Source organism: Doryrhamphus excisus, chromosome 17 (assembly GCF_030265055.1).
Source record: "Doryrhamphus excisus isolate RoL2022-K1 chromosome 17, RoL_Dexc_1.0, whole genome shotgun sequence".
Lineage (NCBI taxonomy): Eukaryota > Metazoa > Chordata > Actinopteri > Syngnathiformes > Syngnathidae > Doryrhamphus > Doryrhamphus excisus.
This window is the reverse complement of record NC_080482.1, coordinates 773,537-845,625: the sequence shown is the minus strand read 5'-3', so window position 1 is coordinate 845,625 and position 72,089 is coordinate 773,537. Positions and strand designations below refer to the sequence as shown.

Genomic DNA, 72,089 nt, shown 5'->3' with positions numbered 1-72,089 from the left:
AACATTTCAGCTTTCTTAACCCATGAAATCAATGTGTATGTTGTCTATTTTATTTATCAGTTATTACCAGATTCCAATTATTGCTGACCTAATACATTTCACTGTGGGAATATTGATTATATTCTTTTGGGATAGAGGGTACTTCAAGGGTACTTTAACTTCTTGCATGGGGTCACCAGAATGTGCACATTCTCCTTCTTATATATAATACTAATAATATAATAATATATAACACTGAAAAAAACTCCAAACTCGTCAACCAAGTCAGAATTAAAACATGTAAGTTAATGAATTTGATCATTCCTTCATTGAGATGGACAGCAGATGATAAAGATCATCACACTCGTGCCAAGGTGCATTCCCGAACCCTGGAACGCCAATATCATGCTAGCAGGTGTCTGGCCGTGAAGTACACAATGCGGTCATGCTTGACCATAGATTTCCAGGTTCAGGTGGTACAGGTTTGTGGTTACATACGCACCCTCATAAATGTCATATTTTCTCACTGTAATTCCGGCGTATCAGCTGCTACTGTTGAACTTTTGAACCTTTAAAAACCTTTAAAAACCTTTAACTGCAACTTTTGAACTCTACGGATTATACAGCTGGGCAACTAATTTAGGAAATTTCCCAAGATTAGAACATACAGCCATGTACTAATCTCATATACTCCTATACTTCCTATATTATATATACAGAAGTACAACTCATCGTTTAAATAGTTTGCAGGAGCCAATCATAAGCGATAAGGGAACTCACGACCAGCTTGTCAACCCAACAGAAATTGCAGGAGGTCATTACGCAATAGAACAGTCTGACTCAGATGTCATCTAAGACCGGATTGGAATGATTGAAGTCCACAAGCACCCTTTTATAGCCAGTCAATGAAAGCGAGAATCTGGAAGATTTAGGTTCCAATCTCCGTTTGGAGATCTGTGTCTCCCCACGCTTGCATGGGATTTCCCACATTCCAAAAATATGCATGCCAAGTTAATTGGGATTCTAAATTGCCCATAGGAATGGTCGTTTGTCTATGTGCCCTGCTATTGGCTGGCGACCCGTCAAGGCTGTACCCTGCCCCTCACCCAACCCCCAAAGCCAGGTGGGCTAGGCTCCAGCATACCCCCGCGGCCCCAGTGAAGACAAGCAGCATAGAAAATAGATGGATGGAAGAAGGCGAGACATCGCCTAGATAGCATAAAACGTGTTCTGGTACGGCAACGGGAACGACTCAATCATTGGGGTAAAATATGAGAAAATAATGTGCTTTGTTGGCCATTTTCTTTAAATTGTATCAAAGTGGCAACTGATCATTAGTAAAAACGCAAATCCTTATCGTGACTGTTGAATGACTCCTGATTTCATTGTCGCCGCAGAGAAGTATCGTATTTTATCAATCTTGCATTTTTTCTGTCAAATTATTATATATTTTTAATGCAAAAAATACCAATAAATAAATAAAAGCAAAACCTATATCATAACCTACAGTAACTACGCACAATAACAAATTCCCAAGCTCCTCTTTCTTTTCGAATAGACGTGATGCTGACAGTAGTTAGCATTTCAACTACACGCTGTCCAGGATGTGGCAAGAATACAACATGGAAGTATTTTATCTCTACCTCGGGAGTGTGGATTTGCGTTGGTACCGAGTGTACTCCATGTGTGTTTGAGAGTGTGTATCTACGCTGACTGAGCACCGTGCGTGTGTTTCTCTTCTGGAGCCATCAGATGGGAGAGGTCAGTGCCTTTGGGCTGTTTAACAGACATCAGTTGTTCTTTCTTCTCCAGGAAAAGGATGCAGCAGATTACGATCCAGAGATTCATAAATTCTTTATAGCCAAGCTGAAGTTATAAGGGCTGATGAATTCAGTCTGTGAGATAACCCATGCCAAATGCCCCCGTCCAATACCGCCAACAGCCATTATAGTTGAGATAAAGAGATAGGGAAGAGTCGGTTTCCTTTTTGTCTCCATCTCTTTCTCCTTTTCATTCTTCCGTTTGTTTGTTTTTTCACTTCATCTCTTTCTCGTACAGTGTCGGACCGCATTTATTTAGACAGACCTTTGGAACAAACCCTCTCAGACTTATGATCAAATGTTTTTTACACAAGTGTATGATCCACCTTGTTTACGTAATGAAAACAGATGCATGGATGAACAACCATCGCAAAACTGACTTTGCAAACAGACAGACGCCCGCCGATCCTTGAACGCCATTATCATGCTTTTCCTTGGTTAGCTCCGGGTTTACATTGAGACTTATCTGCAAATTTGTCAACTTTTACCAAATGTAGTCCGTCCAACGGTTGACGTTCAGCATCCTTTTCCACATCAATCACTGTTTTAGTTTCTGCTTTCAAAGCTGGCTGCGCCCTTGATGTTTCTCTTTTCCAAATGGATATCCAGAGGCAGAGTGATGCACTGTCCTCTCGTCGTCCCCCCCCCCCATTTCTGAACAGTTTTTTCCTTTGGTTTGTCTTGTGTGGGGTACACAGCAGCTAAGCCGGTCTGGCTTTCCCTAAGCATGCAGAGGAGTTATCCACCAGTTTGGGCTTTTTATATAAATGAGGGCAGTGTGACACCCCAGGGTGTTTCACAGTGGGTACTGTTCCTTCAAAAAAAAGGAAAAAATGATTATGTCTGTGTCGCTTGCTCCTCAAAGTCGCTAGCCTTGTAAATAGACTTTGATGGACACGCTTTCCCCCTCACCCTCGCATTTTAAATAAGTACACATAATTCCACTCTGTAATTCTTGGTTTATTGCGACATAGGCTCGGGAAACATCGAACACACCATCTTCAGGGATGTGATGAAAATAAGAGTGGGAATGAAACTGAGGCAGTATCACCGCTGGCTATTACACTCAAACAAAAAGCGAAGGACTTTCGAAAAACCTTTAACCGCAAGATTGGGAAGTGTAGCCTTGCAAGCGAGCTTCCTGCTGGGCAGAGGTTTTTGCAAGTCGATCCACTGGATCATTTGTAGGGTAAACTTATTTTATCTGGTCAAAATACCTTCATTTCTGTGACAACAATATCATTTTACAAAGAAAAAAACAATAACAATAAAAACTGTGTTTTAGCTTCAGTCAAACAGGCAGAAGCAAATCACTGGAGGTTCGGGTCAGTAAAGTCGGACCACCAAATGACCACCAAATCTTTTCTCCTTGCCAGTGCTGGCCCTTGCTGTGTAGACATTATTTCCTGAGAAGGTTGATTACATCATCCAACTGAAGATGAGGCGATTGAATCAGTGAAGGGCAAAAGATCTCTGACCAAACTGCTCTCCATCGTGGATAATCCCTCAAATGATCTCCACAGCACTCTAGATCAGCTGAGGAGATTTTTTTTCTAAAAGACTCCCTCTGCTCCACTGCCATGCTATATGCATACATAGTATGTCATACTAATAGTACATATACTATTACATATGTAACCCGTATTTTCTACCCCTCCGCACACTCAGAGTGTGAACCACGTTTCAACAAATGACAGTCAACTGGCATCAAGGTAAAAGTATGAGGTTTTTTCAAGGGACCATGAGTGAGGTTTTCCACAGCCACACTGTGTGGTATCTACTATACTCACCCTTCTAAACCTCACTCTAACACGGGTATGTGTCGCACGTGGCGTCAGGTCCAATTGCAGTCCTCACGCTCAACCTGAACTGTTAATGAAATAAACACATAACAACTTCTGAAGTAGCCCATCCATGAGTCTGAGTCTGAGTCCGAGTCTGCTTTTACCGACTGCAGAATGACAGGTGTTTATTTTCAGCATTTAGAAAGGTCAGCATCAGTTTTCCCAAATAAATTTCTACAGTAGTTTGGAATGTATTTTTTCAATGATTGGAGTCTGAATATGAATGTATTTTAGTAGTAATTGTAGCGTGGTTAATTGGTTCCAAACGCCAAAGTGTTATTTTGTTGACCCTTTTTACGATCTCACAGAACAATGAATGACACCGAGTGATCAATGTAGAATACTACATTCATAAGTTGTCATTATAACGGCATTCATATTTCAATTCTTTAGCCGTTTTTAGGCTTGAAAATGCTTAATTCGGGCCAATAATATGTCAATTTGGCTAACGTGCATACCTTATAATATTTGGCCGTAGTCAACTACAAAATCGCAATATTTTATAAATAAATTACGGTAATATTTGATGTTGAGTGATGAGTGGATGAGGTTCCAACCACAATGTAGCCAATGAAAAACGCTAAAGTTGTATTTGTTTAGCAGCCCAAATCCTATCTAAGACATGGATACCAGGTCTCATCTCCATACAAAACCATTTTTAGGCCAAGATTCAGTGTGCGGCGGCGTGGAAACCAACATTGGTTTTTAACAAACCAAGGTCCTCCTTCCTGCCCCCACCCCTCTAATGCTGAGCAAGAGAGAATGGAGCTTCCTGATCTCGCCATGTGTGATGACTCTTGGAGGTCAGACAGGTTAAAAGGTATTTGATTAAAATCAGTAGATGGCAAAGCGTGTCTCTCTTTCACACATGTGCCATGTAGACATCCATGCTGCTACACACACAGAGCTACACAACCAGACCCTCCTCGCTCTGCCTTTTGGGAATAAGGCAAGAAAATAGCCTTGATTCCGCTCCCGCCGCCTCTCCAGAAGCTTGTTGTGGTTATGGAGGGGGTTAGGAAGAGAAGTGGGCTTTAAGAGCGTAGTCGACCTGTGTGTTTGGTTGGGGGAAAAAAAACTTGCCACTGTTTATCAAGCCACGGTAAATCCAATTAGCCTGTGGCCTGCCTTCCAACCCTATTAACCTGCTCAGCTGTGAGAGCACTCAACAGCTCCTGCCAATATCTCATTTCTCCCGTTGTTGATAAGATCGTTGCGAGATATTCAGTGGGGTTCGCTCCAGCTCCATCTCAGCTGCCACCGCAAATCACAAAAAAAAAAGAAAAAATCCAGATTTTTCCTCCTTCTGTCGGTCTTTCTTGTTCCATCACAGGCATTTATCTCTCCAAATGTAATTGTCTTTCTTCACCTGTCCAACAAGAATTCATCATTTCCAGTCATGTTTTCCGTGACTCCTCTTCACACCTCCGTCACCATCCAACCTGTTTTTTCCCACATTTAGCTACACGCAACAACACAACACGGAACGGGACGGAAACTTCCCGTCCTATGTCTTGTTTCCTCCCAGACAGCGATCAGGGCGCAGGCCCCACCGTCTGACAGGAGGGGAAACTGATTTTCCTTATCACGGCCTGCCCACAAAGGACCAGGCCAGGCCTGCGTGATTAGCATTCCTTGGTGGAGATGTGTCAGGCCTATTTCTATCACACAGACAGATTGAGGCTTTCACTCAGACTGGTGACTGAGTGACACATGGCCCTGACCGCGGGGACAACATTGTTATTTCAGTTAAGAAATCAATTTGTATCAAATGTACACTGTAATTTATTTGTTGCCTTTGAAGGGAACCTGGCTAAGATAAATGGGAACGGACTAGCCATCCTCCTCCCTTACCTTGAGCCTGAGCCGATAAAGTTCTTGTGAAGCCCGTGATGGTTACCTGCGTCAGGGAAAAAAGTGACAAACATGTTTAAAGTTGTGCGGTGATCTTTAAATCTCAAAAAGAACACCTTGTCCGACATGATAGAACATTTTTACCTCTTCCCTCCCGTCTGTCAAGCGTCTGTGCTGACATACAGCTTTAGTATTTTTGCTGACATTTGGCTTTATCACATATATCTTACAGCCAACAGAGAAACCATTTGTTCCTTTTTAATACTTTTTCGCTCAATTCACACTGAGCTTCCATCAAGATGGTCTTTGGGGATTAGAAAGATTCATCTCTTTTTCATGTCATATTTTCAAGCCTCTGAAACAATAATCATATCTTGGGATGTGAATAGGAGCTCTGAAATCCCACCGATAAAAACTGTTGATATTTACATATCGTATGTCTATTTATATTTCGGGGTATGTTGTTGTGAAATCCACTTTTGTATAAGCCCTTCATTTAGTTAAAATGTATTTGTTACAGGCTGCTTTTTTACAGTCTATATATTGACTCGCTAACACAAAACAGAAAGGGTGCACTGCTAAAACCACTCCTTGTAAATCAAGCACTTCCACAAATATGGAGGAAACCTGCTTCCATTTAGTCTGCTGCTGCTTCCCCGCTGGCTAAATCTGAGGAACAAATGTCTTCTGCATCACCGTGCCATAAGGACTTAGCACTCAATTCATTGGGGACCACTTGGAACGGGAACCCTCTCAGCAGTTCAACAATTATTTGACAGATCAGTGCACATTAACTCTTGCAGCTTAATTGCAATGAAGCAGGGTGTGTGTGCAACCCGATGGAGGATAAAAATATGGAACTTCAACAGCAGTCATTTGATTAAAAATACATTTGCTAATGTTAAATGTTACATTTGACAAGCAGCTATTAGACATATTTTATAGAGCATGTATTAAAACCCAAATATTTGTATTATGTATTTTAGTAGCAATGAATTGAGCCTTTTTCCCCGTATATGAAGATGTGAGTTATATAGCAGACCATCCCATTAACATCAAAGGAGTTCTGGATTCCTCAGAAACAGCAGTAAGAGGAAAAAGCAGGTGACTATCTCTACACATCAAACATGTATTACGCCTCCAGGTTGAGCCAGCAATGCTTCCCATTTTGGGTTTTTCAGAGGGCTGCAAAGCAGAGGCAGTCATGAATTTCAGTACAGAATTTAGATATGCAAATGTCCTCAAAGGAGCCTCGATTTAAAAAGGATGCCATATTGCCTCAAAGCCACATACTCTAAAGCTAAACAAGATTAGGAAAATTGAATCATTTCAAAAGCTGTGGGCAGAATGTAAACTGTGGAGCATTCTAATCCTCTGGGCCAGGTGACCATCTCAGCATGTGTACAAACAAACTCTAGGAGAAATAAATGAGAGGCGAGCCAGGCCGTACATTGCTCGCTGGAATGATATAGAGCCTTGGTTGGTTCCACGGAAACGACTTTTTATTTTTACCGGCTTTGTACCAAACATCCTTGGTAGGCTTCTGGCCACAAATATTATCATTCTTGCCTAATAGCCGTTTGTCGCCATGTGTTTACCGAGGCAATTATGCCTGCATGCTCAACTGAAGGATCGCCGTCTGTCCTTTTTTTTTTTCACCACTTGCAGAAAAAACTTTTTTTAGGAGAAGTGGAATGACTTATAATAGAACAATAATTTATTTATTCAAAATTATTTAAATTATTTGTGCAATTTACTGTTTATGCTGTACATTGTTGTTCATATTTGATGTCATCTATTTATTCTCCACATTATTATTATTATTATTTCGTTGGCAATTTCACTGCTGTGTTATTGTGCAATGACAATAAAGGAAGTCTATCTAATAATTGGGACATATTGAGCCCATATTGACACATTAGCCAATCCTGGAGGACCAGATTAGAAGAGGTCATTCAAACAAGAGCTGACCTCCTGACCCTGAAGAACTGCTAAGTAAACATACAGTTGTCTTATATAGTATCACATCTCTACTGTTTGTTTGTTCAGAGTCAGAGAGAATAGCTTAGCATTTGCTTTGTTCAAAGGCCAACAGTTTTGAAAGTTCTTCAGGGAAAACTGCACTTAAAAAATATTATCCACAATCCTTATGCAAGACATGAACACAATGCCTTTCACTCATGTGTTCTACAGATATTAGAAGAGATAAATAGAGACAGCTCAATAGTGTACGCTATGGTACACAATTATGGCGCCTACAAAGACCGATTTTAGAACACCTCCAACAAGGTTTCATGGTTTTTGGTATTATGGTATTTGGCATATTTTGGCCATTAGCAGAATTTCCTTCCAGAATGGTTTCGTGCACCTCACAATAAATGTGAATTGGTCATTGTTGGTGATTTTTTAAGTCTCTTTTTGTCGTTTTTTATGTCTTTAGAAGGCACAGAAAAGAGAAAGATGCGTTCAGGTCTCACAGAAGGATTGTGGATGATGGACAACATTCCAAAAAAGTGCAGTTTGGGCGGATGTCGTCTTATCGGTTGTAGACCAGCTGGCCTTTCTGCTACGTTCTCAAGGTTCCACTCTATATTTGTCACATCAACACCAAGCGGATCTCAAATGCCATTCTGGGAATCAAATCTTGGGTCAACATGGTGTATTTTGGACACCAAGACATGGACTGACGCACAAATGAGTGCAGACCGGACGAGGGAACCCTTTTCATTTGATCTGGAGGTCATACGTAACCTAAATCTGTGATCCTTCACTTTACACTTTCTTCCTTGTTATGTGCTTATAATCCAAAAAACTCTGCTCATTTTTATGATGCAATGTCATTTTTTGACGCTTCAGAGGATGCGGTAACCAAATCTAAATGGTGGCACTTACACTATGTCAATGGAGATCAAGTTGGACTCAGTGGGGTCAGCAAACTTCTTAATCCCGTCTCTGCCGCTGTCTCCTACTGACAGACTGATGGATGTGACCAGCTTTTTAATGGGAAGCCATTCCTCTCTGTGGTAAAAGTGCGGCTGCTAAGAGTCGGAAGGGTGAGCTCAGTGAGCTGTGGTCCACGAGGATTGACAGAAACGAGAAGGTCGTTTACCGTTAAAACTGTCAGATCCAATGGACAGTCATGGACGTATTTAGGCGGGACTTGGCTTGAAATATGACCCCACCACAAATGCTGCGTGTAAACATTATCAACTGCTTATCATCTGATCTAATTGACAGTCTGAATGTAGTCTGAAAATTAGTTAATTGTTGGCAGACTAGTTGGAGCATAGAACACATATTTAGGACCTTCTAAATATGGTTTCTGACACCATTAGAGCCCTCAAAACTGAAATAATGCTTCTATATCTTTACACTCATGTAGCAACTATAACCAGATCAAGTCATCAATTTAAGCCATACATAAAACCGTAAGCAACAAATGTGAACAGGAAGTGACATTGAGGTTCAATGTTGAGTTTTTGCTGGATTACGGCAAAAACCGTAACTGTAGCCTGTGTAACAATTATAATAATGATTATTATTATTATGTTATTATTGTGCCTAATGTGAGATAATTCCAACATGCAATAAAAAGCCTGTCTGTCTAGTGATCACGTATGTTACTAGTGACACACAGTCACCAGAATTATGATATTTTATCAACTATGCAAACGGGCCAGCACGTACTGTATCCGATTACGAAAAGGTCAATTTTTGTATATCTTAAGAATTGTTTGGAATTGGACGTTTCAATGCTTAACAATCATGTCCAGTCTCTTCTTTTGCGTTGTGATGTGTTTTCTCCTTCTTTCATTGAATCTAATTTGTGATTTGTTGCCACATTTTTATTTATGTTGTCATGTCATTTGTTGAAGTAATTCCTTATTCCACACTGTGGTTTTCTTACATGTTGCATTTTTATTGTTCTTTTTTGTTTGTGTTGTTGTGATTAAAAATATCAAAAGAAGAGAGAAAAAGAGTTAACATATGACTGACATATTGACGAAGTTCTACTGGAGAAATTGATTGAGCACGGTTGCAATATAGAGTGGGCGTGTTCAATCATAGATGAATTCACATACAATAATATGTAATAATGACATTCTTTGTGTGTACACCAAGTTATGAGAGAATACCACAGTGACCTCAGTGTTTAAACGTCAGGCCGGTTTCACACCAGATGCCACTTGACGCATCTCCACAGACGCTTTTAGTTCATGTTACAAAGACCCTAACTGTCAAGAAGCTGAGGTACGTACGACAAATGAAAGAGTGCAATAAAATGATAAAGGACCGGACACGGTTCCGTTCACAAATCAGACAATATATAGCACTCCATTTCTATCACAAAACAAATTCCTGAGCCTAGAATGTCTACCATGTGTTCACAATCTGTTCTGTGACTCGCTTTGGATGTGACACTAGTTTATCACACAACCACAACCTCCCTACAAAATTTATTGACTGTCTCTTCAACTTAACAATGCAAAAAATGGCGCTTGGTTTCCTTCTGTCCCCATAAAATGGTGTTTTCCTGAACAACCAGTGAATGAATTTGTTATACGACAACCGATACAGTCCATTATATTCTCAGGTCCGCTCAGGGTTGATAAAACAGCTCGACACCACGAGTGAAACAAATATTTTTGTTTTTATGATGGCCATGCAGTTTGGATGTACTAATCATCTCGCTACCTCATTAAAACCTTATTAATACGCATAGTATTCCATATATCACACCTTGGTTGGTCTGTCTTTGACTCATTACGAACAGACCTGCATTGTAAGATATTTTGGTAAGTAGAAGAAGGGGCGTTAATGGCAACGGCTGGAGGTGAAATGTCGGCCATCGTAGAGTTGAGTATATTTGCTGCAAAGCCAAGAATGCGGGTGATAAATCCAGTGTCACATTGTTTATGGCGTACAGACTGCATGCTGTATTTGGATTTTTTTCTCCAAGGATTAAGTGTGAATGGTTTGGCCTGGCAGACAGACTTGCTGACTGTTGGATGCCAGTGGACGGGCGAGTGGCTGAATGACTCCCACACTGGCTGATTCCTTGCAGCGCGACGAGCTGGTTGATTCGGTGGTTGGCTGGTTGGCTGGTTGCCTGCGAGCCGGGCCCCCTGACTGGTTAGCTTGCTGGCTGTGTGAGTGAGGATGAGTGATATATGTTGCGGTTCGGCACGGTTGTGGTTAACGGACTAGCCGAAGAGTTGTGTCTATAAATAAGGTATCCGATCGGGCTGCGGTTAATGCTCAAATCTACGGTACAAACTGTGAGTTCTGTGGATTTTGCTAATTTTTTGCTGCATTTGAATGCGTCTTTCATTTTTAAGCCAGCCTTGTTTTTCAGTGCCGCGTGTGGTGAGACGCTGAATGCCCAAGAAATATACAATTTCCCCTTTGCTGCCTAAAGAGCTGCTTTGAATCGCACCCACTCATTGCTGCGGGGTTTGAAGAATTTAAGTTAATAAACTGGCTCATAAGGCAAGATTAAAGATGCCGTGTAATTTGATTAACTGAATGGGAACAAGAGAGGCCACAGATGGGGAAATAATCTTTTTTTCAGGGCCTCATTAAAGAGAACAATCCCGTGAAACCTCTTGGGTGAAATTCTACAATGAAAATGCTCTCTGAAGAAAATAATAATAATAAGCGCAGCACATTGAATGTCATTAATTCACATAGACTATTTTTATTTAAGAAATATAATACATTACTTTGAGTGTTTAAATGTTATTACAGTATTGTGATTGTGCCTTTGAGGTATGCATTCAACTTCGGTGTAAAGTTAATTTATATTATAATGTGGGAAATAATATTGATTTCTATTCATACGTACGTATGTGTACATACTCTCACAGGCCTTGTTTCATGTCGGGCAATCCTTAAATGAAATAAACATTATTAAATGTACATATTCATAGCAAGGGATGACATATTATCATACATAACACATTCGCTGCACATTCACTTTATAGCAAAGTGATTTCAGGGATTCAGACTTGAGTTTAAACAACAGTTGCCTGTGTTTTGGAGGATTTTAATTAGAGATGATTGTGCCTGATAGCCAGTGTTATATGATAATATGAAAAGTGTGGCTTCGTATGCGCTGTTTATGTCAGTATTGTTTATCTACCAACACGATGCATGTTTATATTGTGGAGTGGGCCCACCATTTTGACCAGTAACGGTCGATGTGTGCATCAGTATGTGAAGTAAAGCATTGATTGATAACTCGTTTCACTTTGCATTCTTCTCAATGCAACGTGTGTATTTCATTAATTGGTGGAGTTCATCCGAGGACTTAAAGCATTATACCAAGTTCTTTCTTCTGCTTTACTAAAACGGGCACATTTACAGTCCGTCTGACTTCATTTCCTCATCCACATGTGCCGGGAGATCAAGATTAGGTGTCTGCAGAACGAAAATCCAGGAAGCTCACCTGCTCGCCCTTGATATTATGCTGGAAATATGAAATCCATTCCCAGATTTAGACATCCCTCCGCACCCAAAAATGTTCTATTCTGTCTGCAGCCGCAGATTGGCTGTCTGTAGCATCGTTCCTTTCTAGCTCCAACGAGATGTCTTAGTTATTGGGATGAAAAAATCCCTGTCAGTGGACATTCATGGGAGTACCCCCGCCTTTTCTCCCTCTCAGCGAGGGGAGGTTAATTTATATTTCTCAAACCTGTTCCTTTCTCCTTAGAAATGGATTCAGTTGAAGTGTTGGCAGCGGATCGTTATCGGTGTGCTATCATTCCACCGGGACAGCCCAGCCATCATTACAAATGGCCGGGGTTTTTTTCAGCGGAATAAAACATATGAATTAAACTTCATAAGCTTATCTGGTCTTTGATATGTAGAAAGCCCAAGGTTTATTTCCACATTAATCCCCACATCCCTCCATTGCTTTGGCTCTTTGATGCATGAAGGTGGGTTTAGGTGGAAGCTGCCAGGTATATATAACTGCATGTTTTACCCATCGTTGGAGCTCCGGGCTTTCTCTTTCTCTTTCTCTTCCTCTTTCTCCCACTCCCCTCGCTCTCTGTCTTTCACACAGATTTTCCCCAAGAATTTCATCACAAAAGGAAGCCATGTGCATTGAAATACTGCTGGCAAGCAGGGGTCATGTAGCCCGATACTGAATTTCCCTTGCCTTTGTGCAATCTTAATTGTCTGTCATTTCTGTCTGCAGACCTGTCTGTGCGCACTCCAAATAAAACCTATGGAAACATGAAAGGTGGAGCGCTGCCCTCACTTTCATCAAGGGATCGCTTACCAGGTCTTGCCGTAGCTACCCCGGGCTTGTGTTACGTACCTCATAAAAGTAGCTCTTGTTTCACAGATGCACTGCCCCATCTGGGTGCTGGGCTAATCTGTCAAGCCGAGCTCCCAGGCAAATTCTTTTGCGGCGTAATAGACACTGGTACGAACTCCGCAGGCTTTTTCTTCTGCTCATTTCATGCCCCCGATGTTTGCGTGGGGCTCTCCCGATGCCCCCGATGCCGCCGACAGTCGGCTGCCGTGTCAAATGCATATCTAACTCTCGCATCTGTCATTGTTTTCCACGAGGTGTTGACCTCATCAGAATGTCGACTTCGTTCTGCAATGCCTAGCAAAACAGATACACGAATTGGTGCAAAACTTTGACAACGGTTTGGGAATAGGGTCATGGATCAGAGGCCTCGTGTTGGTCCAGATAAACCTTAGACTACCTCAATGGCATCCGTCTGTGGAGGAAAATACATCTACATGTTTGCAGTGAACTTCAGCATGACAAAATAATGCTAAATGATTCTAAATGACCAATGCATGGAACTTATTGTTGTGTTTCTCATTTGGCTTTGGTTTTTATTCCAATTGTTTTTCACCTTCTTTATCAAATTGCAACTTTCTTTGGCCCCATGGTGATTTATTTCAATGTCGCACACAATAACACAATAAACTCGGACAGCGAGTCAGCACCTCATAGACTCATAGACTTGATTTTGCCTGGTTTTACGTCACAGGAAGAACACACTAGTCTGCTACGTGTACAAAAACTGAGGCAACATTTATGAGAAAATTTTTGATGAAAACTGGGGTGTATGGAAACCGAGGCTTGATTGTAATGAATGACCACAACAATAAATATATTTAAGAAGTGAAACGTTTCGTCTTTTCATTTTTCTTATGTTTAATTCCATAAAAAATTGTGTAGACGTACCAAATTGTCTGTGAAAATAGAAGCAAATTGAATTGGATGTAAGGTTTGTCCATTTCATTCTTAAGCAAATCAGGTCACATGTTTTCATGCTGAATGCATTACCGTATACTGTATATGCCGCACGAGGTGGCTTGAAAAACCAACCACTGACTTTACTGAGCTTCTTCATAAAGCAGCCAAGAATGATCACACCACAGGCCACACAAGACAGCCGTGGTATTTTAAGCAGGATTCTTCTTAAAGGGGGGGAATGGAGAATATTTCCCCTTGAAAGTGGTCTTATCAGGGTTGCTGTCGACTCGCCGGAGAACCTGACAGCCGCAGCCTGCTGAAGCTCTGAGTGGCCTCACTTGGGCTGCTGCTGTTGACGACAGACAGGCGGGACAGCCGTGCGGCTCAGCTCCACTTCCCTTCATAACCAGGAGTGGCACGCACCTTTTTGCCTCCCTATTTGTTGACGTAATGCCCTTTTTGTGAATGCGCCTGGAAGTGAACAACTCATGTGTTTATGTGCATGCAAATGAAGAAAAACATTGTGGCATCGCAAAAAAATAAAACCTGTACAGACTTTGCAGCGTGACTAGATAAAATACAAAGTCGGTCAAGTCACTTGACAACCTGCATAATTTATCTTCTTTCGTTTTTTGTCATCTTGTCAATGTTTCCTGCCTTCAGTAGAAGTATAAAAACAACACTTATGCAGGTCTTGGCTTTTTGTATTGATTTGTATCACTCTTGCGTTGATCCTTTTTTATCCTCAGGGTGTCAATACAGACTGTTGAAAATCTACTTACTAGTGATAGAAAGAAATTCATAAATAAAAAAATAGTTATTTATTTTTAGCATAGTTATTTCAATATATTTTTAATACTGTTTTGTTGTCACAGGTCATGTTCTCATTTGTTTCATTTTTGCTTTCACTAAAGCATCATTATTATACCTGTGTGGAAAATATTTTTATGTGCCTGCTCTTATTATTATGATGATTATTATTATTACTATTATGATGATGATGATGATTATTATTATTATTATTAGACATCTGTACACAGAATGACTTTATATTAGGTTTTAATAAAGAACTTGAAATCATTGTTATTCATTCTTTTAACAATTTTTCAAGTTTTAATTTTGTATTTAATGACTTAATAATTACTCATTGAATTATCGCGAACAATGCAGAGTGAGTTGTGAGCGTGTAATTGTCAGCTCACATTCCAGGAAAGTTATCCGTCATCATTAGAGTTTATTTGTCCACACGTGAGATAAACCAGAGTGTGGCCACCCCTGCTGCAAACCTGCTTCACGGACCGTCTGCTTTGTTTGACTTAAGGTGCAGGCTAACTTTAGGCAAAGTGGCTGTAGGCACACTTAACCTAACACTGACTCCACGTAAAAAAGATGTAGGACCGGCGTATATAAACATGAGCTAGAAATATGCTAATTGTATGCATACAGACACACGTACAGAAAATACAATAAGTTTAATTACAGTCAAAAATAAGTTGTGTGTAAAGTGTGATACCCACATGCACAAAGCGACACAAACTGTCAAACAATCCAAACCAGCCCTGATTCTGCTGTTTGTTCTGAGTGTCTAAATGTTTTTAATTAGCTTGAGGCCACGAGGTTCCATCAGCGACTGCTTACTGCCTGCAAATCATAATCGCTTCCTGATGTGTCCTAAGGATGAACTCTCAGGAAAAACATAAATTGAAGGGGAAAAAAAGGCACTTTAAAAAGCGTGGTGACTCGCGGGCTGCCGACTTCTGCACAGAACATTCGCATCACAATCATGTTGGATTGCTCCCTCCTTTCTCCCCTGAAGAAGCTGCTGACATGAGAAATTAGGCAATCAGGGTGGCATTAGTACGGTTATACTATAATGTATAGGCCCCATTGGGGGTGCAAATAAGCAGGAAAATACTCACACCCCCCTTTGAAGTGATGGCTGCTCCCAAATTAAACTCTTAGTCGCCCTGCTGCCCCAGCGATGCCTGTTAGCAGTACCCTTCTCTGATCTGAGCTCACGTCTGGATCTTATTACGACGTTTGACAATCTTATCCATGCCCTTATGGTGCATTGTCCACACGAAAACTCATAGTCCAATTGTTGTTATTCATTCATGAATTGTATTGTTATCAGCCATTTTCAACTACAAGACGTTTTTTTAATATTATATTATATTACACAGAACTTTAACAAGGGAATATCAGTTTCAACCCGGCATCTTCAGGTGTTCATAAAATGCCATTTCAGAAAAACACAGAGATATAAAATTAATAATAAAAAATACAACTTGAAATTGAAAAATTGAGCTGCTAGGAAAATGTAATTGTTTTAAAGATAGTGTTTAAGAGAACTCTCAAATAAAGAGGTCCATGTACACTGCTACGAGAAAAGAGGAGAGAAGAGGAGAGGAAACTAGAGAGAGGAGAGAGAGCTCGAGCAAGAATAAAAGCAGCAAAGTTGCCCCAAACCTCCCATGGGGATTCAATGAGATTACCTCCCAAAAAGATTGAATTAGTTTGGCCAACAGAAGGAAGAAATGCAAGAAACTAATGGCAAATAACAAGCTTGTGACAATTCGTCAGGCAACTTCACAGAGGGGAGGGCTTGGGTGGAATGTCTAAGACAGGACCTTTCCCCTGCGCCACGTTATTCTAACAAACAATGTCAATGAGATGGCATCCTACCTCTCAGCAATTTGCATGGTTGTCAGAGGAGTGAAAGCCAGTTTAAAGGTACATCCTTTATATGCCGGAGAAAGGATTAAGGCCAGCCCCACAAAGAGGCTTTGATTTCCTTGCAAATGTAAAAGTTTCACTGGGAAAAAGTGAGTTTTCAAAACTGCATCTTCAACACATTTCTATATATTCTTTGTGCTTAACAGTGCCGAATAACAATATATTAAATATATTAAAAGCTAAATATATACATTTTAACAATATCAATATTGTACCCTCACCTAGGAGAACAAGCACAGTTGTTTTATACTAAAGGTCATAGGTTCCCAACCTGGTCCTCCCGCTTTCTTCTGTCGTTTCCACACAGTCCGGTGACCAATGTCCTGATCCCACATACCCACACGGAACCACAAGGGTAGCGTGCAACCCTCATTAGCATGTATAAACTCCCCGAGTCGAGAGGTCACCTTTGACCTTAACACACAAAACATGCTTGACATAAAGTGTAGTCGTGTGGGTGAGGGACGGTCTCTGTCGGCTTCGGCTCATCTTTAGAGAAGATCGGGAGGACAAAAATGTAAGGAAAAACAACCAGGGTTCATCTTTTTCCTATAAATAGGCTACTTTAACACAACTAAAACCCGCCTCTTTAGATCTGCTTTTAATGTCTAAACTTTTTATTCCTGACTGCTGTGCCCCGCCCCGCTTTTCTCATGTTTTAACTGTGTATTAACCAATGAATGTTGTATTTTAATGTATCTTTTACTCTGTTTACTTGCTTTTATTCAACTCCATTCTTCTGTAAAGTGTCTGAGTATTTTGAAAAGCACTATACAAATAAAATGTATTATTATTATTATTATTGGTGATTTGTGTGTGATGTGTTGAGCAACTTTTATTTCTCCTGACCTTCATCTTCTTTGCCTTACGAAGGTTGATGACGCAGTGACTTGACAGGCTTAAGTTGTTTCGTGGATTCACGTCTCCATGCTAGCAGTAGCAGCGCTTCCTGCAACTTCGACAAGATGGAGCTTCCTCATAACAAGCGAGAAAAAATAAATAAAAAATAAAATAAAAAAACACCCAGCTTCATGCTTGAAAAAAATATCACCACGAGGCGATGTCCCCTCGGTGGCAGTCCAACACAATGTGTTCCAGTTCACTTTCATCATGTTGTACCAGCTGAACATGGTGTAGCTTTCAGCCCTGCCCTGTGGGAAACCAGACTGTCTTTCTTTTGCTGGGTGTGCATGTGTGTGTGTGTGTGTGTGTGTGTGTTACTTCTGTCGTGCTATGTTGTCCCAAGCTTTCAACGGCCCAAACTCAGTGGGCCTCCAGCACGGATTGGCCACAGAGGCTCTGTGTGGCATGCTCCAGTGAATGCTACTCTGATTCTCCAGCAGAATGCCACCAATGTGAGCCTTAAAGCGTCTCTTGGACGGGCTTGGCTGCCAACAGGAGGCCACTTTCTCTGCTACTTCGTTTGCATACTTTTTCTTCCTTCTCCTTGTTTGCATTCTTTCTCTTTGTCCTCGTCTTTGCCCCATTTTCTTCACCGGGATGTTCTGATTCTCCACTTCCCTTCCTTTTGTCCTTTCCTCCATTTTGAAAACAAAGCATTATGTCTTTTATTTATTGTGGAGTATAAGAACAAAAGTCATGCCAGTCGAAATACTCAGATATTATGTCAGCGTGTCGTCAAAGCTTGCTTCTGGTCACGTGGCGGCGACACGGTGGCGACAAGTCGGTGATGTCATCCAGTTTCCCATTTCAAATAATACTATTTCCCCCTGTATGCCGTTTCTGTGTGGCTCAAAGGTTGAAACAATAAAATATTTTGCTGTATATATATATATATCTATATATATATTATTGCATGTCTTTATTTGAAACCAGCTTTTCTAAACGCATGTGAACACCTTCTTTAGATCAGGCATGAAGATCAGTTGAACTTATCCAGATCCCTCTTGCACCAATACTCTACCATGAGTCAATCATCGGAACCTGTGTCAGGATATAACCTGGCACCCCCCCCCCCCCCCCCCCCCATCAGTCTACAAATATTAAAGCGTACGGTACGTACGACGTGGGCTGAGCTGTCATTTTTTTCATCCATCCATTTTCAATGCCACTTATCATCACTAGGGTCGTGGGTATGATGGAGCCTATACCAGCGGTGTTTGGACGAGAGGCAGGGTTTACCAATTAGAAACAAAATCAAATTAGAAATAGTGCATGTGTGTTATGTAGACATGTGGAAATGGAAGAGACCAATTTATTTGAGGAATCCGACTAATTCAGTGCATGTAAACGGATAAAGAAGTGTTCTGTAGAATCTGCAACGGTAAGACCAATGTCATTTTTAATGCTCATTTCCAGCAGTCAGTTGTCCTGTTCTTGCCGCTATGTGCATAACATCGTATAGGAATAGCATTGATCACACTAATTAGGTTCTGGCTGATGATATTCATAGTTCTGGGGTCAACCAATGGCACGCCCAACCAATTTCCACATAACTTATTAGAGAGCGGTTCATGGAACAACAAACAAAGTGATCCTTTTTTACATCTCATCTTTTTTATTTTCCCTGCAGTCCAAGTCGAAACTGCAGTTAATAAGGTTCTCGGTTACTTGTATCAACAGGTTTGTCAAAATAACAATGTTCTCATAGTTTACGTAGGCTGTTGTTCCAGACAGTGTGAATTTTTCAGTTGTTGATATCCATGGACGCTCGATGATATTACTTCTCTCCTCTAATAAGATTTAACATGACCGAATAACAAGTGCCTCCCATTTATGTAAATATACGCGACATATTCTTATGCTTGACCTCGTTCTTCACACACTCTTTACCTCATAATAACACATTAAGAAACATAAATAGGGCTGAATAATAATAGAAAACATCATTCCCGTCCATTTTCGAGTGTAATCTAATGTTATTGTTTAATTCAAGTATGAGGCTGCAAGGATTGTAATTCCACCAATGACACAGTGGGTTGTGTCCCGTCTGCATCTGAAATCATTCTTGATATGGAGTAGCGCGGGAACATTTGATTTGACCAAATCCATTGTGTCATACTGTATAGACGGCGGTCTTATTGGGTCGCATCTTTAACCTTCAACAGCTGGGACACTCGACTAGACAGCAATTAAACACTCGGTGACCAAATGTTACCAATCCCTGGGGACACAAACCTAAATAAACACCAGGTTTCCATTTTCAAACACCGTTACAAACAGACAGACGAGGCGAAAGTTTGAATCCAATATCTTCTTTCACATGTCTGGAATGTTTACATTTTGTTTGCTCTTGTATTCCTACAGGGAAGTTTGGAAATGGTAATAATGTCAAGACAGGCGATGTATTTAATGATTCAGGAAAGGAGGAACTTGCCTCCAAATGTCCAAACCAAGAGTGTTCCTTGGGTGCTCGGAAGAAGACCCTAATCAATTCTGAAGCTGATACGTAAGTAAAATAAATGAGACTTCAAACAAAGTAAGGTGCTTGTCAAGGGACAGAAAAAGGCACAAAGGGAGGCGCACATACCCAAGGTGACATATGCAATGTTTTATCTGTGAAAAAGCACCCGAGAGCCACGTCCTGTTTAACGTAAACCCACGGAGGTTGGATATGTTTGCTGTCAAATCAGTAAATAATTAGCTGATACAGAGCAATGTGGACTTCTTCAGAAAAAATGTAAACACCTGGACCTTTTTTTTCTCTAACAAGTTGCTTCAAACCTTTTCAACCAGGGCCAGCACAGAGAACTGGAGCAAACAGATAAAACATACATTTTGGTTCCTCTCTCTATATTTGTTCACCGGAAACAGACAACTGCTGACCTCATTTTATTTCTTTCGTTTACTGCCAACGAGATTCCAACTTCATAATCGTACTTGAAGTAAGCCACTTCTCTTCCTCCAACCTGTCGTCTTCTTGTCTTGCACTTGTATTAGAAGAACAAACAACAACAAACAGATGAAGTCATGTGTCCATATGCCATATGGACTGCTGTGTTGATACAAATGTTACCATTCCTATTTAGTTCTGCCTCATCAGGGAATTTTGGGATACATCCCTTTCATAAGGGAGAGTAAATGGCGTATTTATTCTTACTTTGTTTACTATATTTGGTATTACTAGTGTAAAGGTGACTATAGGGGTGTTATTTCACGTCGAGATGACACCAATAATGCATCCAACTAGGAAAACATTCCGTTAATAAATAGGGAATCCTACATCGCACATATTCACTTATCACAATTGAGTCTGGGACCAATTAACCGTACTAAACGAGGGATTTCTGTATAGTGTAGTGTATACAGTAGTATAAAGTATATTTCTCCAAAGTCAACACACCTCAAATTTCGGACATAAGGCTAAAAATGGTGTGTTGAGGAATTGTCAGTGACTAGAAAAAAAGTTGCACATGGACAACTCCAAAGCGGCAGTATTTTTTCTTGAGAAGATATACTGCAATACGATGGTGAGAATGCATTCACTTTTGGGTAATACTTTCATAGTCAGGAAAAGTCATGATCAGCGGTTAAAAATACTTTATTCGTTAGGAAGTTCATTTGTGCAGCGCATCAAAGCGTGTGCAGTTCATGTACCCAACAATACAACAAATACAAACAATCAACCATCAAACCATCAACACAAAATGTTTTTTGTGTTCCCATTTTGGACTTTCTGGAACAAATTAATCGGATTTACATTATTTTTATGGGAACAAATGTGTTTGGTTAGCGTCCGTTTGGTTAAAGTTGCCTCCTCTGGAACAAATGAATGATGCTAACCAAGGTTATACTGTACATGTTTTGGATAAGGCATCATTGTAGCTGTAAACCTTTGAACTCACATTTCCACATAACTAAATTGTTTTGGTTTGTGTAAAGCATCTAACTAATCCAATCAGATGTCATGAACCCTTTCTGGACCAACACAAGTTTAATTGTTTCCGCCAACCGCAATAGCTACGGAAAGTTGCTGTCAGCTCAAGTCAAGCCACAAGCATGAAAAAAAATGTGACATTTAGCGTCAGGATTGAATTTGTAACCATTTGCCAAGGTTCATCTAAAAGTTCTTCAGCGATCAGTAGTGGAGTCAGTTCTTGGAAATCTCTGTGCTAACCAAACATTATCTGCTGGTGATTATCTCGCACCAGCAGAGGTAGTGTGATCCAGAAATGGCCCCGGGAAGCCTCCCTTTTCTTCAGAATTAATGTTTACAATCATTTAGGGGCGTCTGTGGACGGCAGACAGCAGATAGAGGCGTATATTTTGTCTCAGTGTGGAGGATTGTGGTTAAGCTGAAGCTCATCTGGCAACCTTATGGGCGGCTCATCCACTGGAAAGCTCCTGTCACTCTTTTTTTTTTTTTCTTGCCTCTTCCTTCCGTCACACACTTCCTTGTCTCTGCATTATTTGACCATTTTTTTCTTTCAATTTGACTTATTTGCATATTTACGCCTATAATTCACAGCTTTTATTTCAAGTCCAGATTGAATGCTCTCAGCACGTTTTTTTCCCCTCAGTATTTGAGAATCACACCGTTACCACATACTGTATGTCATCCACTGGTATGTGCTGATAGCCCACTTTTAGCAGGACTTTCATGTGTGCATCATGTGTTGCGATGGCTGGAAGTGGTTGTTGCTTGTGTAAATCAATTTGTCATATGAGCACCATATCTGCTGAGCGCATAGGTTCACCAGCTGGATTTGTGGCTCAAGTCATGCCTCCTGATACTAGGCAGAAAAAAACCATAAGCATCACCATTGTGACGTTATTATTTATTTAGACTAGAATGAGACCCAGTAGAGCAAAGACCTCCACCAAGGTCAATCAATCCCAGTTTGGATCGACAGTTAATTCTTTACTTTGTCAATAGTCCACTCCTGCATACGTCTGAAATTAGTCATTGGGAGGCACTGAGGCTTCTATAACGATGAGATACGACCATTTTTGCCGTTTGTGCATAGAACTCCACAAAACAATGGTCAGATCACTTGGAAAAAAGACAAGGCTTGTGTGCATATTGAATTTTGCCCATCATTGCCAATCCTTATGTTAAACGCATATTTCTTTCCCTGGAGAAAATGAGTTAATATAAGCTAGCTAAAATGAGGGTCATGGAAAATACCTGTTTTGACGCTGAAGAGCTCACACACAAAAAAAGTGTTCCATTTACATATCTGAGTTGTATATTAAATCAGACTACCGCTGTATTGTTATTGTCGCAGCTAACAGGAAAAACTATTGATTATCAGTAATCGCTAGTGTCGCTAGTGTTGTCGCTGTTGTTATTGAAGGAACTCGCATAAGTATTTGCATCAATGCTGAGAAAAGAAGTTTGGGTGGTGTTTTAAATCAAATACTGCAACTCTGACATGTTACCAAAGCACGCAACATATTTATTTTCATAGTCGGGCTTCATAGTCGAAATCGGTGCATCCCGATGACGTTCATTGTTAGCTCGCTCATATTAACTAGTTTTCTCACGCTCGAATGCACAGATAAAGGGAAAGAAATATGCGTTCATGTTTCACATAGGGATTGTGAATGATGGGTAAAATTCCCAAAAAGTGCAAAGTTCCCTTTTAATGTTATTTGATAAATAATTGTAAAAATTATTTGAATTTTTTTTTTTTTCAATTGAGCCAAAGCACTTTTTAAGTGAGAAAAATGTGTTCACCCGAAATGTTTTATTTTTGAATTCTTCTGACTCACTCCGCCGCTGGCACACTGGCTGGAAATACACAAATGGTATTAAAAGTGTAGGACTAAATGAAATGTTAAATAGACTATGTATGGTTTATGATTAATCATGATGAAAAATTGCCGTTGACAGTTACACAACAGTCATTTCTGTAATATTTTGTCTCTAAGTCTGCGGGCAAAAATATTTGCATTGTATTCCAAAGCCACAGTAAAAAACACATTTATCTTAATCTGCTGACTTGAACGCCGGGTTACTTGTTGCACATTCCTTCATAAGGTACTGTACGGCTTATAAAAGCTAAAACTTCATGTCAGAAGAGTTTTATATGCTAGGAAGTATAACAAATGAAAACAAATCTTGAATAGTAATTACTATCACTCCAGTAGTGTTTGATCTCATCTCACTGCAGGGCTGGGTAAACATCATTAATGCCATACAATTCCAATTAAAGCGTCTCAAAACTAACACACACACGCACTCACGCACACACACACATGCACACACAAGAAAGAGATGGGGAGGAAATGGTTTCCTGGGGTTTTCAACTGGACCCGTGTGTTTGTTTTTCTTCCCATGGTGCACCAGGGCCAAGCTGCTCGACATCAGGCTCTGTATACTTTATAACTGTTTGCAGGTGTGAATGTGTGATGAAGTGGCCGCTATCGTTATTGCTACCTTACTGGGCAATATCTGTTATGATTATACACTTTATTATAATTAGCCATGCAGGTAACAATGTGTTTTGTTCTGGCTGTCAGAGAGCGATTATAATTCTTCAATATTTATTTATACATCATGGACTAAATATTAGAAACACTCCTCAGTATGATGCAATGTCACTTTAATGTGTCAAACAAAATGATCTTTGTAAAAGCACAATGTTTAATTTAGCTTTTATGGGATCTCATAAAATGTGCAGGTGGACGGAAAGAACCGATATTGAATAAATGCAAGCGTAGTTATTTACACATGTACTTTCTCAATAGATTACTGTCCCACAATAGATGATATGCAGTATTTGATGGGCCAAATTGCACGTGAATATGAGTATGTAAACAAGCGGAGCAGTGGAGGCGGCAAGCGAGTGAGCCCGAGCCCCGAGTGTTGGATAAACATTTGGTTTTCCCCTCTGCCTCCGCCTGTGTCTGAAATGATGAAGGGCAGATATACAGCACTACAGTGTGCCAATTAACCGCCCCAGCAGCGGCCCCCACACAGGAGGGCCCCTCATAAAGACCCACCCGACGGCGTTGGCCCTGCCGCTTCCAAGCGCTTTATCCGGGGCCCGGCCCAAACACACAGCTGTTCCACTGGCAGCTTTTTCAGCAGTCCCAGCGTAGCCGACAGGCGCGGGAGTTCAGAAAGATTTTCTCAGCAAGCGCTCTGACGACTAAAGCGAGGGAGTTGAGAGGTGAACGAGCAGGAGGGAAGGTGAGTTAGGCGGCCGTCTCTTTTCTTAACGGCAGACTTCACCCAGAAGCTGTGATTGCAACAGTGGGCGAGCCAAAATGGTGCACGGGATGGCCTGCTGAGAACTTGGATGTTGCGATAAGTCCGCTTGTCCGTGAGCCCGCCACCCCTGCCTGCCCCGTACCAACAGTTGGCATTCGAATAACTTTGATGAATATTTCAAAGACTGAGGGGCATTCAAATGATAATAATGTCAGTTAAAAGAGGAGAGACCATGTAGCCTTCGCTACATTGGCTACCACTAAAGAAACTCTTGTGGCAAATTGCCAGTTGACTGTTTTCAATAAGTAAGTTTTCATAAAGGCGAAAGTTGCAAGTTATATTCTGGCCTTCCTTGAATCAAACTACTGTCAGGTTTTTCCTGGCAGTTGCTGTTGGAAACCAAACATCTGCTTGAAACTCAATGAAATGAATTTTAATTTGATGTTCGATAGAATCTCTGAGCAACGGAGTCTCAGCAGTGGCGAACATTCTTGTGGAATAGCAAAATTTCCCTAATTTTCCCTTATTTTTCCAAAACATTTCCTTTATTTGAATATACAGACGTTGAAACGTCTTTGCACACTAAAGTAAAGTCTTGTCCAAAATGTCTGAGCAATAGAGTTGAGGAATAACGTAGTACTGTGGTACAAGTATTACCTCTCTGGAAGACACGCGTGTCCTTAGTCCTGTGTCAATTCCCTTCGTGTAAAGTATTGTCAAGGGTCTGCTGGCATCGTTCCTGTCCAAGAAGTTGACCACATGTTTGACAATATTGGCCACAGATGCGTTCAGACGGCTCACAGACGGAATGCCATGGCATCCACTCAAGATGTGGAAGTGTATTTTTAAACTTTAATGTGAACGTGATTTGCCATGAAAAAAGCCCTTTGTTCCTGTAATTCACGTGGTCTTAATAACACACTTCATACATACTTGAAATCTTTTTATAACTTCTGTGGCAACAGATCGTGGAGGTCGTGGATAGCCACTGATCCTTTCTGACGACTCCTGTTAGAATATATTAGCAAAGTAGTTTGGACACACTTTGATCAAACCACCGCTAATGCTAAAGGCTGCCATCCACATGCAATCGGTGCAAATGACATTTTTGTCAACACCGCCAATATTTATGTTTTTCCACAGAAATGCATGCTGGTTTTATATGACATATTAACATATTAATTATATTACTATTTCCTTTTAAAAAAGATTGTCTGTTAAAAAAATATATAAGTAATTATAATAACTATGTGTAAAAATGACCTACAAGGCCATGAATATTTTTATACCACCAATAAATCTCTTACACCATTTTTAAACCAATGCATACTTTTCTAAAAATGATTTACTCAGAGGATCACAATCTGCACCCTTGGGGGGGGGGGGGGGCAATAAAAGTTGGCCCTCCCCAACCAAATTTGCATGACATATTTTAACACCACCGAACCACTTGTTCTGGTGCATAGCTGTTAGGTGTTAATATTTGACATCACCGGCTTCTGTTGAAACTCTGCGTTTTGCACCATGTGACAGCTAAAATTACAGGATACTGTACAGAGGAACCACAGGCGTGAAGAAAGAGCGTCCGGTTCAAGCAGAAGGAAAAAGGCATCACTGCGAGGTAGTCTGGCCTGTGTGAAGTGATATCGCCAACACATTGTGATCTTGTCCTGCTCTTCTTCTGTTTCAGCACTGGCAGGTGACCCGGCATTACTGTAGATGTTCTGGCTACAGGACACCAGCATTACTGTAGATGTTCTGGCTACAGGACACCAGCATTACTGTAGATGTTCTGGCTACAGGACACCGGCTGACAGCGTCTGACATTGTAATCGTCTGCTCTGGGCAAGGGCATGGTTGGTGTGATGCCTATTAAGTTTCCTTTCAATAGAAAGTATTGATAACTGGCATTGAGAGGTGGGTGTTATGGGCAGTCAGGTGAAGATCCCAAAATGTGGAGCCAGACACAGTCCGGGTCAAAGACACGATCTTTAATGAAGGTGGAACAGGAACTAAGAGGCAACATAAAGCCACTGGTGTAGTATTGCCAGATTTGGCCATGATAAAACACAACAGTCTGTTCCGTGTTATTGTTTATGTTTCTTTTTTCCATCACAAAGAGAGTCATACGAAATCTGGGGCATCCGAAAACCGAGATATTTTAAGCAATTTATGTAATTGATTGGAAAAAACTGCAAACATGACAAATATATTTAAAACGTGGTAAACATCAGCGTTAGACGGTGTAGGGAGAGAAAACATTTGATTTCCTATGGACAAACACGCTGCTCGGCATTTGATGTCGCCTTCTGCACCGCACATGTGCGGCAGGCGTTCTGTTTGAGAGCCGCATCCTCTGCTAAATGGAAATTCCTGTGCCTCGGCCACATCTGCGGTATGATAATTCATATGGCCCCACTCCACTTTGTATAGCCCCCAGGAATTAGCCCAAACCACAATGGCATCACATCAGAAAAGAAGGCAGGACAAATCTGACTATACTATCTGTCAGTGAAGACATATTTGTGCAGGGTGGAAAAGGGGGCAAGGGGCGCATCAATTCCTTGTCTTGGACTAACCACACCCACACGCGTTACCAGTTAACGTAGTAACGTAGTATATGTGTAAATATTACTAGTTGGTTCGACTTATTGATTTGCCAAAGTTACGGCATGGAAAGCTCAATTGCAGTCGCAGTGATCCATAATTTATGACATGTCGGGATTGTTGATTAAATGACTACGGCTATATTACCGATGTCAGCCTGCATCAGTAATCCGTCCAAGCTGGAAGTAACATTGTTTCAGCGAAACAAACCCGTGCTAACAAAGACAAGCGTGATCACAGAGAATAAAAGTTTCTGTCAAATTGTGTTTGGGGAGGGGAACACTTCAAAGCCACGGCAACAACAATGCTGTCTGTCTAATTGATGTTTTTAAGCACATGCCAAGTGTAAAAACTTCACTTCGGATGAGTGTATAATTACAGGGAGACAATGAATACCTAAAAATATCTCCATCATTTCGAACCCCTCTGAAGAACAGTATCCATACTGATGGGTAATTAAGGCAAAAATAATCCCGATTCTCCAAAACAACGTAGCACCCAGCTTTTGTCGGCGTGTGAGGTAATCACAATACACCCTCCCGCCCTAAATATAGTCCTCGTGCCAGGGAGCTGTTGTCTACCGCATCCTGCAGGAGAACTCGCAGCAGACCTGCTTTAATTGGTTGGTGGAGTCGTTAATGGAACAGACGCTCAACCCGAATTGTGTGTGTCGGAACACGAGGGCTCTCGTGTGCACGTTGGACCCTGTCAGTTTTTAAACAACAACAGACACCAGGATAGAACTTTGATCAACAAACATGTAGCAAACAAGGCGCTAATAATGAAGCTCCATGTTCAACTGAGGTCTCCCAAAATAGATTTCAACTCGGATACATCAGATTTGAGAATAATATTTTGGATATTAGGCCAGCTAATTAATGCCCCGGTATCTGGCGCCGCGTGTTGCCTGAGCGCCAAACAAGCATATTGTCCTCATCAGTGAAAAGTCGGAAAAGCTTTGTTGTCTTCTTCATTCGGACTCACAAAGAAAACTTTTGTCTTTAGTACGTCTTTCTTGTTCGATCAAACTGCAAGAATGTCACTTGGAGTGGCCGAATACGCGACGACCACACGGCGACAACGGGAGCTCCAGACTGTTTATTTCAAGGATATCAAGAAGCCGGGCCAGGTTTTTGTGTCAGCGGGGGTCTGCACGGGTTGCTGAGTTGTCATTGAGTTGTTGAACCAGCGGCCAGTCAGTTGTCGGGCAAGTACCGGCGCCGTGTTTCTATTTGTGTTAGAGTGTCGCCGTGCCGAGAGCCCCCCGCTCGCACACACGCACTCCCCTTTTTCCAGCCTCCTCCGTTGGCCAGACTCTGTGTCTTAGAGCAAGGAAAAGCCCGGGAGCAAGGCATCCGCTCCTTTCACTGCCATTGTGTCCCTGGGACAAGGAAACATAGACAGGGGCTCCGTAGTGGGGCTCCGTAGTTGGGCCCCATAGTTGGGCCCTGCTGCTAACTTTTTCTTGCTTGTTGTTGTTGTCGTGTTTCCCTCTGCTGAGACGGCTTTTGTGTCGGCCTTCAACCAACACCGCACTCATGAAACCAGATAAATGGATTAGAGGGGCAAAGATATGGGCGGGCATCCTTGAGGAAAGACAAACGAGATGTTTAAGCGAAGGAGAGAGAAGCGCGGTGGGGGGGTTGCAAGAGGAGGGCAAGGGAGAGGAAGCGAGAAAGACATTTGTGTTGTTGGACAACAAGAGGTCGAGTCTGTTGTGCTGCCAAAAAAGACAAGACAGTGATAAACTTTCCTCCCCATGCAGTCACCTTTCCCCCTTCGGTCTCGCTCTCGCACACACACACACACACACACACACACACACACACTCTGTCACAATACACAATTCAGCAGTAAAATGAATGGATTGCCACACTGTGACGTGTCTCACTTGCAGGGTGAGATGGTCCTTGTTCCCCAACAAAGGATGTGGTTTGATGGGGGGGCCACAGCCTGTGACAGAATGCTAAATTGTTTTAGGGTCAACAACTTATTGTCTTTGCACGGGCCATGACTTACATATCTCCTCGGTATGATTTAGTAGTAAGAGCTCTTTAAAGAGTAAAGCCGAGCCTTCGTGTTTATTCCCTCCTTTACTTTCTTAATGGTTGCTAACTTGACTTCAAATAGAAAACTAATCACGGTAAAATCGCTTGTATGAAAACAATAAAAATTCACTTATGCCACAACAACACACTGCTGAGAGAATAAAGATTGTGTTAAAAATAGATTATGTTATGCATATCCACACTCCATAATCCCAAAGTGCTTTAAATCTATATTTACTTGAATTCATATCTCCACCCCCCCCCCCTCCTTTTTCATGCTGGCCCAGGGCATGTAGGCAAGCAATGGCTGAAAGTGACAGCCTAATTATCAGCTCCAACCCTGCTCATTACGCATTAGACAATCCTCGTACATCCACTTACTAAATGAATAATTTTGTATATATTATGGAAACACAATATTATGGCCCGCAGCTAACGCCTTTGCTCAAACCCGAGGCTGGTTGGCTACAAAGGAAATAAATGGGACACTGAGAGGTTATTTAATTTTCACCCCTAAAAGCTGGCTGATGAGTGGATGTTGTGCAAATTAAAGGGTGGGGGGTGGGGGGGGGGGGGATGTACACACCTGCCTTTTTTCCACCACCCCACCAAGGTTGGTGTGGTCTAATCCGGAATGAGAGGAACAAGGTGGACCCCCTTTGATTCCCTCCCAAAAGCACAAGTATTCCTCTCGGTGTTTCCTATTCTGTCTGCACAAACACAAATAGTTGCCAAACTAGAAGATCGTTTTAAAGCACCAACAATGGCCGAGTGACCCCCCCTCTGTTCCACAAAACCTTCAGTGACCTTTGGCCAATTTTTCATCCTGCCAAAAAGCCAATGGCCGCCTAAGTGACACAGATTTATGCACACTGACGTCCTCCTTTTTACCGAGCAGCCGGTCTGCTTCTTTACCGAGCAGCCCAGGAGGAAAAGTCATCGCTTTCGTCCTCCGGCCTGATGAGGTCACGTTTTGGACGCTTTAGTTGTTTGAAGGAAGCAAGACACTACTCCTTTTTAGAAATGATATCATAATACATGACCCCCCCATGATCGGACTTAATAGTCCAAACCTTCCTATTCAAATACTACAAAGTAAGCAAAAACTAACCTGAATAATTACTTGATGTTTTCTGAAATGTTTTTTACAAGGAATTAAATAAAAAATATATTGAAACCTTTCCAAACATTCTGATATTTGGGATTCTCCTAAATTTAACCAAAGTCACACCTTGACATTTTTAGGATTTTTTATTGTAATCAATAGGATTTGTTTGTTAATGAGAAGGTGAGGCTTTATTGAGTCCTTGCAGAGTCCAGCCTATAGAGGTCGCTGTGATATAGCAAAACAGATGGGATTCTAAGCAACTAGAAATTATTCATACACTCAAAGTGTTTGCTTTGCAGCTTACTTCTTAAAAAAATATTAAAACACAACATGATATAAAAAAATACATATCCTGGCTGAGGAGGTTACACTCAAAATATACTTTCATTTGGTCTGGATGCAAAAGATTGGAGTAACATGCTTTCTACTTTTTAAGTGAGCTCCAAAAGTAAGAACTATTAACAAATAAATAGATAAATTACAAAAATAATAATTCCATCCATATCACTGCAATAACTAACCAGGTTGTTATTATTAATCAATACCGAGACAAAGCTGATTGATACTCAAATGATCACCGAAACACTCAGCCCGCCCCTCCCCCAGAGAAAATATAAAATATATGTACATTAATAATTTATATTCGCATCGACTTCTCTCTCTGACAGATTAGATTTTAACCATTTGATTTTGTTTGGACGGGGCGTTCCCATATTATTACTTAATGACCTTCCCAGCTGCTCTTGTCCATTTTCTGTCACCAGCAACCATCTGGACACTTATTAGCACCTCAATGCATCCACGCCTGCATCCACGCTTGCACCCACTATTGCATCCACTATTGCACCCACTATTGGATCCACTATTGGATCCACTATTGCACCCACTATTGCACCCACTATTGGATCCACTATTGGATCCACTATTGCATCCACGCTTCCTCCCAAACCGGGATCCCATTAAGCATGCCTGCAGTGGGTGACACTGCCAATATTTCAATTTTCTTCCATTCTTTCGTTATTAAATGAAGTCACTGCAGTTTTAAGGCGGCATTAATAAGGATAATAACAATAATAACGTCTCGCTTTAATTCCAATATTTAGTTTATTAGGCAAAATATAGGATCTGGACAAATTCCTTCAACGTTTCCTATTTACAAATTTAAATCACATGATATTTACATTAAAGAAAGGACACCCAAAACACAAGATATAATATAATAATAATAATATTAATAATACCAAAGTAAAAAGCCTACCAAAGTGTCCCAATTGTCCGGGTAAAGTGTAGGAGATAGATGAACATTATAGGCTCGATTATAGGCTACACAACAATAGAGGAAGTATCGCATCCATCCACAGGATTTACCGAATGCTGCGTCACAATTTATCCTTTGTCCTTTTTGGGGTGGAAAGTCTTTTTTTTTCAATCAAAAATAAAAATAAAAATAAAATCAAGCCGAAGAGAGAGCAGTGAGGACCCGTTGCGTGGCGTCTTGTGGACTCCTTGCACTGGAAGGCAGCGATGATCTAAATAAGGAATAAATCACATAAAAACATAAGAACCGGAAGCCAGCTCGTTATTATAATAATGCATTGTTATTATAAATCAAGCTTCCAGTCCAAATATTATTTATCCAGCACATCGGGGGGCGATGGGGGCTATTTTGTACTTGAAACAGAGGTAAAGCTTTTTCTTCCCTCCTTCCGAGCGAGCGCTCCCCTGGGCTCCGGGACTCCCAGGGGTCTTTAGCGAAAGCCCAGCCCAGACAGAGCCCGTTTTACTCGGTGACTTGATAAGTAGCCACGCTATCCCCGCAGGGGGAGGAATTAAAGGGGGTGTGGGATGAGAGTCAAGACCCCTGTCACTCGCTAAGCAAACTGAGCTTTATTTATTTCACTTTGTCGTCTTGCTCTTTCTATTCAGCTTAACAATTTTAAATCACACAGCTTTTCAACTTTAATAATAATCATGCTAATATAATAATTGCCCATCTGAGTTCTATTGCCACGTTTTAAAACGTAAATGTTTATTTTGCTGACATAATTAAATCATAAACGTCATTAAAAAAATCTCACCTGTCGTGGAGTGGTCGAAAAGAAGGCTTCAGGGTGGGTGTTGGGGGGGAATCGGACCTTAGACCATTTTCGTGTTCTGAAAGAACATAATACAAATATTAGTGTTGTCTTTACAATCTGCACCTCATTGTATTTGAATATTATTATTATTATGAATATCATGGATGGAGATGAGCGCCATCTCACCTATGTGCTTGGGGCTGCCCAGGGGGGTCTTGCTGTCGTTGCTGAGGGCCGCCGTGGCCGCGACCGGGGACACCACCACCGACGTCTGCGTCTGGTGCTGCTGCTGGGCCGCCAGCTGGTTCTGGTGCTGATGGTGGTGATGGTGGTTCCCCAGGAAGGATCTGACGTTGAGGAGGGAGTTCTGCCCCAGAAAGGCCCCGTTCGTCCAGTTGTGGAACTTTCCAATCTGGCAAGTGTACAGTCCGTGACTGGGGAGGAAGGCGGGGTGGGCCTGGATCTGAGGGTGGGAGGGGGCCACCGGACCGTTCGGGGACGTGGCTTTCTGGGAGGAAGAGTCAGGGGCCGTGGCGGTTTCCGCCAGCGACCATATTTTGGGCTTATTGTTCGAGGGCAGGGGGAAGCCTCCGGGTCTGTCCGGGGACAGGACTCTGGTGGTGGCGGTGGTCCCGTCCGGGTTGTCTTTGCAACCCGCGTGGACCGAAACGGCGCCCTTGGATTTGTCCAAGGCCTCGTGGGCCTGCAGGGTGAAGGCCCGCCTTTTCTCCAGGCTGTCCAGCTCCCCCCCGGCGTCCCCGCCGCCCCTGTGGTCCCCGGTGCCCCCCTCTGTGGATTTGTCGTCGTCGTCCTCGTTGCTCTGATCCCCGTCGTTGTCGTCGATTTTGTCGATATCTATGCTCTCCAGATCGATCTCCTCCTCGTCGTCGTTCTTCTCCGCCTCGTCCCCGCTGCCGAATAAGTTGACGTCCTCCCCGTCCTCCTTGCTCCTGCTCCCCCACGTCACCTTGTTCTCCTTCTTCAGCCTCCTCCTGGCGTTGGCGAACCAGGTGGAGACCTGGGTCAGGGTCATCTTGGTGATGATGGCCAGCATGATCTTCTCCCCTTTGGTCGGGTAGGGGTTCTTCCTGTGCTCGTTGAGCCAGGCTTTCAGGGTGCTGGTGCTCTCCCTGGTGGCGTTCTTGGGCCTGGCCGGGTCCCCGTACTGGAACTGGCCGTACGGGTAGAAGGCGGGAGAGGTGTGGGCCGCGAAGCTGGCCGGGTGGACGCCGGGACTGTCCTTCAGGTCGTATTGGGATCCCTTGAAAAGCAACGAGAACACGTCACGTTTCCTCGTGGACGCCGGAAACACCGGAGCACGTGATCACCCGCAATAAACAACCAGCAACCGTCTATAATTATTCGATAATATTTACCCTTCGTTGACGTACTTGGAATAATGCTTGGAAAAATACTTTGAATATTCCAAAACTTCCAAGTGTACAAAAACACTCTCATATTTTCATTTATTTTACTTTGTATTTAAAAAATCCAAGTTGGAGCATTTTATTGATGAACATAAATTTGTGAAATTTACGCACCGATCTGACACCGTTTTAATTAACACAACAACTGGCTTTTATTTCTTATTTTTTCCACTGGTGATTATGAAATATGGCTGACTAAAGAAAGAATAAACAAGATAAAAATCTCCAAGCAATTGCATAATAATGTGTTTTGTGCAAGCTGCATAAATCAAACATTTGCACAGCGAACTGCATTTATTTATAAACACTCGAAATACTGACTGACACATGTTCTTCGATTATTATTATTATTATTAATATTATTATTATTATTATTTCCATGATGAAACAACACCACGTGCAGGTAGTATATGATTTTATTTGTCTTTTAAAGCTTTATGCACTCCTAACACACAAGTCTGCACACCAGAAACGAGCCAGCAGAGTTTTAAACACGCGTGGATTTGCATTTAAATTAAAGTCACATTTAAAGCGAATTATTTGACATCACGCAGCAAAAAAACAACACAAGGACAGAGTAACTCACCATTTGCGAGAAAAGAGCCAGGTCCGCGCTGGTGTAAGGTAAGAAGGCGCTGTAGTTGTGCGCGTACGGGTTGGCGTACATGCCCAACACCGAGGTGACCGCCGCCGCCGTGGCCGTGGGACTGCCCCCGATTTCGGTGCTCCCTCCCCGGGAAGAAGGCGTCAGCACTCCCGGCCTCTCGCTCCCGTACACCGCCTGGGAGGCACTTAAGTACTGCGGGTAGCCTAGCTGCGGGAAAGACATGTTCCACCGCCGGGTTGACGCTCGGCTGGCCGGGAGCGTCCACAAACTAGGGGTTAAAAAAAGTGCGTGCGAAGGTTAAAAAAAAAGAATAAAAAACGAAGCAAGAGGAGAGAAGTGAGAGCTGCTACTGACGTGCAGTGGCGGCCGGTGGAAACAAGACTCTCTTAAATCTCGGCTTCCTCTCTCTTTTGGTTGCGCAAAGTCCGCTTGGATGTGATGTGATCACCAATTGCGCACAGACTGACGCGCCTGGCCCTGAGGTCTCCGGGCTGATCTCTCAGATACAATTTGAAGTTGAAGCTTTGATTGGCATCCCCTACTTGAGCCGACAAGCTCCTCCTCGTTTGGAGCAATGTGGGATAATGGGAAGATGGAGTGAGCGCACATTGGCTGAGGCCTCTCTCCCTCTCTCTCTTTTTCTCTCGCTCTCTCTCTCCTCTCCTCCGCTCCATCCTTCTCTCTCTCCAACCGTGTTTGGACTTATTGTATGTTAAATGTTCGAGCTTTAGAGTCCATTCAACGAAGGCTTTGATTGTTGTATGACAACCTGTCGACGCGATTTTACAGCTGTCCGACACCAGGGGAAGTCGACCGTCAGAGGAAGGAAGTTCTTTGAATAGATTTCAATTGGAGTCCAAGGCGCCTGCTTGCAGGAATTAGTTGTTTGCTTAACGCGGCTTTATCATTTCGTTGCTGACGTCTAACTTAAAAGTGTCATTTTCCCCAGGAAGATTCATTTCTGTCTTATCGAATGCATTTAACTTGGATATTTTAGCATCTTGGAACTTTTTTTGTTTCGTCCACATGTAAGAAAAACATATATATATAAACATGTATATTTTATTTTATTATTTTATATTTTATTTGTTTTAATTATTATACATTTCGGTTATACATACGGTTTCTTTTGATTTCTTAATGGTTTAATCTGCCCCCCCCAGCCCCCCCTGCTTTCACTCTCCCTCCATCTGTGTGTGTTTTGTGGACTTAAACCAGATTGTTGTTGTCCTTTGTAACAGCAGAGCCACTTCACCCCCCCCCCCCCCCCCTTTGAAAAGGAATGAGGAAAAAGCTGCAGGGACAAACTCAAACAGAGACACCCGGCGGGAAAGTCCATCCAAGCCCATCAATGAGTCCCGCAACAAAAAAATAAAATCTCAATTTTTTTCAACATTTAATTTTGTTAACCAAAGTTTCCACTTTTTAAATGCATACTTTATGAACTTTATGGGCTTTTAGCAAATATGATATATTTTCTTATCCAATTACCAGCAAAGTGCAGACCCCAACCTCTCCCCCCCCCAGCCAGCCTCTCCTGACACGGCCCCGGCTTTGCAGGACCGGGGTGTTCATGTTTGAACACCTCTATTTTTATTGCATTTGATTCTTATAGCAGCCCCCTCCCAAGTCAAAGAGGGGCTATTCTGCAGATCTAGATTTAATACCTTTAACGACTGAAGCCCAAGAAGTCAGTAGATTCTCATCTGCACCAGATGGCTCCGAGTGGATATTGCCGAGCGCCGAGGATCTGTTAAAAAATATCTGAGGGGCACTGATGGTAATCTGGGTAACACATCAGAAAGAAGGGGAGGAATGGCAATTGCGATAACCCACTGGAAATGTGCGGGGGGGCGGGGGGGTATGCTGGGTGGATGAAGACAGTTCCCACTTGGCTTTATAAGAAAATAACAGAAAATTATATATTGAGCATAATAATAATAATAATAATAATAATAATAATAATAATAATAATAATAATTAATAATAATAATAACAACAACAATAATAATAATAATAATGTACATATTCTTTCTCAAGCACACATGCAAAGATTTAGCAAAGCCACACTTTGTCATATCTGGTCTTTTTATCATGTAAATCTACAGGAGGCTTTCATTAGCTGTTATTAGCTGTTATGCCTTAATGGCCACATCCAGCTACTGCACAAGTCCCCCAGATATTACCGGTACTCAGCACGAAATAGTTCTTATCAGCATCACCCCCCTTAAAACCAATCTTAACACAATCCCAGATCTTGATCCGCCAAAGCTGACTTGTATAATTTAAAAGAAAGAAGGAGAGTAAAGTCTGTCTTCCTGTGGCGGCCAATAGATAACGCCTTTTTGACATAACTATTACTCTTCTTTGGCATTGCTCATGTGTAAGTATCAATAAAAAGCCAGTGGCATTTACCCATCATGTCAGTGAACACTGGAGTTTATCAATAAATGACAAAGGCTAAAATATGATAGCTCATATATGAATAAATCCATATCCATAAAAAACATATCTGAGTATTTTATGTGGTGAAAATGTGTAGATTTTATGTATATGCAGTACATAATTATTGAAAAATCTAAACAAATGACGCACACTGAAAATATGATTATTGGTTATTTTTGTGTACCAGTCGGCCAAATGTTTAAAACATATTTTTCTTAAGCGGTCATGATATTTTCCCTCAATGCATCTCATAATAATAATGAACCCAGGCCACAAGATATGACCTGCAAGTAAAAACACAGCCTTGAATGAGTCCAATTGAAGTCGCTGTGAACCTGTATTACAATAACAGCAGTTATGTTGACGGTTGGCTACCACCGCAGAGGTCAAGGGTGCCTCTGTGAACTAATAACTGTGGTGAAAGATACTCCTTTCCTGCCTCTGGGAGTGCCAAAGTTGAGGAAAGGTTAAGAATCTGCAGAATGTCCCTTTTGTGCCTTTTGCGTAGATTATCAAATTAAGCGCTGAAACCAAAACTCCTTTCCCCCCTGGAGGAGAGGAGATTAGAAGAAAATGAATTGAACATCACGACTCGTTAGCACATATGTGTACAGGCATACCCGGACTTACAACAAACTCCCCAAACTGCGTCACAACATCCGAACCGTTTAGCTGTGGGTGTCCGTCCGGGAGGTTCTGGTCTTACAGTCAGATATTTGATACTCAAACAAGCGCACCACACCTATAGGTAAGGAAACTAGGAATTTCCTGGCTCATAAAAGAGGCCTATTCTGGGTCTCCTAAGGTCACCACAACGTTCACTTGACAGCAAAACACTTGAATGGCTGTTGTTGCCCGCCGGGATCTGATCGTTGCCAATTTTCAAGATGCTCTGCGGTATTAGGAAGGGCCGTGTGGCCCTGCAACAAGCACTTTTTAATTGCCACAGTTTGAATTCCCTATGCAATTTAACATACAGTGGTACCTCGGTTTTCGTTATTAATTATTGTAACAACAAAAAATAAATAAATGTATGAAATCCAAGACACAATTTTCCCAACAGAAATTAATGTAAATCCTCTGAATCCTTTCCGGACACCAAACAATAGGAACCAAAAATGCTTTTTATTGCAAATAATTCTAGTTTTAGTGCAGAAAATAATTATGCATGACAAATTAAAGTGATAAATGAACATTTAACATGACTTATATCCTTAAAAGACTCTTGTTGGCAAAGATGATGAGGAGCAGAGAAAAGGGATGGGAAAGGATAAAAGAGGAGGAAACTGAGAAAAAGTGCAACATAACGGTTTTAATGTTTGCCGTGTGGGAAATCAAAACGCCTCTGTACCAAACCCAAGGTCCAAGGTTTGACTTTAAAATCCCAAGAATACCATACCATATGTATATATATGTAAATATCCACGTGGCTAAGTATTGGATGGAGCCAAAATGAACAGCGGTGGAAAGCACTGCGGTCGAGGCCGACAACAGCACTTCATTATTGTTGACGAGTGTCTTTTAAACTCATTCCGGCTCCTTAGTGCATACCATCCAAAAGACAACAGCCAAGATCTGACTTTTTCCTCCCCAGGGGCATTCTCATGGGTGGGTAATGAACGGGTGCGCCCAGGTTTTGATGTGGTTAGGGGCCAAGGGGAGAGAAATGTGAGAAGGGGTGTTAATTGTTTTGGCGCTTTGCTGGGGAAACATATCAACATTAGATCTAATGGAGGTTAAAGACTCTCATTGCCATAGGGGCCGATGCTAATGAATAGCTATGGCTGGCCAAGGAGGGGAAAAAGATGGAGTGAGAGCTACCGAGAGGGCAAGAGCAATGCAGTGATTATGTGCAGTGCGCGTTTGCTGGCCTTTTAAACGTTCTAGCTGTGCGGAGTTTTATTGCCGTGTCAGCCTAAGTGGATAAACATCAAACACCCATGAAGGTATTTCAATGGCCTCTTGTTGTTTTGTACCTTTGCAGCACAACACTTCAAGGACAAAGTCAACTATTAAGATAAAACGCAGTTTGCTTATTAAATATACGCGATATAAGCACGTTACTTTTAAACCTGTTGCAAAAACACTTAGCGTGCATGTGATCCCCGCAACAAAGACCAGAAGCTAATTAACAAATTTGGCAATTGAAAAGGTAATTCCATTACATGGTGTTTAACGTTTCTATGAACAATCAGCTGAATTCTCGGCAGCCACGAGGCAGTAAAGCTAATTCTCCCAATGTGTAGTGTATATTCTCATCTGCACAATTCAACTGCAGATGTATGCAAAGTACAGTCAATGAGTGAGATGTACAGAAAAGAAAAAAGCAAGCCTTCCTTTTGTCTCTCCATAATGCTATGCTAAATCGGAATAAGGACTCCGATAAATGTTGGGCTGAAACGCTTGGAAGTAGAAATATTCACAACATTTCGTCTCTCATTTCAGATGTTTATTTGCCTCCTTGGACATGCGCAGAGAAAAAAAAAACAGAGCAAGAAAATCCATATAAAGATGATAGAATTCCCACGTTTATTTCTAAAGAGTGTTAATTGAATTTTAAGGACCCGGCCTTCCGGGGGGAAAGATTTGTGTACACTGAAAGTATTCTTTTGAAATTACACCCTTTGATAGCGGTGTAAAGGATATAGATAAAATGATCAACAGACAGCATGACAAATGGAATTTTAATGAGCTTTCTTTTTTCATCTGTTATCATGTTGTGCTGCTTTTTGCTTTGCTGTGTTTTTGTACAAACTATTGCTAGTTGAAACCTGCTGTTTTCATGTTGCCGGACACGCTCGGTGGGATGCTGCAACCTCTCACTCCCAACAACGCTGCGTCTCCCTTCATCCCTGATCAGGCTGACTCGGTGTTGGGCGCCTTGAGGTTTGACTTCCTGGAGTATCCGACTTCTCTTAAGCACAATAAACACACAATCCTGAAACGGTAGAATCAAACGAACCACTGAGTCTGGGGTTTGAATGTTCCTGTGTGCTGAAGTTGTTACCATGTCGGAACTACTTGGGCGGAGTATTGCGCCTCCATGGGTATGATCCAGTCGAAAGATTGTAGGTTTTATAAGTTGAAGGTGCTGTAAGTCTTTGGCTCTAAGTTTCATTTTTCTGCAACTAAAAAATATAAGAACACTATCTCGGAAAACATCTTACCAATACTGGTTTAGAAGAACAGATTAATGAGTTAATACAAATTGGCATATAGTTTGGTTCAGCCCAAATAACATGATCGGTCACAAGTGCAATAACACCGAGACATAAAATACCTCAAAACTGGTGATATCGCCAGCAAGTTTTGATGGTTTTGTGCCGAGGCACTTTAGCACTAAAATACTCCAACACCGAAAAGCCTTAGTACTCAAGCACTTTGTCTGCCCGAACTCATGGTTTTGTCAGGTACACATCGTGTTTGCCTGTTGTTTACCTGCTGATTACTCATTTTACTTTTTTTTCTATGTCAAATGTTCTAGTTCCTATTAGGGATGTTCATCAGGGTACTGATCCCCATAATCCATGCGTGAAATCAACGTATACCAATACCCATCACATACATACAGTGTAAATGTTTAAATGTACTACTATATATGCTAATATTATTTTTTTCCTTAGGAGAGATATATTTACAAAATGAAAATGGCCAAGAGCTACTCATTTTTTTAACATCTTCATCGCTTATTTCAAGCCAAAAAAGCCAATATGCTTGTTTGACCAGAACATAAACAAAATGGTGGTATCCACAACTTAATAACTCAACAAAATTAGTTCCAAGTTATTGTTTGTGACGTCTTTGTGGCCAAATTGACCTGATAAGAGCTCACATGATCAATGTCATCAGGGCTTTTGGGTGTGCCATGAATGGGTGCCATCCTCATTACCCGAGCGAGGGTGTTATTGGGTCACAGATGAAAACAGCAGTCTGTCAAATTCACTTATTGGGTATAATGAGAATAGGCAGAGGTCTGGGGAGATTGCCAAAACAGGCTTCTAAAGGGCTTCTCGCGTTATTGATGTATTAGATTGGCATCAATGGAACTGTCCACCCCCAAGTATCATAATGACACTGCCCATCTGCTCGTCATCCTCCGTGAACCAAAAGTCGTCTGCTAACTCTGGCTTGGAAATGATTGCAGATACTACATAAAATCATCATGGCATCGCTACAACAAATCAAATGGTGGCTTATGGTTTTAGCACGTTCTTTTGCTTTTGTAATTCCTCTAAGCAATGTCCTGATTCTGTTCATAGTTTTTAGGGGCAGTTAGGGAGTGTGAAACTTCTCAGATGAGAAATACCAGACCAGGGTTCTCTGACAACTCTTTGGGTTGGGAATGAGGTCCTCCCCAGGTGGAGGTGTTTAAGTATTTCGGGGTCTTGATTACGAATGAGGGCCAGGTGGATCAACCCAAAGAAGGAGATTGTGGCTACAAAGCGGCACAAAATGGGCTTCCCTCGTTGGGTGTTTTGTCAAGTTTTGTCATAGGCTCTATGTTTTAGGTTTAGTTTTTAAGTTGCGTTTAAGGACGCTAAATGCTGACGTAGCGTTTGATCCGCATCCAAATCCTCCCATACCTTCCATTGTTCCAATCGCCGTGACTGGACACAGGAAGGGTGGCAGCTTGCAGTGCGCTGCTGTACGTCATGCCCACGTTGAAGCATCATTGACCCCAGCTGAGAGGCATCCCAGCCTTGGACAATGTAGTTCGATTCCGACTCCCACCCAAATGGGGGGCAGCTGATCCGGCCAAAGAGCAGAGCTCTCGCATTAGCAGCACTCAGCTGTTTCAGCCAAACATTTGGCCACACCATGAAATCCGTTGTTAAGAAGAGAAAAATAGTCTTTGGATTATAATTGAACCCCTTCGCACCCCCCCTCACTCTCGTTACGCCTTACTTCCTCCTGCCCCATCCTATCTGTCCCCATTTGTTTTCTACTCAGTGTCTGAATGGTCTATCCCCCCACCCTTTCTATGAGCGGCAGCTCCCATCAAATTCCGGATCGATCCCCGGGTGTCATTGTGTGTAGAGGTTATTTAGGTGGGCATCCAATCTGCACCCGCTGTTGTGTTTGAGCAAGGGGGGAACATGGCCAGAGTTTGTTAACACCGAAACGGGAAACATCAAAGCTGAGACAGAGAGAGGTGGGCCGGGGAGGAGGATGGAAGGGAGGGGGGAGGGGGGGGGGGAAGAGCCGCCACCTCAGAACCCCGTGAGTACCCGCCAGCTCGCTGCCTCGTCTCTCGTGAAATGAGCACTTTCACAGTCAGTTAGTCTTTAAGTAATAGATATATTGAGTTCATCCCTTGTAACGTTAGACAACTAATTTATTATTTTTCCCCCTGTCTTCCCCTCACCCTTTGCAAGCCTCCCCCCGTCTCCCTTCCCCTTCCCCTTGCACCTCTTTCTTCTCTCACCCGCTGAGTCCATTTTCCTCCGTTCCCCATCAGCACGGGATTATGAAGGTTAAATAAACTCTGAAAATGAATGAATATTGCCGCTAACCTCGTCCCCTGTTACCACGGCTGCAATCAAGCCTGCGGTGTCCCCCCGCCCGCTACCCTCCACCCTCCACCCTCATTGCCTGGAGAAAAGAGACGGTCCAGTCCGGGCTATCTGGCAGCAGAATGAATGATCCTATTTATGTTAATGCAAACATGAACGTTACACAGGTTTTTCCCCTGATAAGGCGATAGGTTAATGAAATGCTCATTTCATTTTACCAGTTGTTTTCTCTGTGAAGTTCCGATAAGTAGCAAACCAATGAAGCTTGTAATTACAATCTTACAGAAACCCGGCCAATCTGTGTATAAATCTCACCATCCAATTACAAGATGTAATAATTTTGCAGTCAAGCTGGTAATGAGGTCTAATACTCATGCATGTGATAATCCCCCCTGGATGCTGACTCTATCAGATGTTAGCTTTGTAATTATATGAGCTTGAGAAAAAAAAAATCATTATTTCATGTTCAAGTAGAAAATGAGGTTGGTGGGAAGTTAATTTTCTCTATGCTCTGTGAAGCGTAGACAAGAATTTAATGATTTAATTACAGTTGTTAGGCCTTTTTTGCGAGCCGCTTAAATTGAGCTAAGCGTTTTTCATAGCCCCCGACATCAGGAGTCGGAGAACATCAAAGATTTTGACAGCATGCAAAGTGATGAGCAGAATGGCCCTTTTTTCAACTTTGTCGCATTTGCCTTTCCGAGTTATTCTTTTTTTTTTTTTATAGTCAAGGTACCCGCGCTGTCGGGGCGGCCGGGACTTGCTGGATGAAAGCAACATCAACAAATATTAACCGCTCTGGCTTTCACAACCGGCAGCTAATCCACTGTATGTGAATTTGTCATATCAGATTACGATGACAGTCATGGTGCAGCCCAGAAAGGAAGGCATACTCCTACCTCCTTAGAAGGACAGTATTGATTTTTTAACACCCCCCTCACCCCCGCACACACACACAGTTTTTACAATTTGAAAACATTCTATGTGTGTGTGTGTGTGTGTGTGTGTGTGCATGCTTGTTTGACTCAAACATAAACTTGTAATTCTTGATATTTTACAACATTTTATGACGTTTCATCTGTGCTCCAAATTGCATATTTTTCAGTTTACCTCAAAAAATGCTTTTTGTGGTTTACAGTCACAACAGAGATTATTGGGCCTGTTGTGAGATAACTCAAGCCTGCAATAAATGCCTGTTGTTCCAGCAATAAAGATTATTACAGTAACAGTACTGACACCTAGTGACCAGTGTTGAATACCGAATGTCATTTATCTTCTGAAAACCTTATATTTGGAAGTTAGTCCATTTAGCCATTTTAATGCTTGAAAGTGCTAAATTTGGCCAAAGGATATGTACAATTTGCTTATGTACATACGTATGTACAATGCTTGTGTTTTGACCAATAATAATCCGTATTCAACCATGAAACAGCATTTTAATTTATATATGGTTAGCCTGCACCCGGTTAGTGTATTTTTGGTTTACATCAAAAATAGAAATATTGCCTTGGTTTGCATATATTTCCTGTTTAGCGCACAATAAAGCACCTCTAAACATCATAACTAGGAATGTTCTGATTAGGGTTTCATGGTGCGGATACCGATCCTGATCATCCATGAGTGAAATCAGCCCATACCGACACAGATCACATAGAAGTGTAAATGTTTAAATGTACTACTGGCTATATTTCCACAGCCCATAACTACTGTATCATACATTCCAATAACATCTCCTGATCTTATCCCCCCCCCCACCCCCCACACACACACACCCAGTGTAAGAAAGGTCTTCTGACCTGCCTAATCTGGCCATCCCTCTCCATGCTTTCTGCGTGCTTGACCAAGTCCTGTTAAACAAGGAAGGTGTTGCGGTGTTGTGACCCACAATTGCGGCTAGCTTCACGGCAGCTTTAGCTGGCCTTTTTTCTGCTCTGGTGTCCAGTCTGCCTCCATCTGCCACTGCCTCGCCACGGTCCCACAGGGGGAGATGGGGCTAATTCTGCAGTCAATTAGCAGAAGGGCCACTTTTGTTCTCTCGCCGGCTCCCATGGGTCCTATCTGCTTCACTGCTCCCTCTCTCTCCATTTTAATGCTTCACACTTTTGGTTTACTATTTGTTCATGGGTTTCTATCTCACCTGTCATTATTTCTTTGTCATTCCCTGTCTGGGTTCGCTCTTTGCATCCATACTTTGTCCATCATTCCGTCATTATCATGCTCCTGTTTTTACTTCGAGTATTGAGTGTCTGCTTGTCAAATTTCGTCTCCCCCAGCCCGTTTTTGCTCAATGACCTTTATGACATTGTTGGCCAAACGTTGTCTCTGGCAATCAAGAGCCATAAAAAGAGATGGAATGATGGGTTGATTATCACCCGGCAGATTTATATGAGGTCATTTGTTAAAATATTAGGCTCAAGTCCTTATGCCTTTGGAAGCATACATTATTATTTTATTTATTATGAAGAGGACCAAGTATTGTTGGTCATGCTGTGTAATAAAAATGATTATTTTCATAGTCATATTCAATTCTGCACATTCATGTTTGTAACAAAAGCTTATTATTAAAACAATAAAAAACATTGGTATCGGATCGAATGTGGATTGGGACATCTTTAGTTTTAACCAGGCGCTCACAATAAAGTTGAAGCGAGTATATTCATAAAACAATCCACCAAATATTAAACACGAGCATTATCCCTTGATCGACATTACACCCAGCGGGTCTTACCCTGCTGTTTCCACCGGGTTTCTACTTTGCCCTACTGAGCTGCGCCTGTCTCAAGTTAATAAATCATTTTGGCATTATGAAATATTCAAAGAGGAAGATATCAGGCAAGGCCAGGTTAAAGAATTCCCTACATTTTCATGGCATGACAGTCTGTTCCACATACATCCCCTTCTTGAGCTGCTCCGTGTTCTGGTTAGCGAGTGGCTGTGTGTGTGCATGTGTGTGTGCATGTGTGTGTGTGTGTGTGTGTGTGTGTGTGTGTGTGTGGCCGGGGTTCGGGAGGATCGCCCGTGTCACTCTAATAGTCTAGAATTACACTTGTATCAGTGTCACTAGCATATGGGGTCTATGTATACCCTTAGGCCCATCACATCCCCTTCCACCTTCCACTGTCATGGTATTTAAAATGCTTCCATTTCAGCCAAGCTCGGCTTGACAGAAAAAGTGAGAAGCTGTGTGTTTCTCCCCTTTAGCTCAATGACAGAGCTGCAGCCGCTAGAGGCGCCTGCCACTGAGCAGCCAATCAAATGATATTTTACGGGATAATGATGGGAAAAGGTTTGCTGCCTTGGTGAAGGATTTCCAGCCCTTTTTCTCTTTGTCTCTATCTTTAACCCCATCTTTCTTTCTGCCTTCCCCTCCTGTCGGTTATGCTGTTGGGGGGGAAAGGTACACTTGGTGTCCTTTAGCGTTGCACAAAATGTATCTGTTTTTGGAATGATATAGATTCTTTAATTGGATCTTTTTTCAATCGAAAACGCTGTTCAGAGGGGATTCCATAGTTCCTCTGTCAATCCGCCGCAGTACCCTGAGGTATATTAGGCTACCAAAGGTTAAACGGAGTATGAAATAGTGATAAATTACAGTATCCTGCACCTCGCTTCCAAATCCCCTTCCCCACCCAATTGATTCCCATCCCACATATCCTCTCACTGGCTCAACATCACAGTTTTTCCTGTCTCTCATCCTCTCTTGTGATACCTTTCACCATCCCTTGATCCTGCCTTCAACCACACCCACACCTTCCTAATTCTGCTTTTCCTCATAACCCCTTCTCACATCACATTTATCTATCTATCCTTACATCCTCCAAAAGACGCTTTGGCTGTCTGTGTCGCTCTGTGATGGAGTCCCTCTGGATAGAAACTTCACAGTTGGTAATGTGGGAACCTGGGTAGATGAAAGGGCTCTGCAACATGAAGTCTTGACAAAAGTTTGGAATAGGTTAAGTATGTGCCATTTGAAGCTATGACAAGAGGCCATTGTGCTAAAATGACACCAGAAGTCCTCATTAGCGTCTTTGCATGCGCTTGATGCCAGGGTGTATAGAATACCAAAGACTAATAAATGCAATTGATCTTTTGTTCATTAAAATTGGCTGCTTCATAGACAAACGGATTCAACTGTAGTTAATCATGCCGACCAGTTTCAGTATCCATCGTATAACCGTACGGCCATCAGCTGAGGTCTCTGTGCCGGAATGACATTTCCTGTAAAGACGTTTACGTTACATGTTTACATGATGTGTTATGGTTGGACTTATCATACATTTTGGTGTAAAAGCCGCTACTTTTTCTTTACTACTTTGAACCCAGTGGCGTATACATTGGTGTGTCTAATCTATGGCTCATTACATATAACAATATAACAATATGTCTTAGTCACGGTGTCATCTCACCGACACCAAACACTAAACTCATCACGCAGCAACTTAACACTCAAAACATATATCTGAGAAATACACAAACATGTACCAATATGAGTTTAAAGTGGAAAAAAATCTCTTGTTTTCCCATAATGCATTGCATCTGAACACATTCATTGGAGTGCTGCAATAATGAAACAGCCTCACTCTAGGCCAGGGAGGGGTGGTCAACCTTTTGGCTTGCGGGCCACATTGGGTTAACAAAAAGGGAGTACCTTGAGAAAACTCATGCTAACATTGGCAGAACATACAAACTCCATGCAGAGTCTGAGACAGAAATTTGACACCAACACACACACACAATGTGTCATTTTCTTTCTGTCACTTGCTGTCTCCCACACACACACACACACACACAAAGATGACATCCCACCTTCCTGATAGGGTGTTACTCATGTATTTTGATGATATGAAAGTTGACCACATTTACATGCAAATCGAAGTTCCAGATTAATAGGGTCCACATATGAGGACGAAGGATGACTGCATGGTAATATGCTATTATAGCTTTTAAATACATTGACCAATGTTTTGACTGTGAATTAGCATGGTTCCAGCGCAGGGAATCATGTCACTACGATAGCAACTTGCTTTTCCAATTGGAATACAATTTTATCAAGTTCAACTGTCATTTCTAATAATAACTCGGGTTGTGCATACAAAATTGAAAAATCATTTCTTTGCTATTTTACACCTCAACCTTGGAGGATGAAGGAGTAAACAAAGTGTTTACATGGACTGTTTTAGTTCCGGAATTGCTGGACCTGATATCATTTACCGGACTGTCATTGGCAGTGTAACAAAAAGGAATTAGCTTAAGTGTGTATTTTCACGCTGCATGGAAATTGTGATATTTTTGCAATGCAAATCATAGCATTTTTAGAAGGGCTATTTTTTCCATGTTGGAGGAGATGTGGAAAGGTGTGTGACTGGACAACAAAGAATATGTGAAATTACTCTTTGGTTCCACAGCGGGTACTTCGTTTTTCCGATGGGAAAAATGCCTGTAGCGTACATTTGCATATATTTTGGTAAAAGTATGATCTTGTCAAGGGATGGTGCAAATGTGATTTTTCAAATCACTGCTTGTCAACCAAATCAATCATCCGACAACCAAAATGATCCAGACAGTGAAATATAAAACTGTTGTTCAACCGAAAATAATGAATGACTTCACGTAAATTGCTAGTAAAGTACACTCTCGTTTCTTCCTCCCAGTGTAATTAGCACAATTTGATGACAAAGAATGTTGCTAAGTTACATTTCTAGTGTTTGAGCTATGTGCTAACCTCAAAGGACGGGCCGGGGATGCGCTCCAGCATTGCATGTCTTGTTTATCAGCGACTGTATGTGTTTAATTAATGTACTCCACTGTATCATGGTTTGATTTCCCTTTGAGCACCAGAGACACAAATCAAGGGGATGCAGAAAGAAAGTGGAAAAAAAACATCCCCGGGTGTTAGACTTGCTTTATTTCTTCAACATTTTTTGTAACTCCAGAAAAACAAATAATTTACGACCCCGTGGGACATAGCACACAAATAGAATAATGTATTTATGCCCGTCACATGCCTTTCCATCGCTGAGCAAGAAAACATTGGGAACGGATATGGAAAATATAGCCCAGACGCAATTACCAAAGCTGCAGTATGTCACTGGATTACAGATTGCAGTTTTTTCAACCAACAATGTACGAACAACACCACTGGCTAGTGTATGTTATCAACGGTGGTTTAAGGGAACTAATTATACAAAACTAATTCTAGATTTTTTATCATTCCACATTAAATAACACCAACATTTTTATGAATTGTTGTTGGGCCTGATTAAGGTCGGTATAGCAGCTGTTGGTATTGAAGGAACATGTCTGTTGCTACTTTGGAAGTTAACGCCACAACATACACAGCAGCTTGTCAATTTATGTAAACAACCAAACAACCAATTCTTGGACTGGGTGATTAATAAATGGATTATTAACAGATGTCACTGCCCATGAAGGCTCAGTCAATTGCATCCCGAGTTACGGTATCGACAACACTCAATCGGCAAAAGGTTCTCCTATTTCTCAGTTCATCCAGGGTTCAAGCGGTGGATGACCCCTGACTGAATTGGCGAGAGAAGTTAGGCGTTTGACGTCAAGTATCATTTCCACTCTGAGTGCACCGAGAAGGGATGAGTACGGACAATGGCTTTTTATTAGCTGACCATAGGGGATTGGTAGGAAGTGGTAGGAAGTTTCCCATCAGAAAACTAAACTAGTCTTAGCTATCACTGATTATGATACAGGGATGGAGCAGACAGAAATAGCAATGATATACCAAATAAACATCTTCAATTAATACATTTGTGTGCACCCGGGAGGACGCGCACAAATAAAACACAGGGCTCCACGTCTTTTGGGGGGGGCACACAACAGCGTTTTGCTAAATAAGATAGCACTCTTCAGTTAATTAATCTCCCACACCTCGTCAAACTACAAGGTAGCTAGGAAACGTTAGTTGACAAATAGGCTGCTCAAGCGAGGCTGAGATAAAGGCTTCGATAATGAGGTACTAATCACCCGTATCAGTTAAGTCCATCAGGCCTAATTTCCCTAAAATCAAAATAGCACGCACGTGAAGATAATCTGCTCGTTTCTTTTTAGAAATTAATTTCCCAAACCAGAGGTTCAGCACCACACTAATAAGGCATATTCACGCACCCATGTAAGCACCCAGGCGAGGGCCCCTCCTTTCACTCACCGAGAGATTAAAAGGTGTTATGAGCCATGGACTGTGGAACAAAGAGAAACAGATAAGTAGATAAGGAAGTATACTCATAAGGAAGCACATCTCCTCGGATAATGAGGCTGCCAAAGCTTCGCTGAATGAGCTTCTACTTCCCTTCCTGTGCTTCCCAATGCATTTGTCTTGTTTTGACTTTCCCGTGCTGGCTACCTTTTTGTTCTGCAGTGCTACGAGTTGACAAAAAAAGTGTAGCTTGCATATTATGCATACCGCATTGGATCAGGCGTATTCGGTCGTTGCTTGTTTGTGAGTCTTAATGATGTTGAACGACAGGCTCTAAACATTCTTTGGCCAAACATAACAATCATGTTGTACTTGCATTCCCGATGCAGGTGGAAAGCAGCTCTGCTTGACTTGTCGCTGACTGACATTTGAAGTTCTTTACCCTTCCACTGTGGAGTGTGACCGAGCTGCAAATTAGACAAATTCTCAAACATGCTTAAATACATCAAATCTGTCCTCGGTACTTGACTGCTGTATGAACAACCAATTAGCTGCACCGCTTGTAGCATAGCTACAGACCCCACTTATAAAGGAAAGTAGCATTCGGTTGTCTCGAGTGCACTAATTGGCTCAGATGTTGCTCTTAAAGATCTGCTTGGTCTTTGTTAAACTGACAAATTTAAAGAGTAAGAACAAGTCGGGAGAGAGAGCGCATTAGCCCTTTAATGGAATGAGATGCCAAGTCTACCTCAAATCCTTTCGCTTTTCCTTGAACAACTTTCATGGCCTTTCCTTGGCCTTAGCGCTAGCTGTATCGCAGATTGCTTTTTTTTTCCTGCGCTAATGACATATATTTGCTTAAACTCCTTGCACACTTAGTGTAAGAGGAAATATGATAAGATATTGAAAACGTGGGAGCTCTTCAGTGAAAACGTAAAGCATATGTCTCATGCAAGTCGAAGTCGAAACAGAAAACTTGCCTGGCGTTTTCATTGGTAAAGGAGTTGAGATATAAACAACGCGTAATTGATTCTGTTACATGGTAATGAAGGTTTGAACCAACTTTAAGGTCGATAAAAAATCATAACTTGGAGTAACACAACTTGCAACCTTCATTCATTCATTGTAGGCCGGCAGTGCAAAGGAAGACAATATTAAATGGATGAGAAGAGAAGCCTTAAAAAGCTGCATGGACCGCCAAAGGCCCAGAGAGAGCACGGTTAATATGACACCCCGAGGTCTAATCTTCTTAGTGGAGTGGGATAAAATGAGTATCCATTACAGAATCAACCTTCATCCCAACCCGGTCTCTCCCACACCAGTGCTGGTATTCCAGCCCTTCTGCTATCCACCCACTGGCCTCCCTTTAGAAGCAATGCAAGCATTGATAACCAGCATTGAGACAATTGGCTGAACCAAAGCCCTAATCAGGTATTAGCCACAAAAGCTGTAAGGGAAGGCGGCTAATCTCCACACCCGCTTCAACTGAAGAGACGAGACCCAGCGGTTGGAATTCCACTGGCCGAGGCCGGGAAAAAGATGCCAGTTAAAAACCAGTTTAGACTTAAAATCTCGATGAACGCGATTGGCTGCCTGTGTGTGCACTGAGGAGATTTTGCTGATATTGTTTAGTGGGGTAGCTCGTTTTGTCTTGATCTACCATGTCATCGTTATCGTTACAACATCTGGGTAGACGTTAGACCATGTTGTTTATCCTTAACGATGGTCGTGATGAGAGTAATGAGAGAGCTTCACATGGCGTATTCTTCCGCTCTAACAGGTTCTTGAGTCAAGTTTACAGACAGTATTACTTCTTATGTACACATTTCGTGCACATGTGCACAAAATTGTTATTAATGGACAAATGATTGGGATGGGATTTCATCAAAAATCTTTACTCTTGTTGGAAATATGATCGCTTTGCAGGGTTGGTTAACCATGAAAACCAAAGCAAAAATGCAACAAAAAAGGTGACTGTGGTCTCGCAGCCAGGTTGCTCTGGGTTTGAGTCCTGGATTTTCAAGACTCTCTTCTCAGGATTCTTGCATTTGCATGTTCTCTCTATGTTTGTGTGGGTTTATACGGGCCCTCCGGTTTCTACCCACTACCCGTCCTAAAATGTGTTAATTTGAAATTGTACGTATCCCCTAGTCTAAAATAAAAGTTCTGTTTTAGCCCTGTCCAACAATGTACTCAATGTATCCATGTGTCTGTATTAGTACTTTGTACAGTATGTACTGTGTACTGTACATTTCACGTTACCAGTCATCGCTTCACTCAACTTTAAGTTACAGTAAGTTTTCAAGTTGTTTTATTTTATTCTCACACATTTGCTGTTGTGATTGACAGGCTTCACACATTTTATGAAGCATTCTGAGGTGGTTGTCCTTTAAATATGAAGAAAGATGGCAGCCTCTAGCCGAGGGTGTCGGGGGACTTCTGCTTGTGAGTGTGGTCAAGGGGAAGCTGTCATCAGAGCCACCACGTTCAGACACGCACACACACACACACACACACACAAGCATACTGTACATACATTTGATTTATTTAAACCTGAAAACCACAAGTTTGAGTACTGTAACTGTAACAAAAAAGACGTCTTGCATCAAATACTGCAGCATGCATATTGAGATAATGTATTTCAGGTGTTCATTTGAATTGATACAAATTTCACAACGTACATAAAATAGATAAACTAGCAGTGTAGTCGGATCCTAGCACAGCAGCGAAAATCCTGACTAAAACAGACTTAAACTCTCCAATCTGTGCACATATCTTATGTTCTCCAGGGGGGAACAGCCTGTCCTTAGCAAAGCAGACAAATGTTAATTCCCTTCAGTGAGCACAGGTCTGACCTCTAGACTTCTTGAGCAGAACACACACACACACACACACACTCACACACACACACACACACACGGTGTCTTCTCAGAAGGTCATAGAGCAGATGACACCAGCCTGTTCCCTGTTTCACTTCGATTGGCCCATCTTTTCTCCTTCATTACCGCACACAGCTGTGAATAAGTGTGTGTGTGAGTGTGTGTGTGTGTGTGTGTGCGTGTGTGTGTGTGAGTGTGTACCGATGTCTGTTTACTCGCTCTGCGAAATGGCTAAGTGCTGTTAGTGCAGTTTTTATCAGTGAGGCCACTGGTGAGACTCAAGGGAACAGACCACTGCTATCTCTCTCTCTCTCCTTGCGCCGCCACTGAAAATTGATATTGAACATGTAGGAGGAGAAGGGGAGGAATCTCTCATGCTGGTAGCAATTAGCTAAAAAGGGATTTGCAACACTGTGATTCATCACATCAGAGATCGAACTTACTTTCTTGCTTTGTTTTTCTTCCCCCTTTTATTCACTTCTTCTTGTTGACTTCATCTCAAGGGTAACCCGTGCAGGAGACATGGTTCTTCACTTCCACACACATTGGTCAATCATGAAGCCAGAAATGTCAACCCGCTTCAAATTTATACAGCTTCACTCTATCACCATTTTTCAAAATATGAATATTGTATTATCATATTAAACAAAAACAATGCCAACGTTTCAAATCATGGGTTTGCTCGTTTAGAAGTCAGCAATGAAAGAAGTTTTGGGTTTGGGCTCACTGTGACATCACAAGGAGCCAGGCCTCCTTATATGGGCATGTGCTGTCGGCCAGATACGCTCTAGGATTGCCCTCCCCACAGCTTTGCTTCGGCTTTGTTAGCTATCGCTCCCAGGAAATCTATCTACCCATGAAACATTATCATGCTGGCAATGACAACATGCTAACATTAGCATGCTAACACCATCATAATAATGTTCATGTCAAACTGTAAAATCATGCTGTTTTGTGGTTGAACATGGTGTTAGTGGGAACATATCTACATTTAAGCTTATGTTATATATTTTGTCAAAATTAAGCATTTTAGAATTCACGTAGAATTCAACACTGGCCACTGTAAAAGTAATGTTCGCCAGACAACATGATTTCATTGCAGGTTTGAATAATCTCACAACAACAGTCACTTCCTGTCTGCTTCTCACTTTGCTCTCCAATGAAACACACGAGTCGTAGTTGTTTTAAATGGCCTATTTACTCTTATTAAGTCCACTGTATTGGTGCTACAAGTGTAAATGTGACTGTAGGGGTGTTAGTTCATGTCTAGAGGGCTCTAATAATGTTAAAAATGGATTTAGAAGTTCATAAACAGGTTTTCTATGTTTTAACTCCAAAAAATATATTTATGAATAAAGAATCCTACTTCATGTTTATTCACTTATCATGTTTGGTTCTTGAACTAGTTAATCGTGTTAAGCGAGGGATTACTGTAATGACTTTTTATGAATAAGATGGCTGAACCCAGACAACAATACTTACACAAAAAGGATGAAGATGGTAGCGCGATGCATCCAAGATTAGCTAGACTGGAAAGCAAGAATTTAGCTGAATTTTCCTGCTGGCATCTGTGCATTGTGAAACAATACATCAAAACCTCCAAGCATATGAAGAAGCAAAGCAAAGTTCATGTTACAGTGAGAACGAAGAGGCATTCTCCTCGTTTTGTTATCTTAACTCAATGTTTTGAGTGACGTAGAAAGTCTATTTTGCCTATTCAAACACCAACTTAATGAAACTCACACTGAGAAAATGTGCGCCATGTCAGGCTTGTTTGGGCTCGGTGTTGATGCAAGCGGTGGGATGAGGTCAAAACGGCCTCGGGGTAAGGGCAGCCCCTCGTTGGGCAGCGGGTATGTGGCGCTTCATTGGCAAGACAATCATCATGTTGTTTCAGTCCAAATCTCTTTATCCATATTTTATCTTTACATGCTGTCATGTGTAATTGGATAGACAAATTCATATTTCAAAATAAATCAAAAGCCAGGCAATTCCTGATTATTGCGTGTATTTATACAACACAGTTGCACCCAGGTATATAGGAACTAAATGCATCAATCGTTTCATACAAAGTGCGTTACACAATAACAACTGGGTCAACAGGCACAGGTTAGAGTAATGCGTGTGCCCCCCCCCAACAGGTGCTGATAGAAAATGCCTTTGATGAGGAAACACTTGTGGCAAGAGTGCAAGAGTACAAATGGTACTACGTCTAATAAGCCACAGAAATACAATATGGAGACTGACAATCTGTTATTGCGACAAAATAAGGAAATATTTGCAACACAAACTGTTGCCAGAGCTGTATTTCATGGATGGACCTGAAGAAGGTGAATCCCATCTGCATATTTTGCAGCAATTACTGTCCTCCAGGAAACTATACTTTTGTTGCTAATTGCGTGACAAAAGGATGTTCCAATATCTTGTGGTGTCCGTAGTTAATTCCTCCAGACTGTAGAACAGATGTAGCGCAGGGGCCTCAGTGGACAATGGATGCGGTACGCTTAATGTGATCTCCAGATGTGACTCCCGATGTCCAAGTGCAATAGAAAATAACCTTGAATGGTCAAACACCTGTTACTGAAAATTAACGTTTACTCTCCTGCACTCGCAGCCCGTTACGTGAGGACACGGTTTTAGCATAGCTGGTTTAATAATTCAATCGTTTCATATTCAAGGCCTGACAAACAAATCAGCAGCAAACATTCATTCAAAGAAAGATCAATGCCAGGACAGGATTAGTATATGTATTAAATACTCCAAATGAACTGATATGTCAATCAAGCTCACAGATACCACAAACGTCTAAATATCTATTTGTCTAACATTAGTTTCTTTACTAGGAGCAGAATCACACTTTCTAATGACCATTGAGGTGTTGCCTTCAATGACGTCACATTATTTTAAAGTAAATTGACGTATTTTCAGTTTATTTTCTTGCTTACCTAAATGTAGCAAATTGACTTAAGAGTTACAAAGTAGGTGATACTGTGTGGCTGTCTGGGCACACTCCACTGTGGGGACACTCCACTGTGGGGACGCTCCACTGTGGGGACACTCCACTGTGGGCACGTTCCACTGTGGGGACACTCCACTGTGGGGACGCTCCACTGTGGGGACGCTCCACTGTGGGGACACTCCACTGTGGGGATGCTCCGTTGTGGGGACGCTCCGACACAATGACACAAAAAAATTACGTAATTAAATAAATTAGTGACCACCGTTAACGCCAGTCAATCACAAGACGCAATTTAGAGTCTTTAGGTGACCTGAAATACTGTATATGTTTTTGGACTGGGGAAAGAAGTCAGAATGCATGATAATTGAATTTCTGCAAAATAGCATTCCTTATAAAAACTAAGTAGTTTTATTTACATTATTAGAGTTTTCTAGACATGAAACAGCGCACCTATAGTTACCATTACACACATATTACCCAACATAGTAGACATAATAATCGAAAATAAAACATAATATAGACTCAAATATGTTAGTTCCCTGTTCCTTTCAAGCAAGGGAAGACTGTAGCAGCATAATTCTTCTGTAGTCGGCTAAAGGCTTAAGGTTCTTAAGGTCGACTGCAGTATTTACCATGTGTACCTGCAGCAAGTCTGTGTAGATATGCAATTAAAAAAATAAACAAACCAAAAAACTCCACAGGCAACATACGGCAGCACGGTATCTCTGCCCCAGTCACAGCCTTGACGATTTAAAACCCGAGCCGGAGCCATTAATAGATCAGGAGATGACGGATGAGTTCATATGCCATGCACGCAGCCCTAGACAATGGCTTCAGCCTGATGACAGATTGCCGGACCATAACCCAGTTAATGTTAAACTCATTCTCACTCCTGGATTTCACAAGTGTAATTCTATTCAGCTGTGCTGCAGTGTCCTCGCCTGTGGGTGAGGTGTTGGGCTGTGCTCTGGAACTCCCAATCGCATCCTCCGGTAATGATCCCCTTGCTCTGCTCTATTGTATTGTTTTCTGCATAATCAGGTTGGTAGTGGAGGCTTTGGGTGACACAGCCATCTGTCAAGTTCATTTGCTCTGCAAAATGCAAAGGAATAACGGCCGATCCTACGGGAGACTATCTCTTATCAAATAGGTGAGAGTTGTTTATGGACAGTACAGAAAAAATGAGCTTGTGTTAGCATGCTGCCACACATGATTGCTAGCACACAGATGTACAGTATATGAACTTATGGTGGTTTTGTGCAGTGTCCACATTGCGCCAATGTGTCTACTTTGCATGCACGGTACGCTCACCATGTAGCAGTGTAGTTGCATAGGTGTTATGAGATCTATAATTAACACCGTGAGCTCTTGTCCATCTGGAGCATCGAGCCAGCTGTTTGGAGAAGACAACTTGTGCTACCGACATGTAGATTTGTTTGCATCGTGTTCCGCATGCTTGAAGTTGGAGAGCGGCGTGTGTTTGTTGGTGTTCGGACTCATGTAATAATCATTGGCGGTTGTGTGTTGGTCTTGTCTGCTTGCATGCAGCCTGCTTTAGTAGTCACGGCCCCCGCCACCTTCACCACCTTGATTACTGTGGAAACCATGCATCTAGTATTGCACTCTCAAGCCATGCACATTGTTCTCAATGCAGCTTCTAATGTAAAATAGATGATTTAAAACTTTAATGAGCACTGGGAGAACAATTAGGCAGGTTTATAATGAATACAGGACACAATGAAAACAATGGCAATTGAAAACCAGTGGAACAGGGGAGTCATACAAACATGCACGGCCAACAAATGAATATAGGCCTGTTAGTAGTGTAGAGCATCATCTCTTGTGTAATATGCAGATTTCCAGACTCAAGTAACCGCGGTGCAAACATATGCCAAAGGCACAATTTTCACAAAGTTATTGAAACTGTAGATACAGAAATATTACTATTGTTAAGGTGAAGAATGAAAAGAATAACATGCTAAATGTGTCAACTTGGCTAACCTTTTGGTATGAATTGTTGGACACCAGTGTGTTGTCCCAGCACAATGATTGGATTGAACTTGGATTCTACAGTTTATGTACCGTTACCTTGTTAATTTTAATTCTTTCATTGGCATATATAATAATCCTTTAAAGTTTCAATTATGGTTATTATGCTTGACTTTTTGTGAATGAACTGAAAGAGTAACGTAAGTTTGTGTTTACTGAGTGTTCATGTTCATGTTCACAAAAACAGTTGCAACGTGAAATGCAGTTGACAGATGAAAACACAATTTTCTTGCTGGGAATCACAAACTCCAACCACTTCTGCCTGAGCTTGCCTAATAGAAAGATTTCCTGGGAGCCATAGCTAACATTCGTAAACAGAGCGAAGCAGAGCTGTGGGGAGAGCCGTTCTGTTGCGTATCTGGCCTACAGTGCATGTCCATATAAGGAAGCCTGGCTCCTTGTGATGTCACAGGGAACCAGTGTTGGAAAAAACTCTGATTTCAAGCGTTCAGAGCCATCCCAAACGTCTTTCATGGCTTATGGAATAATAGGTGCCCTTTAAAAGCAACAGTAGTCCGTGGGCGTCTAGTCCACAGGTGATTTAAGGTTGTCATGGTCGTGACCACCTTGCCTTTTACAGGCCAGTTTGCGATCAGACTGATTTGAAGTCATTATATGGTAAAATGACACCATTGTGTTGCTTTAGCTCGGTATCAGCGAATAAACGGTGCTTTAAATTGTAAGACAAGCTAAGAGATTAAAGGGGAGTCTGTAGGTTTTCAGATCACATGAGTGATGTTCACATCAAATGAACAAGCAACCTCAGAGGAACAAAATCTCAAAGAAGCACAAAAACTGCACAGTGTGAACTCTGATCGGAGGGCAGGCTCTCGTCAGCACCTCGGCGCTGTTTGCTTTCTTTGGCCAAGTATTGATTTAACTCGGCTCTTTGGTGTTTTACTGGTCATCAGCCACAAGCAACTTCAGTGCAATAAAATAACTTACTCTTTGTAACCGGAAAATATGAGATAAAGGGTCGAATATAATCAGAGGGCACACCCATATGAACTTCTTTGTATTTTAACACTGCTCACATGACTTTAGAGCTGATTCGTCTTCCTGTCACAGAATAGACTACTGTTATACTTCCATCTGTACAGGTACACATCAGTCGTGGTACACTGTGTGTTGGGCAAGCTTTTTATTTTGAAAACAAATTTTGGGGGGAAATGAAGTGCAAAGTCTGAGAGATGAAATCAGAAGTTAAGTAAGATAAGTACTATGAAACAAACAAATAGTTTTGTTTGGCATTGTTCAAACCAGACCTATTTAATAAACTATAATATTTCAAACATGAAAGCAGTACAAACGCTGATTTGATTTGATTGACCAAGAGTTTATCTGCACTGCGGTCACTCATGTCTTGTCATGTTTTATTTTCTGCTTTGTATCATCGTAAAAGGCAGGATTTAGTTTTCCAGGGTTCTTCTCCCCATGACTTTTCTTAACCCCCTACCGTCCCTTGACTTGTGCTCATATGATTCAGGCATCTATCTATTTGAGGCACAAGGGAGACATGGCAGAACCATCATCACAAGCAGTCGCTAATGGTTCTCTCCGGATCCAGGAGAATTGCTGTGCAGCTCGACCCAGCGCAGCACAGTGCATCCGGGCCAAATGCTGTGGGCACGGCAGCGCTGCAGCCCGGGCCAAATTTCACCCTAATGAATTTGGACCTTGCCAGGTTGTTGCAAAAGGCGGCCTCGGCCATCCAATACCCTCCTAGATGATCTAAAGCAACTCCCGTGACCAGAATCCATGCCAGGGAGCACGGTGCCATTTGGAAATGTTGGGGTGTATGTTGGTTCGGGTAGTGGCGGTTTTTGTCTTTGGCACACGTTCTCTCAGTTCATTCGCACATATATACACATTGAAAAGGAAGTGCAGGCAAACACATATCCAAACTTATTGACACATATGCAATTGCTTCCTCACACACACCAACAAGCTGAGAGGCTCTTTAGTACGCACACTTTCAAGCGCTAGCCGTAACGAAGCCTGGAGAGAATGGCACTCTTATAGTCCTGTGTTCACATTTGTGCAGATTGTTGTTTTGTTCACAAATGTACAATTAGCATATTGATTTTTCCCCCTCTAAATTGCTGGAAATCTCTTACAAATTGCATATTGAGCTCTGGTCCAGTTAGATTGAAATATGCTGGTATATGACTTTTGGGAGCAATTACTCTAACAGTATGAGAGAGGCTGCAAATCCCTTTGTTGGGTGTAATTTCAGGATGCTTGTTAAAAACAGCGTTGAGGCTGTTGCATATTCAGTAAATACATCAGTCCAAGCACTGCAGGCCTTACATGAAAGAATGTTGGTTATGCTTCATTAGTGGACATTACACAGCAGCATAGAAATGCATCTATTGGTACTGTGTCTCCTCCTCGTCACCTGTATTTCTCCTTATTAAACACCTTTGCTGTGTCCCACCTCCCTCCTGCTACCATTGAAACTTGGACTTTTCTTTTCTCCCTGACCGCGTTCCTGCGTCCAATATGCTGAAAGCCCCCCAGCTGTGTTACAGGTATCGAAAGTCTCCTTCAATTAGTCATAATCATCACTCACGGTCAATGATTGTGCTAAAGGGTAACTTCCAGCGTATGAGGGGGCCTTCGCATCTAATGCACTGATTCAGCTTGTCTCGGCCAACTTCTCTGTCTGCTGAAACCAAAGCAATTTATTCGTCGCCCAAGGCTCTTTTGGCATGAGCCAGTTGAGCGAGCTAACAGAGAGGCAAATAGAGAGACGTATGGGGATGGGTGGGGGGGGGCTGGGAGGAAGGGAGGGGGGAGCTGTAAGGAGGACTCTTTTTCTCTCTCCGAGATTTAATCAGAGACATCTGTGCAAAGGCAGGCAGCTTTTCCTCGGAGGAGACTTAAGCGGCCTCTTAGTTAGGGGGTGCTATGTTTGAAGTGCGAGGGAATTATCACTTTCTTCCAATAACAGTGCCAAGGATGGAGAGAAAGAATGAGAGACTGAGCATAGAAAAACAGAAAATCTCGTTAATCTGCTTCATCCTGGTGTACCGGGGCGTGCCCCGGACACATGAGAACTCAAATCCAATCATCAGACAGGAAAGGTACACAGCTGACCAATCAAGTCGCCACCTTGCCGGCCAAATAAGCCATGCTGGAGGAAATGAAAGGCTGTAGTCTTTAAATAAAGAAGGTTGGGCAAATAAATGATTACATACTGTATGTGCTATACATACAACAATATTGGGACACGTGACCACTAAGACAACGGAAATGGAAAATAATATGCAGTGATTCGACCATGTTGACTTTCTGAAAGGCTCAGGGTTCAGTATGTTCTTATCCATTCATCTGAAGAACCAGTAGAACGTACACCCTTGGTTTTCATCATTGATCTGTTCCAAAAGCACGACTATAACTGAAACGTATGATAGTCGAATCGATTACTCCCATAAGAAATCAGGCAAATCCAAAGCAACACAAACCATTTTACAGAGAATAATCCTAGTTTTTCAGGTAGAAAATAAAGCAAAATACATATAAATGAGGAATGAAATGGATAAATGGACATTGAACATCACCTTTACCGTCACTGAAGACTTGTTGATGAATGCGGTGATGAGTGGCGGGATTGGGTAGGACACGGACCATGTTTCACTCTCATAACAATAGTCATGGATTTGATTTTTATTCATTCACTCGTCTGTCACACACCAGCGGTAATATTCTATATCCGTAGCCACAGCTGCCCTGGGGTAGTCTGATAGAAATGTGGCTGCCAATTCCCGCCTGCGGACTCTCCGACCAGCGCCAAAGACTCGTTCACATTCACACACCGGTGTGGGCAGCACTGGTTACCTTACGCTTTGTCAGGATATGTGGAATTGTTTTTTTCAAAATAAAAATCATTGGTGTCTTTCCCACAGACTGAACAGCAGTGACTGGGTGGAGGGAGTGAGGGTCCAGGAGGGTCGGACCTGCTCTATGTCCTGACCCCTGCCGCAGCCGATTGGGCAGCTAGAGCTGTATACTTGCTCGCTTGAAATTTGTAAACTTCAGCAGCAAGTATAGTCATGGTCCGGTTATCTGCAATGTGTCTCCCATAACCCCCCCTCAGGATGCCGTAACGTTACATCCCTGGTCCAGAGTGGTCTGACTCTAAAATGCCCACTAAACTTCACAGGGAGTCAGAGAGTCGCCAATACGAGGTTGCTTTAAATGGGCACTCGATTGCCGTGGATGAAATATTTTGGCAATGATTTTTACCAGAGTCCTGTAAACCGTTTCACATTTGAAATCTTAAGGAAAAAACTGTAGGTCCAAAAAGTTTAGAATTATAAAGTGTTGGGTCTGCCAAAAATATAGTTATTATATTTATCCACACTTTAACACTTTTGGTTTGAACTTTAAGCAAATTCTTTACTGCTGTTATTTAATGGGCTGCAATATTCAATGGTTTCAACGGCTTGGTGCTCGCCGCTTCCCATTTACAGATCCAGTTTTTCATAGCGTCACCACTTCAGCATGGACAAAGTGGAGCAGTTCAAATAACCCTGAAGAATACAAATCAATTTCATTATCATTAGTAAGACTTTTCAACACATTTGATCTCCTCAACACGTCTAAGTTGAGCCTGCAACGTGAACTGCCGTGAGTCAGAACTCCCAAATAAAACATGACGTCTCCTGTTAGTCCATTTCATGCTGACATCCTCTTCTGAGTGGCCAAGCTGCGAAAAGACGTAATCTGGGTGAAGTCTGACAGTGGAGCGATAGCCACATAAGAGCAGGGCAAGGGGGGTTAAAAGGAAAAAGATTTCTCCTCATCCTGCGCTTTGCTAAAGGGCAAGAGATAGTATGGAAGCGCATGTCAGGAGGAAGTATAGCACCACTTGTATGTTTGCAATTGTTCCGTGTGCGGGTGCGTGTGAGCGCCCACGTCCTCGTCGCTACTTGGTATCTTAAAATAGTCAAGTGATAGACGCTTTACAGAGATGGAATCATTGAGCGCTTTGGAGTCACAGTTCAACACGTTGAAGCGTTTCCAGACGCTTCCGTCAGCGCTGTCACATCAAAGTCGTGGAGGGTTGGTTTTTTGGTCGCAGCAAGTACTCTCTCTCCTCTGACATCGTGTACGTTAAAGCTCATATCGCCACTTTGACGAGCCACAAAGGAATACATAATCAGTACCTTTAGGACGCATCCAGGTACATGACCTCATTCCATTGTGGTGGCTGGACTCCTAAACAAATACTTTTAAAAAACTTCAATTGCCGCTGACATTTGGACAACTTCTTAATAAGTAACTTGTTGGCTGACGCGAGACAGAAAATGAAAGGCAGAGATGAGTTACAAAGTGAGTGATAAATCAATCAGGGAGGTTGGAACATTCAGCAGATTCATAACAGACACATGCCAAGCGATGGCGAGGTTCTTTGTGTCGCTATCACACACACCCGCACATTCACACACACACACTCAAAGCCTGTTATTACAGCTTGGGAAAGTAGTCATTTAGTCCGTGATTACAATCTATCAAGCAGCCCGGGGCCAGATTCTGAGAAGTGTCTGTCTAAATGACACTTTAATAAGACGCCGTCAAACACACAAAGGGTGGAAGCGCACATGCGGGCACATGCTCGTTGCGGTACACTCGTAGCCGCGTTTTACACAAACACACACACGTAGATGCGCACACCCCGTTCATGCAAACTCATAGGTAACTTTATTGACTTAGCACTTCATGCATGCATGGGAGCACGCACACCAACACACACACACACACACACACACACAGCAACACACTAAAGATGATATCAAGAGTGATTACTTTTATCACTCACTATGTGTCAGCAATGCATCATTTCAGATGAACGTCTCTTTCTCTGCCTGACACTGGATAATGCAAATGAGTCTTTGTGCAACAGATCACGTGAAGCAAACTGAATAATATCTTTGTCTTATCTTTTTTTCTCTTTTTTGGATGCTAAGAATTACAACTGTGAAATATTAAATCATCTTAATTCCTAGTAAGCTGATTTATCAGTGCAGGCCACACGTGCTTTACAGCTTCCCATCTTTTTTTCTTTATAAGTGAAAAAGAAATGTTGATGTAATGGGACTAAAAATGTCTCACAGGTCAAAGTGTGTCATCATGTTAACATTGTATAAGGTATATACCGTATTTTCTGGACTATAAGTCGCTCCGGAGTATAAGTAGTACAAGGCCAAAAATGCATAATTAGGTAGAAAAAAAAACATACATAAGTCACACTGGAGTATAAGTCGCATTTTTTGCGGGTAATTTATTTTACTTGACCAAAACAGACATTACGCCCTCTTGGAAGGCAAGTTCTAACAATAAAAGAATAGAGAACAGGCTGAATAGGTGTAAGATATGCTAACACAATGCTTATTCAGCTACACCAAAAATAAACATGAACACAAAAGGTGTCCAGTGTTTATGTCACATAAAAACTTTTTTCATGTATAAGTCGCTCTGGAGTATAAGTCACAGGAACTGCCAACCTATGAAAAAAGTGTGACTTATAGTCTGGAAAATACGGTATTTTCAATAATACAACGATTTTCAGAAAGTCACAAAACAATCCTTTCTGAGTTTGCATATTAAGATTACCCAAAATGCCCAGCAAATGAGGAAATAAACCCACGTGCAGGGAGAACATGCAAACTCCACACAGAAAAATGCCCAAACAGGGAATCGCTAACCACTTGTCCATCATGCAGCTACTTGTCTTTCAATATTTTTAGACTAATATTAGACTAATATTAGACTAATAATGGGTGATATAATGAGGTGAGACTGCAAATGAAACGTGTTTTTTTTCCTCCTGCGTGGCAAGAATGTGAGGATGCGTACGCAATCTCTCTTTGGTCCGCTGCCTCTCTACCACTCAGATATTCCTGGCCACATCTGGGACATTTAAATGAGTTAATGCCAGATAATTACTCAACGTGATGTCGCTGACCAACCAAACTCAAAGCGTCGTCTCGCCCTCTGTCTCTCTCTAGCGCACTCGTTCACAGTTGATTAATAGCAGAGAGACAATGAGAGGGAAGGAAGGAGGCCTATTCAGCATCTCCTGCCATCATCAGCGTTGCTGGTGTCTGCCTCCATTAAAGCTCCAGGAGACGAAAGGCTGCTGAGCATGTGTGAAGATGTTTTGTGCTGCCTGGATTGGAGACAGTCGGGCCACTAATTGAACTGAGATGATTTCATTATCAAGCAGTTTGTCTGAGCGAGGAAACCAGTTAGCAAGGAAAAGATGGAGGAGCCAGGAGAAAAGATAAGAGGGTAGGGTAGGAGGGATGGCAAGGACAGAGAGAAGGAAAGGAAAGTGGCTAGAAGACAATCATCTCAATTGCAAGCGTTGCATTGCAGTGTAGACCAGGGGCCGTTTGAAATGGCTTTATTTTACAGAACAAAAAAGAACATGTCCGAGTCAAACCTACAGTATATGATTCAACAATTCTCCCAAAATCACTTAAAAAAATAATACATCAATTATGTTTTCATATTTTCCTGCCTTAAAATTTGCCTACGAACCCTAGACCCAACAATATATCACCTTTGGTTTCACCCAAGTGACCTCTTGCACGCAGCAATGTCCCATTTGTCAATTCTTGTGTGTGTCTTCTAATTTGGTGCACGAGTGTGTGTGTGTGTGTGTGTGTGTGTGTGTGCATGTGTGTGTAAAAGTGTTTGTTGTGCAAGTTGCCTGCAAACTCCTCAGGGCAAAGGCTTCTTTCGCTTTTAGCACTGAAAGGTCAGCGGCTATGTAAGACGGATGGCCCGGGGTCGGGATCGTGCACTCGGAGAATCTCCATGCGCGCGTGTGCATGTGTGTGCGCATGCAAGAGACAGTGATTGAATGCGACAAATTTATTTCCATATACGCCGCGCATCAGATATACGTCTTGAAACGAGGAATCCGAGTGAAACAAACGTCTTTCTATATGAATTTATTGCTAAGAATCAGCAATACTGCTGTTGCTATAAGCACCAGCAATATTAAAATATGAAAATATGAAAACACGAAGACACAGATGCCATGACCATAGTAGGATGTGATTTGGATTATGTTATTTATGGTCTGTTGGCTTGTGTGTCGTGCGTATGTGTGGCCCCAGTGAGTGATTTGCACCCAGTCATGTTTGTTTGTTGTTGTGGAGGTTGCTACTCTCAGTTTACTTGGCACTGGAGCGTATATGGTTAAAACCTCAAGCTGAGGCTCTCATTTTACCATTGAGGAACAATTTTGGAAAACTTGAGTGAAGAAGGAAGGGAAGGGTGGAGGCTTGAAGGCACATGAACATTTCATATGCCACACGCAGTTGGATATTTTTATTCACTCATTTAAGAGAACTTTTGGCATGCTTAAGAGTGGATTGACATTCAAATTATTGGTAAGTGGGTGATTTTTTTTAAATTATAATTATTCTGCTGCAAGAACAAACCAAAACAAAAATGAAAATGGTGCAATGCGATGACGTCACTACATTACTTACTAAGTTTCCAATTGCTGTGATGTAATCCATATGCTACAATATGCTCTATATGCTACTCATAACCCTGTATAATTGTGATTCAGCATTCATGGCCCCACAATTTTGCAGGTTTTTAGCTCATCCAAAAGGTCACAAAAGACCCCCCACCAAAAAAAAAACACACAAAAAACTGTAGGCGTCACCGCAGTTGGTCCCACGCATGATTTTGTAAACATACGTACGTTTGGGGGAAGCACAGAGCTCAAATGTATACATCGTTTTAATCACACACTTGATGGTCCTGCAATAAATCAATTAAAAGTAGGCCCGCCAAATATGAATTATTCAAAAAGTTTATTAAAACATTTATCAGCTGGGCTTATTATAAATGAATGACTCCAGCGGAAGATTGGCAGCAAAGATTGGCTTCTCCTCCGTCTCCCTTCTTCAACTTGCTTGTTTACCACTTTGCATGTAGATCCTTGATAATGCAATCTGGATATTTGCTGTTTTTGTTCACCCGGCGTGGATGCGGCGGCGCTTCCTGACAACCGCAGTCACGGATGTCTAAAGTCATTCCGTCCTTCATCGTCAGTTTTGATCTTGATTTCCCCCGTTGACTTATCAGTAACAGACAAATCCCGGTTTGGCTGGAGCAGACTGGCTTGCTGCCGTCCCGAGGGCATGGAGGGTGTCAGCCAACATGCCTGTGTCGCCCTGAGAATAAACCCACAGAAAAAGATCCAACTTTAAGAAAGATTTGGTGAAAGTTATGCAATCGGGAGATGACGACATTGACAATATCAAACAAATTATACAAAACATATTGAAGATTTTTGAGGGTGCATAAGGGTTTTAAATATATATAACATAGCAGAGGCATTTGGCTAAATAGTGCAACCATTTATGTGTAGGACTTTACTGAAGGATGTTGTTCTACATAAATCCATACTGCAGGCACAGCGGGGTTGGGGGGGGGGGTGCTGTTTCTGCTGTTACCTCATTAGAAGGTTCAAGTGAAGACGAACAAATACAAGGGACAAAGCAGAAGGACAATTATTGGGTAAGTGCGTCTTCCCTCTGCCTCTCTGTTTATGTGATTCTTCTGGGCATTTTGGAACCTGTTGACACAGATTATTCAGGTGGAGGCCCGAGGGGCTGGCTGAGGGCGCTAAGCTGGGCCAGTGTGCACATCTCAGCGCTTCTCTGGAATGGCTGCCAGCTCCGTCTGCTCGGCTGTGATAATGGAGCCTCCATTCCCCTCTCTGTGTTGTGTGGAAATGTTTCCATTAGCCTTTGACAAGAAAAGTCCTCGCTGCAATTTAGTCCATCTTTTATGTCCATCTTGTTTCTTCCAGCATGCAGATTTTCCCTCTTCCTCCCCGTGTGTCTTGCTTGTTAAGTTTCCTCTCTGCTGCACCCCTCCAGCGCTGCTGGAATGCTGGGGTGAGATAAAGAAAAGGCCTCGCTCTGAGCAGGTTCGAGTGTTTTGCTTTTTATATCAATGACCTCTTTTTGAGGCTTGTAAACACAAGGCATAAACTACAGTGTGACAGAAGCTTTTCCAGAAGGTCTATCTCCTCAGCCATTTGAAGGCACGCGCTTTGATGGAAGGGTTTACTGTGATAGAATCCCAATGCATCTGCCGTTTTACTGCTCCACGTATATAATTGTAAATTCTCATCTAACTACTCTATGCATTCCCAGGTACGCTCAAATGTGGAAAACGACTCGGTTCAAACTTCAAATATACGAGCTGCCGTTAGGATAATAGATGGGCGGTATAGGGTTCTACAAAACAGGTTGGCGATGTCCGAGAAGACATAATAATAACTCACCGTGGAGTGGTAAACACAGTGGAAGGAAGCCGGGCGGTGAGTGGAAAACAAAGACATCAAATCGAATGAAGCCTTTCGGCTTCGTACAGGAAGCTGGACTCGCTCGCCGATGTCGAGTCAGTGTGACTCTGTGAAATGAATTGCTTACAGTGAGCAGTTTCCGTAATGTCCTTAACTGGGGGGTCAGTGGAGATGCTGACATTTTTCAAGTCTAATAACACAACGAGGTGTTTTATATATGGTTTCTGGGAACGGATGCTGGGGGTTATGGATTGGCTACGTTCTAATGGAGCGTGGCAATTATCGGAAAGGACGGTTAACGTTTTGGTAAAAAATGTTGAGAGGTTTTTTCCGAAGATGAAAAAAAAATAGTCTGCCTTTTATTCTCGTAGCCCATTTTCACATCCATTTATCCTTTACGTTCATACCTGCCTGGCTTTATTATGACGGATGCCTGATACGTTTTTATGAAAAAGTAATTTAGTGCAAGTGTAATAGAGTTGAAACTGTAGTTTATTTACTATTTATTAACATTATCTCAATTTTTTTGTTAAAGGGCAGAGAGATGAAGAACGTCCTCATCTTGATGGTTCCAGTTTTTGCCTGATTTTAGTGGATTCCTGCAGCAGCTAAGAGGGCAGCAACAGTTGAGCATACATGATTTTTTTAATTAATATTTCAATATTGCAAAACTGCAGATTTAAAAAAAAAGTTTCCTTGTTTTTTCTGTTTTTTCTCATCAGACTTCCCTCGCTCTTCTTTTGTGTTCTTCATAATGTAACATTCATAATGTAAGATATCAGAAGGGAAGACATTCATTTAATTTTCCTGTCTTCTTTTAGAGCAATTAAATCCAGAAAACTGTCCATTGATATCATTTTGTGTCGACTCTGCACACCTTTCACAGAGAGCTTGGTGTTATTGTGATTTACATTTTTTTGCATGATGCAAATCAAATCTTGGTCAGAGTGGGGCATTTTGTCAACGTGTAAACAATGATGCGGTAGTTTGTTGCGTGCTGTAATATATGTCTACAAGCAAAGAGTGTTACAAATGAAATGAGAGCAGCAGTTTCATAGACAGAGTGGACTGGTTACATTATTGAGATGAACATGAGAGGTCTGAATACAGCTCAGTGCTCAAAGGAATACATGATGAAACGTTGTGTTAATAGAAGGGAGATGGAACACCGCTGACATCAGAGAAGCTTTCCAGTCAGCTACACGTACCTGAGGAGGACTCAATGCTGCTGCTTTGTGTTTATTTGTCTCGTGAAAGTGAGAGACAGGTTCAGCTGGGAGATGCTGCTCCATCTCCACTTTGTCATCGCAACACTTTATGTCCGGATGCAGATCATCCGAATCCAAGTCACACTCTAACTGTGCTTAACTAAGACCAGTTTCCTCCCCTTTTTACTGTCAAAGAAATTAGCCTGCTCATTTAGCAGGTTAATTGTTTTGGGTTTGGTTGCAGTGGTGTGCCTTGCACACATGCTACATATGCTAAACATGCTAAATGTAAAAAAAAAGCGTGTTTATTTTGTATCAAGTTTGAACAAGCTGCCTGACGTAAATGCATGCGTATTAGTTACATTTATCGTCAGCTAATGATAGTAATTTTAGCTTCTAACCTTAGCTATCATTGTAATGCCGTATTCATGGACAGGCTACGGCCGTGGATACATCCATCAATGGATACATGGATACAGTCCCAACAGCACTTTAGCTTTATTTCAGTCGTTGTGACAAATATGGACATTTTTTGGTGACTATATATAGGTGACTATGGTGACTATATGCTAGCTGGTGGTGGACTTTGGGTTGGGAAAAAAAAAGTAAACTTGAGCCGATGGCATGCAGCAGGTTTAAATGAACAGTAAATCCATAGGAACTTTTAATCCCATTGTACAAACTATTGATATTAATATAATCCATTATTAACTTTGCAAACACATTTCATATCAATGTACACATCCCCCACAAAGGACAACTTGCTTGACTCTATCAGTGTATTTTATTGTTTTTATTATTAATTGATTGTAATCTTCACACACCTATTAACCATCAATCAATCAATCAATCCTGTGAACCACAAATAGCTATCTGCAGTGTAGCCAAATGGGTGATAAGCTAATGTTGTGCTACTTTAGACAAGTCATCTCCAGGTATATCACTTGTCATGCCTCTTGGATTATATTATTAAAAAGCACATTTTCCAGGGCTCAGTTGAAGTACTATACAGATGGACGTCTATCCCAGATGCACTTCCTGTTGAGACATGGCAAGAAACACGATGCAAACTGGGAACAAACTCTGCTGGGCATTTTCTTTGAATAACAGCGTGCTAGAGTTGTTCAAAGTTATCACGGCAGAAAACAGATGTGCTGCCTTTTCCGGCCTGGTGGAGCTCGCCCAGTCACACTTAATATAGATTCTCTGACGCATTCACTTCACAAGTGTTTATAGAATAAGTGCTGGATTTCAGCGAGTGTTAAAAGCTTAATCCATCCAAATGTGTGAAACTGAGAAGTATTTTGTTCACACCAGAAGGAGTAAATTGACTGAGGCTTGGCATCAAGCACTTTGCTTTGCAGTAAGAGGCTGAGGTCAATAACGTGACCCTTCCTAATGATTTCATGTCTATAAACTCAAACTCAAAAAATGTTACGTTTATTTGTGTGACTGGAGGTCAAATATTCTTGAAGACATACTGCATCTTCTTCTTTCCCCGTACCCCCTTACGGTGTCATGGGGCGCCACTCTTGCAACGGTACACCAATGTCTTGCCACACCCGTTTTGTCGCACCGCATACTGTAGTATTATTTCTGTAGCAGGCTTTTTAAATGAGCATCAATTTCTGCAGCACAGAGAAAAAGAGCATTTCACCAATGGGGAGAATTGATGGATTTACCAGATTGGACGTGACCAGACCATCATGTTGCAGACTATATAACGTATCAATTTGATTCCAAATATGACTTCCAGCATTGGCCCCCGTTCCTTATCAGCGAACACGTCCACATCACTCTCCACGATTTAGCCACGGCTAAATTCCTCCGTATTTAGGCTGGCTGAATAATATGGACATCTCCGCAGTTCCAATAGCTGCAGGCAGCACCTCTTGAATAGCATTTTGTACATAAGCTTAGCTTACTAGCCTAGGATACCAGGCCAATGCCTTATCCCTGTTAACAGAGACCCTTCTAAGACAGGATTAGTGGGGGAGATAGTCAGCGACAAGGGAGGGGGACGGTCCGTCTCCTGGGAAGCCCTACCACTAACCCAATCATAATGCATTTGTTTAGATAAGGAGATCACAGCAAAACTGAGGACTATGTTAGTCCACCGATGAAATGGAGCATTCACAGCGCAACAATGCGGCCAAAACTCCATTATCGGGATGATTATCGATTGATTTGCTGAATTTTCTTCTCTTGAATATACAAACAAAAAGCCTCCTGACTTTCTGGTGTGACCTTCCACTCTTTTCCGAGTGCCCCCCTCCCCCCGTTCCTTTACGGGTTAACCATCCTTAATGCTTTATGTATGCCGTGTGCGACACTCTTTGCATAAATGATTCCAAATAATTGGGATTTATAAATAATTCATCGTGTATTAACGCAGGTGAAATGGCTTTTTGGCTTGGACCGGTGTCTGTCATTCAGAAAATAAGAGGAGGAGGTCGTATCAGATACTTTGGCGGTAAAAAAAAATATCAATAAATAAATACGCTCAGTGAAATGTACGAAATCAAAATGCATGAGAAGCGCACATGCTCAGTGCATCAATCTAAGCTGTATTATCCCTGGTATTTTTCTTCTGATGAATTATAGCTGAAACTTATTGGAAATGGAAGTGAAATCACGTATTCATCGCATGCCCGTCCGACATCTATCACAATAATTACTCGTTTCAAAGCATGGATTTGGTCATTGTTGGGGCGTCAGGGAACGTTGCCGTGAACTCTCCCACTCAGTCGAAACATTGCTTACTGGTAAAATGTGCCTGTTTTTTTCGTCTTTTTTCGTAGATGCATTGTCAGCTGAAAATTGTTCATGGATAGATGACATTTTTCAAGATTTGGAATCTTTTCCTCACACTGTATTCAATGACAAAAGAGGACAATAAAGATTGGCTCCAACTAAGCCTGATCGTTAAACATATAAGCTGACCGCTGGCTAACGAAGAATAGAATAAGAATTTGGCCAAAAAAAAGGAGGGTGAAAATCATCCGGTGTATATTTATGTATTTTCCATTTTTCTTAAAGGTGTATATTTTTTGCCCCCACGTCCCAACACACATA

At 41.8% G+C, this 72,089-nt stretch overlaps 1 protein-coding gene across 1 annotated transcript; it reads right to left on the bottom strand.

The window, feature by feature from the left end:
• Positions 1-31,471: 31,471 nt before the first annotated feature.
• On the bottom strand, positions 31,472-35,009 carry irx1a (iroquois homeobox 1a). The gene is made up of 5 exons (XM_058053291.1): positions 34,806-35,009; positions 34,431-34,719; positions 32,604-33,678; positions 32,418-32,493; positions 31,472-31,868 (listed from the first exon to the last, which is right to left on the bottom strand). The coding sequence occupies exons 2-5, from the start codon at positions 34,671-34,673 to the stop codon at positions 31,793-31,795; spliced, it is 1,470 nt and encodes a 489-aa protein (XP_057909274.1). The 5' UTR covers positions 34,674-34,719; positions 34,806-35,009; the 3' UTR covers positions 31,472-31,792.
• Between the last annotated feature and the right edge of the window lie 37,080 nt (positions 35,010-72,089).

Bases quoted from the DNA above. Each gene is read 5' to 3' on its own strand.
- irx1a (XM_058053291.1), bottom strand. From the start codon at position 34,673: ATGTCTTTCCCGCAGCTAGGCTACCCGCAGTACTTAAGTGCCTCCCAG. The intron at 33,679-34,430 runs GTGAGTTACTCT...TTGCTTTTCAAG, and splicing joins TGGCTCTTTTCTCGCAAATG to GGATCCCAATACGACCTGAA. The intron at 32,494-32,603 runs GTGAGATGGCGC...ATGTTCTTTCAG, and splicing joins GGGCAGCCCCAAGCACATAG to AACACGAAAATGGTCTAAGG.